Genomic DNA, 52,500 nt, shown 5'->3' with positions numbered 1-52,500 from the left:
TCTTTGGCTCAGTGATGGCTTATTGTTTGCGACTCGAGCTGACGTTTCTAATGGTACCATTTTTGTGCAGATGCTACGTTTTGATCGCCTGTTATTGCATTTTGCGTAAAACTTGCGGCAACCAAAAAACGTTATTTTGGCGTTTGGTAAACGGCGTAGTGGTAAAAAACATTCCAATCAGATTAAATGATTTTATATTTTGATTGGGCATTTCTGAACGCGGCGATACCAAATGTGTATATGTATTTATTTTTTAACCCTTTAATTTTCAATGGGGGGAAAGGGGGGTGATTTGAACTTTTTTTTTTTTTTTTTTTTTTTACTAGTTTCCCTAGGGGGCTATAGCGATCAGCAATCCGATCGCTCTTATCTATCTGCTGATCACAGCTATATAGCTGTAAACAGCAGATACAGTCACTTCCTGTTTCCCTCTGCTCCGGGCCGAGGGAAAACGAAAGTGAAACGTCATAGCTGCAGGCGTCATCACATGACCCTGTGCTACGATGGCAACCACCGAAAGTCACGTGATCACTCACGTGACTTCCGGTGGGGGCGGCGGTAAGTGAAAATCTTCACCGCGCGTATATACATCTCCCTGCCAGACTTTGGCAGCGAGATGTAAGGGGTTAATGTTATGGGTGGAATGTGATTCCACTCGTAACATGTAGGCACACATGTCAACTGATGTGTGCCAATCCACGCCGGCGGGGCTTAACGGGACACGCTCCATGACTGATATATCCGTCCATGGTCGTGAAGGGGTTAAATAATTAAAAGCCGCATGCAGTTCCTCCTATTTTGAAATAGAGCAAAGAGAAGTTCACAGCTAGGGGCTGCAGCCTGTAGCCTTATGGTTTCTGTGCTGGGTATCGTATTATGTGGGGACCCTACGTCATTTTTTTTAAAATTTATTTTGTTTTATTTTACGGTCTATCCAGACCCGCCCACGGCATCTGTGATTGGAAGAATCAGACAGGCTGTCAACGTGGGGACGCGTCTGGCTGAAACCAATCAGACGCCAGTGGGTGGGGGGAAGCAGTGCATATGCAATGAAGGTAATGAGCGGCCCCCGGAAGTGGATAAGTGGTTGTGGGAGCAGTGTGACAGCTGCGCCGTTGACTCGGTAAGAATCAAGCGCTTGCTCTTACCCCTTTGCGGCGCCAGATTCTGGTCCGCATCCGGCCATATACCAGGGATCAATCCCATACTGACCCCAAATCGGCGGAGGAGTGATCTGCGAGTCCTCCCATCACTAGAGAGAAAGGCAGGGAGAAAACGCAAAAAGAATTGACGTTCTGAAGTTTTGTGGTCACCACAAAACTGCAGCAGAAAAATAAAAGCAACGTGCACACAGCAAAACTGAAATCTCGTAGACATTGCGTTGGAAGGAAATGCATGCAGTTCTGTACCTTAAACTGCACAAAAAAAGCAACAAAAAACGCAGCATGCGCATGAGGCCTTAGTCAATTAATTGGCACAGAATTGAGGATGAGGTCGTACAAGATGTTCACCCTAAGACTAATAAAAAAAACAAATAAAATAGTAGCGGTCAAGTAAAATCCTATATAGATTTGTTATATATGGATGGAGTAATACTTTTTTATTTTATACCAGGTGGTTCAGTTGGAGACCCTTCTGGATAACCTCTCCGTGGACCCTGTTACGGGAGATGTCTGGACAGGAGGTCATCCAAACGGCATTAAGCTTTTCCATTACAGTCCTGAAGATCTTCCCGGGTCCGAGGTCAGTGTGTAAATTATCGGCGTATAATAACTTAACTGTTATAAATAATCCATTTCTTTCATGTACCTAATATTCTCAGAAAATAAATGATTAAGACAGAAGGAAATAAAAGGAATGTTGCCTCGACATGAAATCTATCCACTATCAAACAGAAGAGAGAGGGAGGAGGGGGATGCAGCTGCAGGTTTTCTTTGTGTGTGAGACTAATGCTGTAAGGGAGGAGAGATCTGATTGGCTCAGAGCACACATCACAGATCTTACATCAGACTAGAATATCTGTATGTGGCTGATCTTCTCCCTCTAATGGTTTACTGAAGAGATGACCCAGATGTCATGTCACTTATATGACCCCCCCAGTGGCATTAAAGGGGTTCTACATTTAGATATTACAAAGGGTCTCTTGACCATATGGAGATCACAAATTGACCTCCGTACCGAGAAGCTTAATGATCAGCCGTAACCTGTCACAATATAGCTCTTTACTTGTTTTTTTTTGTGCTTTTGACCATTTTTTTTCTTTCTTGCAGATTGTCCGCATACAGAACATCCACTCGGACAACCCCACAGTGACTACCGTATACGCCAACAATGGCTCAGTCATACAAGGCTCATCCTGTGCGGCTATGTATGAGAACAAACTTTTCATGGGGACCGTATTCCACAAAGCTTTGTGCTGTCAGTTGTAATAATCTGAGAGTTCTGCTCCGGAGGCTGAAAAACCACGTTTGGTCAGATGGCATTTTATTGGTGTAATTGGCATCAATATTTAAAGGGGTTGTCAATGTTTGCCAAGATCCATCTCCAACACACGGGAATTTACAGCCATCTTTTCTCTTTAAAGTGCAGCGGGCACTTACCCAACCCTATCTCTGACAACACTCAAGTTCGTTAATGGTGGTGTTGCCACCAACTGAGATTGTCTTAAAGGGGTTGTCTAGGATTATAAAAATAAAAAAAAGGGCTGCTTTATTCCAGAAACAGTGCCATAATTCAGCCTACTTCCATTGAGATTAATTAATCCTTCTAAGGTGCAGTACCACAGACAAACTGTTTCTACTTGTGGCGCTGTTGTTTTGTTTTTGTTTTTTTTCTTTCTTTGAAATTTGGACAACTCTATGACACAGATCCTCTTAATGAATCATTTCCATAGGACACTTGGCTTAACTATAAATCCCTATTGACTTGAAGAAGCTTCCAATTACAATCTTACTTTAAGCTAATAATGAATCCAGATGCAGCAAGTATAATAAAGTCTTCAGACTCTCTTATTCTTTCCAGTCTTTAGGCTCTGCAAAGAGATGATTTCACTTAATACATAAGGTTAATAGTGTGGACAATATTTTATAATGTATGTCCAAAAATGTTGAGCTCTTGTTTTTGTGTGTTGCACTACTTTTTTCTACCACTAGTTGGTGCTGTAAAACATTGCACTACGTGTCTGGATGATTGTGGGTTGTGCTTATCGTTTCCTATGAAGATGTTTCTTAGTAGCAGCACAACAAGTGGTCAGTCGGGGTACTGCAAGCAAAACTGATTGATTAGAAATTGCAATTATGTAATATATTAATGACTTGTGACTAATTATAAATATCTTGGCATCAGCCATGGGAACAAAGCGGGAAGTCAGTGGTAACTTGGTGCTCAGTGACCCCCCCCCCCCGTTTTACCCCTTTTAGGAAATAGGGTTATATAAATCACTGACCACCATTTTTTTTTTTTTTGGTAACTTTTAATGCTTGTATTTTGTACCAGATGATCCTGTCTGTTTTGTTGTTTTGTTTTGTTTTTTTTTTATTTTTTTTTTAATTTTCCCAAATTAAATAAAAATAAGACTTGTAATATTGTGAATAAATGTGTTTTCCAGTAAAGTTTTTTGATCGTCTCGTCTGTTCCTTCGCTTCTGTGTTACTTGAATCAATTGATCAAATTAAGTTGACCTTCGAAACATTCTAATTACCAATCCATCTATGTGTAAGAATTGTGTTTATTTGTTGCACTCGTGGTGGATTTTTTTTTGCCATGAAACATAAATACGGCAGCATTTTCAGTGATTTTCGAAAATTGCAGCGACACTTAATTTTTTTCTTTTTGTGAAAAGAATAAAAAAAAAAAATTCTGACTGCAATGTGTGAATGTAGCCTTATATTGGCAAAAAGCCATGTAAGTAACACAATGGGTAGCGGCTGTTTTTTTTATATAGAATTTAACCCCTTAAATACTGTGGTGTAATTTTAGTTTAAAAAAAAATGTATTGTCCAGATAGATATAGATAGATCTATCATTTTTTTTTTATTTTAATGCTATTATAAATACATTACAAGTGCTTCTCAATAAATTAGAATATCATCCAAAAGTTAATTTATTTCAGTAATTCAATTAAAAAGTAAACGCATATATTATATAGTCATTCCACACGGAGGGATCTATTCCAATACACAGGGCCACCGCTACTATCAGCGCTTTACTGCAGTAGAATGATTTGTGGCGCTGTAAAGCATTCAACTGTAGTAAAGCCATGATGACATCCTGCAGCGGCCGCTCCGTGCACCGGATGCTGTCACAGAGGAGTCTGTGTGCCTGCGGAGTGCAAAAAGCAGCTGGAGGCTCGACGGACATGGAGGACAGGTGAGAATATCTTTTATTGTGTGTAAAGCCATAATGACACCATGCACTGCCGTGTACGACACCCAGCGTATAAGACGACCCCCAACTTTTGAGAAGGTTTTCAGGGGTTAAAAGGTTGTCTTATACGCCGGAAAATATGGTAATATATAGAAATAGATCCCTCTGTGGGTAATGACTCTATATAATACAGTTAGGTCCAGAAATATTTGGACAGTGACACAAGTTTTGTTATTTTAGCTGTTTACAAAAACATGTTCAGAAATACAATTATATATATAATATGGGCTGAAAGTGCACACTCCCAGCTGCAATATGAGAGTTTTCACATCCAAATCGGAGAAAGGGTTTAGGAATCATAGCTCTGTAATGCATAGCCTCCTCTTTTTCAAGGGACCAAAAGTAATTGGACAAGGGACTCTAAGGGCTGCAATTAACTCTGAAGGCGTCTCCCTCGTTAACCTGTAATCAATGAAGTAGTTAAAAGGTCTGGGCGTCCACGGATGACAACAGTGGTGGATGATCGCCGCATACTTTCTTTGGTGAAGAAGAACCCGTTCACAACATCAACTGAAGTCCAGAACACTCTCAGTGAAGTAGGTGTATCTGTCTCTAAGTCAACAGTAAAGAGAAGACTCCATGAAAGTAAATACAAAGGGTTCACATCTAGATGCAAACCATTCATCAATTCCAAAAATAGACAGGCCAGGGTTAAATTTGCTGAAAAACACCTCATGAAGCCAGCTCAGTTCTGGAAAAGTATTCTATGGACAGATGAGACCAAGATCAACCTGTACCAGAATGATGGGAAGAAAAAAGTTTGGAGAAGAAAGGGAACGGCACATGATCCAAGGCACACCACATCCTCTGTAAAACATGGTGGAGGCAACGTGATGGCATGGGCATGCATGGCTTTCAATGGCACTGGGTCACTTGTGTTTATTGATGACATAACAGCAGACAAGAGTAGCCGGATGAATTCTGAAGTGTACCGGGATATACTTTCAGCCCAGATTCAGCCAAATGCCGCAAAGTTGATCGCACGGCGCTTCATAGTACAGATGGACAATGACCCCAAGCATACAGCCAAAGCTACCCAGGAGTTCATGAGTGCAAAAAAGTGGAACATTCTGCAATGGCCAAGTCAATCACCAGATCTTAACCCAATTGAGCATGCATTTCACTTGCTCAAATCCAGACTTAAGACGGAAAGACCCACAAACAAGCAAGACCTGAAGGCTGCGGCTGTAAAGGCCTGGCAAAGCATTAAGAAGGAGGAAACCCAGCGTTTGGTGATGTCCATGGGTTCCAGACTTAAGGCAGTGATTGCCTCCAAAGGATTCGCAACAAAATATTGAAAATAAAAATATTTTGTTTGGGTTTGGTTTATTTGTCCAATTACTTTTGACCTCCTAAAATGTGGAGTGTTTGTAAAGAAATGTGACAATTCCTACAATTTCTATCAGATATTTTTGTTCAAACCTTCAAATTAAACGTTACAATCTGCACTTGAATTCTGTTGTAGAGGTTTCATTTCAAATCCAATGTGGTGGCATGCAGAGCCCAACTCGCCAAAATTGTGTCACTGGCCAAAGATTTCTGGACCTAACTGTATATAGGAATAGATCCCTCTGTGTGTAATGACTCTAAATAATATATAGGAATAGATCCCTCTGTGTGTAATGACTATATAATAATATATAGGAATAGATCCCTCGGTGAGTAATGACTATATATAATGTGCGTTTCCCTTTTTGTATTGAATTGCTGAAATAGATTAACTTTTTGATATTCTAATTTATAGACAAGCACCTGTACATAAGTAATGTTTTTATAGTCACTTTGTTTTGTGCACAGTATGTTGAAATGAGGCCGAGCATTGATATATGGCAGCTATGGTGTGAGCGCCCTCTAGTGGTAGATTCACAAACCTCACTGTTTTAAGAAGGATTTATTTATTTTCTGATACTGTGATTATAGCGTTCCCCAACACATCATGGTTCATGAATCTGAAACTGCTGGACATTTTCCTTAAGGAACTTTACAAACAACACAAGATAAGATTGAGGCCGCTCTATTCTCGGAGACATCATCCTCCCGATCCTTCTGATCACACATTGCAGCCGGTGCACTGCGAGGTGCTGGAGCTCAGCTTTGTATCTAGAAGATATTCATGACAATAAATACTGTCAGGAGATTATGAAAAAAATTTGCAATTTCTAATGTCAGTTTCCTATACGAGGGGCGAAGAAGAAATAAAACTATCCGGGGAATGGAGAGCATTACCCGCAGCTGTTCTAGTGATGTCCACGGGCTATGGGGAATGTGTATAGAATGGAACCACGGCACTGTAAACAGGGGGCAGGAGTGTGGTAGGAGGGCACTGTAAACAGGGGGCAGGAGTGTGGTAGGAGGGCACTGTAAACAGGGGGCAGGAGTGTGGTAGGAGGGCACTGTAAAAAGGGGGCAAGCGTGTGGTAGGAGGGCACTGTAAACAGGGGGCAAACTTTCTTACATAAAACCCATTACATTTTACACTTATAGGCATATATACATACAATATGACACTGTGTCCTTTTTCGGGAACCAGATGGCGCCGGCCAAACTTATAATATCCATATAAAATACCAGCATAAAACATCATAAACATTTTGGTCGGGGTCTTAAAGGGGAAGTCCTTTATTCGCCGACCACCTCCTTACAGTGCTACGGCTGCGGTGCAGGAGTGTGGTATGAGGACACGGTCACTGTGCCACCGCCCTGATATTCTTTGCAGTAACCAGGTTTTAGTGAATATTTTCAACACAAGAGCCTGGAGAGATTGAACATGTTTTCGGTCTCGAATGTAACAGAGCCAGGACTGTCATGAGACGTCGTATGGATTACGGTGGAATTTCAAGAGTCTTTTGGGGGTTAATAAAGAGGGGAAAGGATTAGTAATGGGGGGGTCTCATAGACCCCTACCCATCACTAATTCTTGGCTTGATGACAGTTGTGCGCCGTCATTAACCCTTTATTACCCCAATTACCACAGCACCAGGGCAATCGTGAAAAGCCGGGTAAAGCGCTGGGATTGTAAAATCTAATGGATGCAAGAATTCCGGGGTGGCTGCAGGCTGCTATTCTTAGGTGGGGGTGTCCAAATAATCATGGGCTGGTATTCTCAAGCTGGGGAAGGCCCCAGCTGTCAGCTTTATCTTGGCTGGGTATCAAAATAGAGGGGACTGCATGTCATTTTTGTTTATTTATTTACATTTTTTTTTTTTTTTTTTTTTTAACAAAGCCACATGCTGCTCCAGTTATTTTGACACATAGCCAAGATAAGCCCATGGCTGGGGTGGCAGCCTGTAGCCGAGGCTTTATCATAATATGGGTATCATAATACAGGGGGCCCCTATGCCATTTTTTAAATGTATTTATTTTACCCTCCACTATGAGCATGCAGACAGCGCCTGTGATTCCAACCAATCACAGGTGCTGTTAGACAGGGTGGAGGTGTGGTCTCCTGGCAGCCAATCAGAGCAGCCAATGGGTGGGGAAAGCAGTTAATATGTATGAGGTCTCATGAGCGGACCCAGATGTAGCATTACAGCCGCACGGGAGGCTCGGTATGTATTGTCTCCTGCTTTAACACTTTTATTTTACAGGTAATGTACAGATCCCCATAGACTTATATGGGGTTCTGTGTCCGGGCAGCTGTTTTGGTTGAAATCCAGTCCAAATCGGACTATTTTATTAAAGCCCGGCCGGACCCACTGGATCCGAATGTCTTCAGGTTCGCTCATCTCTAGAAGACCTTTTCACGTGTTATTGCAGTGATTAAAAAAAAATAATAATTAAGAAAATTGCTGCAAAATATGCATTGTGAATACATTGTGTGAACACAGCTAAATAACACTAAAATATAATAACCAGTCCACACTGCCATTCAGTGGCTAATAACACCAAACAGAGGCTAAATGATGCTGCAAAACAGCATAGTGTCCACATAATACTGCTAATATATATATATATATATATATATATATATATATGTATATATATATATATATATACTAGAAGGTGGCCCGATTCTACGCATCGGGTATTCTAGAATTTACGTATTGTGTAGTTCATGTATGATTTTTGTTTTATATATATATATATATATATATAGAGAGAGATGTTGTTGTCTGTAGTTACCAAGTGTTTGTGTAGGCGCTGTACATGTTCTGGGTGTTGTCTGGGTGTGACGGGGGGTGAGAGCGGTGTTGTATGTGTGTTGCGTGTGTTGCGTTGTTTGTGGAGCGCTGTGTGTCTGTAGCGTTGTGTGTGTGTTGCGCGGTTTGTGTGTGTGTGGTGTGTTTTGGGGGGAGGTATGTTTTGTGCAATGTGTGTGTTGTGCGGTATGTGCGTATATTTGTGTGTGCCGCGGTGTTTGTGTGTTGGGTGTGTGTGCAGCGTTGTCTGTGTGTGTGGGTGTCTGTGTAGGGCAGTTGTTTGTGGTTCCAGTGTGTGTGTGTGTGTGTGTGGTGTGTTGTGCAGTGCGCGCGCGTGTGTGTGTGTGTGTGTGCATAAGCCTCTCTTCTCTCAGCCTACCTCTCCCAGCCTCCCTCCTCCCAGCCTCCCTCAGCATCAGCCTCCCTCTCCCAGCCTCCCCAGCATCAGCCTCCGCCAGCATCAGCCTCTCTCCTTCCAGCCTCCTCCAGCATCAGCCTCCCTCTCCCAGCCTTTCCCAGGATCAGCCTCTCTCCTCCCAGCCTCCGTCCTCCCAGCCTTCCCCAGCATCAGCTTTCCCCTCCCAGCCTCCCTCAGCATCAGCCTTCCCCAGCATCAACCTCTCTCCTCCCAGCCTCAGCCTCTCTCCTTCCAGCCTCCCCCAGCATCAGCCTCTCTCCTTCCAGCTTCCCTCAGCATCAGCCTCCCCTTCCCAGCCTTCCCAGAATCAGCCTCTCTCCTCCCAGCCTCCTTCCTCCCAGCCTCCTTCCTCCCAGCCTCCCTCAGCATCAGCCTTCTGCTCCCAGTCTCCCCCAGCATCAGCCTCCCCATGCATCAGCCTCCACCAGCATCAGCCTCTCTCCTTCCAGCCTCTCTCCTTCCAGCCTCCCCCAGCATCAGCCTCCCCTTCCCAGCCTTCCCCAGGATCAGCCTCTCTCCTCCCAGCCTCCCTCTCCCAGCCTCCCTCAGCATCAGCCTTCCGCTCCCAGTCTCCCCCAGCATCAGCCTCCCCAAGCATCAGCCTCCACCAGCATCAGCCTCTCTCCTTCCAGCCTCCCCCAGCATCAGCCTCTCTCCTTCCAGCCTCCCTCAGCATCAGCCTCCCGTTCCCAGCCTTCCCCAGGATCAGCCTCTCTCCTCCCAGCCTCCTTCCTCCCAGCCTCCCTCAGCATCAGCCTTCCCCTCCCAGTCTCCCCCAGCATCAGCCTCCCCAAGCATCAGCCTCCACCAGCATTAGCCTCTCTCCTTCCAGCCTCCCCCAGCATCAGCCTCCCCAAGCATCAGCCTCCACCAGCATCAGCCTCCCTCGTCCCAGCCTCCCCCTCCCAGCCTCCCCCAGCATCAGCCTCTCTCCTCCCAGCCTTCCCCATGATCAGCCTCTCTGCTCCCAGCCTCCTCCAGCACGCCGAGCTCCTCTGCCGACACTCACACACCCGATCGCATCCACTCACACACACCCGATCGCATCCACTCACACACACCCGATCGCATCCACTCACACACACCCGATCGCATCCACTCACACACACCCGATCGCATCCACTCAGACACACCCGATCGCATCCACTCACACACACCCGATCGCATCCACTCACACACACCCGATCGCATCCACTGAGACACACCCGATCGCATCCACTCACACACACCCGATCGCATCCACTCACACACACCCGATCGCATCCACTCACACACACCCGATCGCATCCACTCACACACACCCGATCGCATCCACTCACACACACCCGATCGCATCCACTCACACACACAGACACTGACGATATCGCACATACGCGCTTATACTCACAACATCCGGGGATATCACATGCTTCTGGCCATGTGATCCTCCGGCAGGTCCTGGAAGATCACAACAGCACAGTATCGAGGCCGAGAAGCAAGCGATATCCCAGGATGTTGTGAGTATGTGGATGCGATGTGATTTGTGTGTGTGAGTGAGTGTGATCTGATTTGTGTGTGTATGTGTGTGTGTGTGTGTGCTGTTATGTGTCTGTATTTTCCGCCGCTGCAGGACCTTGATGTGTGGATGCGATGTGATGTGTGTGTGAGGTGTGTATGAGAGTGAGTGTGAGCCGGTGTACACTGGTAACTATGATACACATCGGGTAACTAAGGGACCTTAGTTACCCGATGTGTATAATGGTTACCAGCTTTCACGGCCTCCGTGAAGATCCCAGCATCGCAAGGTTATGTCTGGCGCTGCTGGGATCCTGACGGAGCCGGTGTAGAAGCAAGAGATATCCCAGCATGTTGTGATGTGTGAGGTGTGTGTGAGAGTGAGTGTGAGAGTGAGTGTGATCTGATGTGTGTGTGTGTACTCACCTGGGAATCGGGGCTCCGTGTCAGTTGGGCCAGAGCGAGCGTGGATTGCGTGAGGGGGGCGGGGCCTGCAGAGAGCCGGGGCGAGAGGCCAATCCGTGTGGGGGGGCGGGGCCATGGCGAGCCCAGCGGCCAATCAGCTTTGTGTCACCGTAAGGACACAATTTCGGAGCATGACAGACAGACAGACAGACAGACAGACAGACAGACAGAATAAGGCAATTTTATATATAGATATATTTTATATATATAATATATTATATATATATTATATATATAATATATATATATATATATATATAATACATTATAATATATATATATATATATTCCAAAGACATACAGATAGGGACTCTAGATTGTGAGCCCCAATGGGGACAGTGTTGCCAATGTATGTAAAGCGCTGTGGAATTAATAGCGCTATATAAGTGAATAAATATAATATATATATATATATATATATATATATATATATTATACTATATACTGTTTAATAAAAAAAAAATACTGTCATGTGGTGTCAAACGGAGACGACCCAAATGCCATTAGTGTCCAGAAGGTAATGGTAAATAATCTCCTCTGTTCTTCTGTTTCTCTTGGTGAGAAATGCTATATATTTGGGCACTTGCCACATACACATAATCATTGCTGTGTGACCATTTCCATTTTTGATCACTGCTGCTTTCCAGATTTCAGCTGCACTAAAGCAAAAAAAAAAAATATAAATAAATAAAAATTGCAGACACTTTGGGCAAAGTTTAGACCCAGCCTTGGGGAAGTCTTCTGATTAGTCAGCATTGCACGCATGCGCAGATCACTCACACTGGACACCGGTAGCACCCAGCCCAGTGTATGGGCTCAGATTACAGATCGCTGCTCATTCCCATCTGCAGCCACAGCACAGGACCCTGCACTGAAACCTCTGCAGACATGGGGGCTCTGCTCAAAATCACCATTATTGGGGTGCTCCTGGCTGCTCTGGGGGAGAGGCTGGTGAAGTTTAGGTAGGTAATGACTGTTAAAAAGTTTTGGATCTTGCCCATTACTAGTAATGCTGGAGAATGGGAGGAGTCCTGTGATACATTGTATCTTTTGTGTTCCCTGTTTCTCAGGGTTTATAAATTTTTTTATTTTTCGAAAACAAAGAAGCAAAACTGAGTGCAGAATCCGCAGAGCCAGTATATCCTTCCAGAGGAGCTGGGACTTATAGTCTCAACCCCCCCCCCCCCCAGGAATGCAACAAATTGATTCTTATTTTTTGTTTAGGATCTGTGGTTGAATCTATGTCCTCCCTGAATTTACAAACTTTTTTCTTTATACAGCTTGCAGCTAATAGGATGTACAGGGGAAGACCCCTGCTGAGCCCCCCCCCTAGATCCTCAATTCAAAGCTTCTGAAAAGTGATCTATGTTGACTTCATTAATTACATAAGCCTGGATTTGCTGGGAGTTGTAGTTAATAATAATTTTATTTATATAGCGCTATTAATTCCGCAGCGCTTTACATGCATTGACAACACTGTCCCCATTGGGGCTCACGATCTAGAGTCCCTATTTGTATGTCTTTGGAGTGTGGGAGGAAACCCACGCAGACACGGGGAGAACATACAAACTCCTTGCAGATGTTGTCATTGGTGGGATTTGAACCCAGGACCCCAGTGCTGCAAGACTGCAGTGCTAACCACTGAGCCACCACAAGACTGCAGTGCTAACCACTGAGCCACCACAAGACTGCAGTGCTAACCACTGAGCCACCACAAGACTGCAGTGCTAACCACTGAGCCACCACAAGACTGCAGTGCTAACCACTGAGCCACCGTGCTGCCCCGTTCTGCAACAGCTTGAAAACAAATGGCATGAATATTCTTGTGCAACTACAAGTCCCAGCAAAGCAAGTCTACAGTCTTTGCATCTTTGTTCTGCAGTCTGGGACTTGTAGTTCTCGCCATAAAGTCCTTATAGACCAGCCTATAAAAATATAAATATTTTTATATAGCGCTATTAATTCCACAGCGCTTTACATACATCAGGAACACTGTCCCCATTGGGGCTCACAATCTATATTCCCTATCTGTATGTCTTTGGAGTGTGGGAGGAAACCGGAGAACCCGGAGTAAACCCACGCAAACACGGGGAGAACATACAAACTCCCTGCAGATGTTGCAAGGCACCCTAGGAGGCAAAACTTAAAAAAAAAATCCTCTTATGGCTTCTTTTCTTGCATAAGCTGGGACTTGTAGTTCAACAAGTGCTGAAGAACCACAGACCAGGACACAGCTTGGACTATAAAGAGTTGATGTTTTGCAGGTCAGGTTGAGACTTGTAGTTCTGCAGGTCTTTGTACCTTTATCTGATCACAGGTTGCACGGTTTGCCAGGATCCGTTCCCCGGAGCACGCCCTAAGCAGATGGCGTTGGGCGAGTATTTGCTGCACCTTGACTTTTGTTTTTGTACTTTGTGCAGACGTTTTCCTCAAAGATCTGAGATACAAGTCACAGCACAGGATATTCCCGCTGGATCCACACTGAGGTCACTAATGGCTTTTTTTCCCCCTTCTTCTAACCTTATGGCTAAAATGAGTCGCAGAAAACACCCAAAACAAATAGAGCAAAATAAAGCTATATGCACACGCTGCAGTTTTAACTGCACCCAAACTGCAACCAAAACGGCACTTTGTTACAGAGAGCCTGGAAATGTAAAAAAACAAAAACACTAAATGTAAAAAAAAAAATATAATGCGTTATTGCCACAATTTTGTTATTAGAATAGATAGAACATATAGAATAGATAGAAAGAAATAATGGAATGGTCGATAGAGGGGTAGCTAGCTTGGCCAGCTGTGTTGTGGTTTTGTTTGTTTTTTTTTTGCTTTCTTTTGGTAAAAAAAAGGAAGTGGGTCTCCCCATTTTTTATATTTAGCACATGAAACAGCAGCAGGTGTGGGCTGCAACCTATAGCTTTCTGCTGTACCTTGGCTGGATATGAAAACTAGAGGGGATCCAAAACTTTTTTGTTTTTTTAATTATTTTATTTATTTAAAAAAAAAAAAATGACGTTCGGTCCCCCCCATTTTCTAAAACCAGCCAATGTCCAACAGACTACTTGGGGCTGATATTATTAGGATGGAAGGGCCATCGTTATTTGGTCCTTTCTAGCCTAACAATAGCAGTCTACAGCCGCCACAGAAGTGGCACATCCATAAGATGTGCCAATTCTGGTGCCGGTCCCGACTCTTTCCATTGCCCTGGTGCGGTGGCAATCTGGGTAATAAGGAGTTAATGGTAGCCCACAGCTGCCAATAAGTCCTAAATTAGTGATGGCAGGTGTCTGAGACCCCACACCCATCACTAATCTGTAAGTGAAAAGTAAATAAACACAACCCCCCCCCCCCAAAATCCTTTTATTTGCAATAAAATACAAAAAGCCACCCTCTTTCACTGCTTTATTACCCCTGAACACCCCTGCAGGTCTGAAGTAATCTACACGAGGTCCCACAGCGATTCAGCTCTGCTACATCCCTGTCCTGTCATAGCGTGCGCAATATAGCATGACTGCTAGCTGTGAGTGCAGACATAGTCGCAGCGCTAAGAATGAACTTGTGTGAACCTTTTACGTTTTCAGCCCCTCATTGATTTCCAATGGGTGACAAAACGTGACAAAAACGCAAAAATAATGAATATGCTGCAGTTTTTTTTGTCAAAAGGTTTTGATAAACTGCAGACAAAAAAAACTGCAACGTGAATCTGAATTCTCATAGACTGCTGGGAAGTCAAAAGTCAGAATCTGCTGACAACAAAACTGCACCTAAAAATGTGACAGAAACGTAGCAAAAAACGCAGCATGTGCATATAGCCTAAGGTTGTGTACGGGCCCTGAAGTGGCGGCGGAGTCGTCTCCGGTCAGTGTCTATTATCATGTAATAGGTGAAGAGTCGGACACACCATTTTTCCTCCTTTAATATGGCACCCAATTTGGAGCCAGTGCCGCCACCTTTACGACACCAGCAGGTAACTTTAGGATTTGGCTACAATGTGACTTTGCAATCCGATAAAAAAAAGGAATTGGACTCAGACCAATGTTATTCAATGAGGCAGTGCAAATCCGCATTTATCACTAAAGTCCCAGAGAGGGGTCATTTAACATTTCTACCTTTGGAACCCAGAGACAGGTCGAATGACCTGAAGGATTTAGCTAACATCCTATAATCACCGTCTTTTGTTAAATAATTTTAAATTAATAAATTAATTAATTTTGTTAATTAAGGCCATTACTGTCGCACCACAGGAGGTTGTTGTTTTCCATTGAGTTTAGCCATTTAGTTTCTAGTTAGTTCTATTCAGTTTGGACAAAGGGTCATTTGACCCTCTTTTGGGACTTCAGGGGGGAGCTCTAAATTTCTGGGACTTCTAGTGCTATTCCGAAATCGGTACAGTCTGAGAAAAAAATGGGGTATCACAAGGACCATCAGAATGGCATCTGATTTTTACGGATACATTACAATTCTGTTAGATGGGAAACCGGAAATGGTTAATAGCTGCTACGTAAAAAAAACGGATTGTACATGGAGGACAAGTGAGAAAAAAAAATTGTCTAACTTTTCATTTTTTTTTTCTTTTCCTATGCCAGTGTGACCCCAGGCGTGGATTGTGACTCAGTTTGGGTGGTCAAAAATCACTATGTGCTGCCGCATCATTGCTACATTATGCAATTGATTGGGGGTAGCACAGCCATCTGCAAGGTACTTGAACAAGCAAGAGGTCAAAAATCCAAATTTTGCAACTTGCTCATTTTATCTCCTACAGGGTCGCCACGCAATCCCATTCACCAGCAGTGGAGTACAGCGATGTTTGATCTCGTGGCCTGTATTGTAGCCAAGGTCACCACATATCGCCAGACTTATCCTTTAAAGAGGTTGTCCACTACGTTTACACTGATGGCTTGTTCTTAGGATAGGTCATCAATGTTTGATCTGCATGTGTTCCAAACCTCGCATCCCCGCCGATCAACTGTTCATCAAAGGCTGAGTTCTGGAGCTGCCCCGTGTTCTGATCGTGATCGGGTACTTCACATTCACCTCCCTTTGAAATCAATAGGAGGGAGATGTGCAGTACCGGGTACGGCTGCTATCAGATGACGGGGCAGCTCCAGAACTGAGCATTTCCGGCTTCAGCTTCTGGCACCGAGAGCGGCTCATCGGCGGGGATGCCGGGTGTCGAACTCCAGCTGATCAGACGATGACCTATCCTAAGGATAAGCCATCAATGTAAAGTAGTGTCGTGGAGCCGAGAGGTTACTTCCAAGATACAGCGAGCCACGAATGAGGAACGAGACCCGACTGGGGCTGGGTGCAAACTCTTTTTCTTTATAAAGCAATTTGGGGAATGGGAAATGCAACACAGGATAAAGGTCAGGATTTACCACAAACAAATGTACATACACCTGGTTTTGAAAGCCAGAATCAGTGTCCAAGGCTAGAGACCCTTTCTAATATCACGGGAACTATTGGAACACAACTTACCTAACAGGAAAAGCCAAACCTGTAAACTAATAAAGAGTGTACATTACTGAGTGCAACTAGGGCCTGTCTCTGGACTAGCATACTGATTAACAATCTTCTATATACGTCTGTTTCCATGCCTCTCCCATCAATACATGTGCACAATAGTACATTACACAGGGTTAAACACTTGTTAGCAACAGTACTAAAGTAGTTCAAGGTCAGTTCTGCGTAAGAGACTGCAGCGTACCTTGACTGTTTTGGAGCCAAAACCACTACCAAGTGTGTGCACACTTGTCTAGAAAAATAGAAAAAAAAATATGCGTGGGTCCTGAGCTCAGGACTTACAGTACCAATGGATGGATCCAGGGAAATCCAGGCAGCTTTCAGCTCTGCAGCAAGTCCATAAGGCACCAGCAATCAGGTCACCTCAAGGAAAGATCAGCGGTCCAGTGGAAATCGCCTCACGAACAGATCACCTCACGGCAGAATCAGCAGTCCGTTGGAAAGACCGAGGATTCCAGGTTACCGACTCTCAGCTGCGTGGCCTCTATGCACACAGGAATCCGCAGACTGTCATTAACACTCCAGATATCACAGAGCAGGGAAAAAAAATCTCCCTCGCTCGGTCTCCTCTTCCTCTCGCTTGTCCCTCTCAGGATCCTTTACCCAGACTGCACAAACTCCCATCTGGTGGACGGGAGGAGACCCTACACCTGCACAAACTCCCATCTGGTGGACGGGAGGAGACGCTGCACCTGCGCAGACTCCCATCTGGTGGACGGGAGGAGACGCTGCACCTGCGCAGACTCCCATCTGGTGGACGGGAGGAGACGCTGCACCTGCGCAGACTCCCATCTGGTGGACGGGAGGAGACGCTGCACCTGCGCAGACTCCCATCTGGTGGACGGGAGGAGACGCTGCACCTGCGCAGACTCCCATCTGGTGGACGGGAGGAGACGCTGCACCTGCGCAGACTCCCATCTGGTGGACGGGAGGAGACTCTGCAGCTGGATCATTGGCCCTATCACAGTGGAGACCCCTTTTAAGGAACAGAAGATGTTCATCTGGTGTGAGCCCAGAACTTGTCCACATACGTGATAGTTTTAGTAAATACAGGGGCTGAGGTCTGTTGTGAGGAGGGGAATGGAAGCTATATCATGTAAGGAGCAGGGCCGTCTCCTGCAGCACAGAGTATTTCAGAGCTGAGATTGTGCTGGTCTTGGATGCAATAACTTGTCTTCTTGGACCATTATATTATCATGGAGTTACGATTGGCACAAGGTTTAGACTTATTGGACGGATTCTTTGCTCATGACCCGTTGTGAAATATTTGTACTGGCAGCAAATCAACAGAAGGAAAGTGTACATGATGGACTCGCTTTCTTGTTCAGACTGGTGATCTGCGGCACAATATCTCACCGGGTCGCACAGAATTTATTTTCTAAGCCATGCCAGCAAACTGTTATCTTTGCCTGGAATGTGCTGTTTTTGTTAATTTCTCTCTCAAATGTCCCCATGAATAAACCCAGATTTTGAACTTTTTCTCCTTTAGTGTATGAAGATATTACATAAAACTTTTTTTTTTCTAGTTAAACTAAAAATCTATAGCTTTTTTTTTTTTTTTTTTTATTTTGAAAAACACTTTAAACACCTATCGTTTTGTGTATACAGCTCATCTGCAGACTTATGTGTTTCTGTGGTTACAGACCTACAAGTAAACCTCGTGTAGTCTGATCCTGCTGTTGTGTGTTTCTCCCGTCCATCTGATCCATCATTCTTTTACAAAATATAGACAAAAAAGACTGACGGCACTCCCAAAATGCAGTCTAAACACGTGCAAAACTGAACATGACATCTAATAACAAATAAAGACAGTTGCACTCTGAAATGCTAAAACATGCAAGCATTGAATGTAAAAATATAGGCATGTATTACTGCTTAAGGAAATCTAGGAAAAATTTAAATATTTAGCATACAAAAATGGCCATGTAGGAACCCGCTATTGGAGAAAAAAAAACACCTGTGGCTAATGGGGGAGTTTGGCACCTGTTCAGACTGCATGTTGGGAGTGCCGTTAGTCTAAAATTATAAAAATGAAGGCACTGACCTTGGTGAGTGCCTTCAGTCTTCTAATTTTATCTAGATATGTCTCTCTTTGAGCACCCCGGATGAGCATGGAAATTTGCCTGGTTACTGATGGTTTAATGGACATTGATTATATGGCAGAAGTGTAATAACATTTGGAGCAGTGACGTAGATTCTTCTCTGTTTGTGAAGTGCCATCAGTCTTTTTTGTCTATATCATGGAATCTTCTTACTGTGCACCCATTCCCCATTAGCCGCAGGTGATTTTATTCTCTATAGCAGGTTCCTACTTGCCAATAAACCTGGAGGTTTGTAACCCAGAGAAAGGCTTCAGTTCAGTGTAGGTATCCAGTATACGAGGTATGCCTTGATGCGGCTACTGGGCAGATATAGAAATGGCCATTTTTGTATGCTAAATATCTAATTTTTTTCCTTGATTTCCTTAACAGTAATGCATGTCTATATTCTTACATTCATTGTTTGCATGCTTTAGCATTTCAGAGTGTTCTTCTACAAAATATGTTTGGTATAAAACAAAAGAGGGGATTGGGGATTATAGCCCAGAATAAACACTAGATTTAAACAAGTATCTTGCAAAAAGTATAAAAAGTTTTATTTAAAATTTACATTATAGCAAGATATAAGTCAATACAACAATATTATTGTGCAAATAACATACAAATTTGAGGTATACAGGTGGAATCCTGACAAAAATATCACTAGGGTCCAGTATCCACCATGGGGATAAAATTCCAGGTCCAATAAAATCCCAGGTAATTACGGTAAATAGGGTAGACCACAGAGTATTGCTCAGCAATAACCCCAGCCATCAATATACATTATGGCTATATACAGAATAATGACCATACTCTGTGGGCTTCCATAGAAGTATATATAGGTATAGAAATACAGGGATGAACTTCTTTACTACCACAAGATTGGGACTGTAGGGCGTTTAACGCCAGCCGTATTCCATCCACAGTTAAATCCCAAGTCTAATCTAAAGCATATTGCTGGTAGTACACTTACCCATGCTGGGGTGGATGCTAGAGTGGAGAACGTGCCCCGACGCGCACGTTTCGTTAGCTTCCTTGGGGGGCCGTAGTGTCAAATATGTTTGGTATGCTGGAAAAAGGGAACAATTCTGGAAATGTCCCAGGATGTTCCATATTTTGAGTTTATTCTACTTTGCAACATGATTGAATTTTAATGTTTGAGCGATCAAGGAAAATGTAATACATCAGTCCTCTCTAGAATTTACACATCTAGAATTCAGCTCTAGCTACAATATTTGGGTAAAAGCATGTTTTATTTTAAATCAGTGATTAGGAAGAGCTTTTCTGTTGGCTTCACCGGCAGAAGAAGTTGGTGTCTGTGATCAGTGGGTGCCGGCTCCTGAGACCCTCATTGATCCCCAAACACCAGTGCGCAGTCTCTACTGGAGCGCACGCACATGGACATACTTCATGGACATTCAACACTGTGCATTCATTCCAGCAGGAGCTCTGCATTTTCGTGATTTGTGGGGGTTAAACTCCGGACTCCCACCAAATGCTGAATACATTTAGCTAATTATTTCTCCTTTATGTTTCTAGCCATCGAGTCCAGTTGTTCAGAGAGATCGATCCCATAGAGCTTCCGAATTGTCAGCTGATAAAGGGGATTGGTAAGTGGCTGCAAAATTCCAAATCACCTATAGCATGAGATTTACTGGTTAAAGGGAACCTGTCAGCAGAAATTTCCCCTAAAACCTAACAGATTCCCCCTCTGCAGCTCGTGGGCTGCATTCTAGAAAGGTCCCTGTTATTATTGTGCCCCCTTTCTGACCAAAAAAAAGAGTTTATAAAGAGGTACCTTTTTGGCTTCAGATTCTATAAATCAGACACGGGGGCGGGCAGCCTGATGGCCGTTATTCTGCCCCCTGGTCCTGTATGCCGCCCCCATCGCTGATTTCCATACTTTTGGACGCCGCCCACTGCTCCAGCCATCCCCGCGCATGCCCAGTGCCAGTCTCACGGGACTGAGCACTGTGACTGCTGGTGACGTGTGCGCAGGCAAGTGATTATGGGCGGGACTGTGACTGTTATCAGCAAGTACCCGGCCATAATCTCGTGAGCGCGCAAACCTCTCCAGCGTCACACTGTGCTCAGTGTAGATGCTAGACTGTATGGGCTGCTTCCAGGGATGACGTCCCTTTGTCACGTGATAGGGGCGTGTTCAAAATACTATCACGTGACAAAGGGATGTCATACCTGGAAGCAGCCCATACAGTCTAGCATCTACACTGAGCACAGTGTGACGCTGGAGAGGTTTGCGCGCTCACGAGATTATGGGCGGGTACTTGCTGATAACAGTCACAGTCCCGCCCATAATCACTTGCCTGCGCACACGTCACCAGCAGTCACAGTGCTCAGTCCCGTGAGACTGGCACTGGGCATGCGCGGGGATGGCTGGAGCAGTGGGCGGCGTCCAAAAGTATGGAAATTTTTTGGTCAGAAAGGGGGCCCAATAATAACAGGGACCTTTCTAGAATGCAGCCCACGAGCTGCAGAGGGGGAATCTGTTAGGTTTTAGGGGAAATTTTTGCTGACAGGTTCCCTTTAATGTATAGAGATGACCCTTTTATCTCCAGGTTTGCATTATTTGTGCACCTTGATAACTTTGAGGGGTTTTCCTCTGTTGGAGCCATTCTTTAAAGGAGAACCCACTTAAAAGAGCTGATCATGGCGGGTCCAGAAATCTATATTCCATATGGTCATCTTGTTTGAGATGCTGTTGTTTAGAGTTTTGCTTTATAGCAGCCACATGGACCATAGGAGACAATAGACTGGAATGTTCATTGACTTTAGTGGGCATGCTCTGTTGTCTGTGCAGAAGTCATTGCGCAGGGAGGAGGGGAATGATCTGTGATGACTGCTAAGAAGTGATCGCTATAAATTTTTTTTTTTTTTTATGTTTTGCATGTTACTTTAAGGGTATGTGCGCACGTTGCTTTTTACCTGCTTTGTTGCTGCTTTTTCTTCTGCGCTGTTTAATGCCAAAATGGATGTGTTCTTCTATTCAAGCATAGTCTATGGGAATTTGGGTTTCTTGTTCACACTATGTTGTTCAAAATGCTGCCTTTTTGTGGCAGAACTTTGGTCAAAAACTCAGCTTTGCAGTGCAAAACCCAAATGGCAAAAACAATTGACATGTTGCTTCTTTGAAAAGCTGAGTTTTTGACCAAAGTTCTGCCACAAAAAGGCAGCATTTTGAACAACATAGTGTGAACAAGAAACCCAAATTCCCATAGACTTTGCTTGAATAGAAGAACACATCCATTTTGGCATTAAACAGCGCAGAAGAAAAAGCAGCAAAAAAGCAGGTAAAAAGCAACGTGCGCACATACCCTAAGGAGGTGGATTGACAATCTCGTTCCTCCCTGAACACACAAACCGCACTGATGTAATGTTAATACCATGATTCTTTGTATATATTGTATTGTGTGAACTGTAAGGTAATGTTTATAGGTGTAATCCATGATTAATACATGATGAATAGGGTATAGCAATGTTACACGTATTATGTAAGATGCTTGGTAAGGAAGTTCTGGCCAGAAACTGACTGTAAGGTAAGTAAATGGGAGGAGCTAGTCTACAGAGTCAGAGACAGTTTCTGTCTAGAACATCAGACAGGGCCCTACTAGTGACTACTATGGATGTGCAAGTCAGGCAGGTTGTCAAGGCCGCATGTAGTGGGTGACTCAAACCAACCACAACATTGAGACCAGAGTGAAATAGCGTGATCTTGTGAAGTGACTAGCGTCGGACAGATCAACTGGAGACCAAACCTGACGAATGGCTCTATACTGAAGGAGCCAGAGTATGGACGAATGTCCAGGCTTCTTTGCCGTCAAAGTATAGGGTTATAATCACTGGTGTGTGACGGTTTTCGACTTTCCCAGGTGGGGCCCTTTGTAGAGACTGCGATATTGTGAAGTGACTGTAGCATTGGACAGAACAACCGGAGGGCTAGAGACCGACCCTTGGACGAGTAAGGACAAATGACTAGGCCTCTTAGCCATCAGGGTATGAGATTATCATCACTGGCCTGTGACGGTGTCCGACTTTCCTGAGCGGGACCCTTTCTAGCTACTGTGAGCCAAAGGCTCTTCGCTGGCTCTGTGGCGAACCCCCTACCCCCTCTCCTATAAGGAGAAGTGTCTGGGAGCTGTAGTGGAGAGCACAGGGCAGGCAGTAGTCGTGGTAGCAGGGAATGACAGGCTGTCCTATCATTAACCCGTCGCCGCACCACACACACTAGGACTCCGTATCCGTCCCAGGCGACACCACATTCACATGCTCAGGAAATAAAGTCCAGTAACAATCTTTTTTCTTGAAAACAAACAACTTTATTTTCCTCTGTCTTCAGCAACATCTCGGTCCGCGCTTCGCCGACATCGGTACTCTTTCCATAGGGGTACCTTATGTATTCTCTCATATAATTTTTCAGCAGTCCGTATCTCTGGCACCTGGGTGCTTTCTGTCACCACTAGGCCTCTACTTCGTTCACTACACCTCACTCTGGCACGAACCGGGTCATGAATTCCACTGGGCCCATTCACCCAACCCACAGGGGATGCTATCACATAAGAAGGACCGCAACCGACAGGGCTCTCCATCTATGCCCAGGCCATCCCGTCATACCTTTCCATGAGGGAGGAATTCTTTGAGTTTTAGCCAGTAGATACCGATGCCAGGCCCCCGAACGTCCGACTATACCCCTCTCCTTGGGGGGTGCGGTTCTCCGGTTCTCTAAACCGGACAGGAATCCCGCATGCCACAGTCTCAGGGGTTACCCATAGGGTTAGAATTTTCTTCTTGGGGGTTCTCACTAACACATCTTCCCGGGACTCTCCTGTCCCCACCCCATTGTCTCTCCGTTATATACCCCTATCCTCCTACTACTACTCTCTCCCTGCCTACCCAGGTTCCAGGAGTACTGTTCTGCAACACTGCCACCTGGTGGACAAATCACACAAGCTAAGCATCTACAATTACAATTATATTGTACAGCTTCTACACATGACATTAGTGTGCCGGGTACAGAAGCAGGGGTGGGCCTACCCCTTAACCCCCCTACAGAGCCATAGTGACCCGAACACACCACACACACACACACACACACACACATATATACATACGTGGCACCCTGTGCCTAGTCGCCGCAAATAATATCTACATGTGTGTTTAGCATACCTGATTATTTAGCGCTACATTGTCTACTATTGAAATAAAACCTAACTTTTGCCTCTTTATTCCATGATTTCTCTTGCAGAATATGGCTCTGAAGACATCGCGATTCTTCCCAACGGTCTGGCCTTCATCAGCTCTGTAAGTACACAGGATCATCTGGGAAAATTTAAGGGTTTATCCAGGATTAAAAAAAAATGGTCAATTTTCTTCCAAAAACAGCGCCACTCTTTTATATGGGTTGAGTCTGGTATTGCAGGTCAGTTCAACCCCTTTAACAGTAAAATAAATGTTCTGCAACACAACAATGTAGTCTGGTCTGGATTCTCTGGTTAATAATGGAGGGTCTCTATTTAGGGTCCGGAATATTACAAGGTGACCCTTTCTATTCTGATATTCACCCTGTAAATAACTAATAATTTTTCTAACACTAGTATGAGCTCCTCCAAGTTCTCACTTTCTTGCTGTTAACTGATCTTCAGTTTCTAACACCAGAAGTTAATGCACTACATTAGGCACTCTAGGATCTGAGTCACATCAAGAGCTGCATTCCGAATTCTGCTCTGGAATTTTTGGAATCTCAGCACTTATTTAATAGTAGCCATGGATGACTTAGCTGGGGTCACTTTAGTTCAGTGCTCCTTTTTGTACCAGTTGGGGTCCTTGGCAGTAAGTGAAGATTGGACCACCCACCCCCTACTCATTATTTTTAGACAACTTTATAATGATAAAATCCATAGACACTTCCAACTTCTTTGCTGATAACTTAATACTGCCATACAGTGCCAAATAATACTTCTGTGCAATGCTGCTATTTCTAATGGTGTCCAAAGAATATTGCCAAAGAATACCTAAATAATACTTTCATACAGTATCCAGATAGTTGCTCACATAGTAGTGCCATAAAATGCCAAATAATACTTCTGTATAATATGCACCACGTAATACCGTTTTAGTTTCAAAATAATACCGATCTATAATGTCTAAATGCCTAGATATAGTATCCAAATAATACCTACATGTAGTGCTCACGTAACAATGACATACAGTGCAAATAATATGGCCATATAATGCTTAAATAATACAGTAATAATACAGAATCCCAAATGTTATATAATGCCACTATTCAGTCCCAACCACTTTAAAAATAAATATATAGGGTTCAAAGAATGGCATTATAAAGTGCCTATATATTAAAGGTATAAAAGTGACCCGGAGCCACAGAGGGCTACAAGCCCTAATCCCGTGACATCTTGGTTTCCACGCATGAAACTCTGCCCGTGTGAGTCCATTTTTACATATTCATATCTTGATTTGATGATTTTCTCTTTTCACTATATATTTTATCCAGTACTTACAACACTATACAAGATGCTGCTCTCCTTCTCATGCTGCTCCATTGAAACAGTGAATGAAAACCTGCAGCTGCATCCCCCTCCTCTCCCTCCTCCATGTCTACCATACATTATTTGTAAACTAGATGGTTGTTTTTTGGTGACTAAGGAGGTTTGTGAAGTTTTGCAGAAAATCGCTGGGTAGAAAAATAGGGATTACCAGCAGCTAGGGGGTATCCCTAAACTCGGGAACCTGTTCATGTTCAGTAGTGGGGGGAGCCCCATCTGCAAGACTTCATCCTTGTGACCCCCCCCCCCCCCCCATGGCTATCTCTCTGTAATTTAACCTTGGGAATAACCATTTAAGAGTATATATATCCTATAAGTGATGACTTATTGCCAAGATATGCCATCACTTTGTTTTGTAAGGGACTAGCCAATTCCTAAAATGAATAATTGAATCTAAGCCATGGAAAGTCAGGTTTTCCTTGCATGGTGGCGCTAGGCAGGGAGGATCAGAGGTAGGAGCAACGAAACAAGAGATTGAGGCGCAGACATGCACAGATCTGTTTTGCTGCTTTCTAGTAGGTGTTTTATCTCAGTCAGTGCTGGATTCACAGCTACACTGCTCAGTACTGCTGTATAATGTCCTTCAAGATGCTGTTGCTTCTGATCATGTGGCATGGTGGCGCTAGGCAGGGAGGATCAGAGATAGGAGCAACGAAACAAGAGATGGAGGCGCAGACATACTAGAAAGCAGCAACACAAATCTGTGCGTGTCTGCGCCTCCATCTCTTGTTTCGTTGCTTCCAACTCTGATCCTCCCTGCCTAGCGCCACCATGCCACATGATCAGAAGCAACAGCAGCCTGAAGGACATTATACAGCAGTACTGAGCGGTGTAGCTGTGAATCCAGCATTCACTGAGAAAAAAACACTTACTAGAAAGCAGCAACACAAATCTGTGCAACTGTTTTATCCCAGTGAGTGCTGGATTCACAGCCACACCGCTCAGTACTGCTGTACAATGTCCTTCAGGCTGCTGTTGCTTCTGATCATGTGGCATGGTGGCACTAGGCAGGGAGGATCAGAGATAGGAGCAACGAAACAATAGATGGAGGCGCAGACATGCACATATTTGTGTTGCTGTGCTGCTTTCTAGTAAGTGTTTTATCTCAGCCAGTGCTGGATTCACAGCTACACCGCTCAGTACTGCTGTATAATGTCCTTCTAGATGCTGTTGCTTCTGAGCATATGCTACTTAGAGGCAGGAGACCCACATGTCTGTGTTTGCTGTGTATGGGACACATAAATAGCAGTCAGTCTTTACCCACTAGCTCAGAGTGGACTGAAAATGAGATAGGGACATATGATGGTAAAGAAAAGCGTTGACCCTCCTGTTCACACACAATAGTTGTTTTTTTTTTTTATTCTGAATATTGAATCTTTCCTATTATCCGTTGTATGTACTTCAAGGGTCTGAAATATCCAGGAATTTTCAGCTTCGCCCCTGAAAGACCTGGAGAAATTTTCCTTCTGAACCTGAATGATGAGCAGCTCCGTCCATCCACTCTGCGGATCAGTAAAGGGTTCGACATGTCCACGTTTAGCCCTCATGGAATCAGCACTTATATTAACGAGGAGGGTAAGGTCCCTATAGAGGCAGATTACTGGAATGTGTGTTATAACCGGGAATGCTGGGAGATTTCTGCTCTGAAGCTTGTAGAATGGTGAATGCAGCACTTTTTTTGCAGGTTCATTCTTTATGTAAACTGGCGTGTGCACATCCGGTGCCGTTCCTCGCCCTTTATGACATGTTTGACCTCCATTTCACACTGTCGGCTGGTATTGTTGTGGAACGTGTAAAGCCTGTTCCCTTCATAAAAACAACAAAATCCTTCATAGAGCCGGAGGATAAAGCAAAATAAACAGCGCGGAGAGTTATTAGCTGTAAAACCGCAGGCGTTATTGACATTAGCTCCGGCCAACACTCTGCAGAACATGGGCTCAGGTTTACTGATTGTCCTCCTTTTGGTATAGCAGTGATATGTGAGCACTAGATGTAAGTATTATTTGTACACTGTATGGTGGTATTATCCAGGCATTGTATGGCAGTATTATTTAGGCACTAAATTGGACAAGGTCGTTTTATACAAAAGAATCATTGTGGCCCCGAATGGCTTTATGTGAACACCACATGTAAGTATTGTGTGGATACTACGTTATATTGTGGTATTAGTTAGTCATTCTATGGCAGTATTATTTAGTCAAAGAATGCTGGTTTTGGGGGGTGTTATACAGTATTAATTTGCATGACAGTGTAAACAATAAATGTATTTATTCTTTAATTAGTATGCATTGCTTATATAGTGCCATCATATTCAGCAGCACTTAACAGAAGTTATCATCACTGTGCACACTGGGGCTCAAAAAGTTCCCTCTCAGTTTGTCATTGGTTACGTGCAAGTAATATGTGGATACTGACTAGTAGTATGTTGTGGGTGTTTTACAGAAGTATTATGTGGTATAGTATGGCAGTGTTATGTCATCACTGTATGTCTGTATTATTTCTCAGTCGCTTCATTGGAGGACACAGGAACCATGGATTAATATAATGCCACTTGTAACACTCACAGGTGTGAGCAGGAGTGGACCTATAGGGCCACAGAGCCCGGGCTTACCCAGATGTGCGAGGGGTGTAACTAAGCGCCTACCAGGTATTCACCAGGGCCCCTAATGGTGAGTTTAGACTTAAGGGTACTTTACACGCTGCGACATCGCTAGCGATCTCATTAGTGATGGGAAATTCTAGATCGCAAGGGCGACCTTTCGAGATCGCACATGCGTAAAATGATTTATGTGCGATCTCGAGAGGTCGCACTTGCGATCTAGGATTTCACATCGCTAATGAGATCGCTAGCGATGTCGTAGCGTGTAAAGTACCCTTTAGGCTGCTTTCACACATCCGTTTTTTGCTGTGCAGCACAATCCGGCGCTTTGCGGGAAAACCGCATCCGATTTTTATTTTGCCGCTGGGTGCGGTTTTTCCACATAGACTTTTATTAACGCCGGATTGTGCCGCATGGCCTTGCGTTGCGTCCGTTTTTTGCCGAATGCGGCATATTTAGCCCATGCGACGGTCGGATGAAACGTTCAAGTGAACTTTTTTGTCTCCGGCAAAAAAAACGCATCGCGCCGGATCCATGCGGCGCAATTTACAATGCAAGCCTTTGGACACCAGATGCGGCGTCCTGCGGCAAAAACCGCATGCGGCCGCCTGATGCGTTTGTTTGCACTGCGCATACTCCGTATCAAGCCGCATCCATCAAAAAACGGACGGGCTGCATGGAAAAACGTATGCAACGGATCCGTTTTTTTCGCCGCATCTATTGCATAGGTTTTTGAGCCGGATTTAGCTGCACTGCAAAAAACGGATGTGTGAAAGCAGCCTTCGCAGCCGGTAGACGCCAGGTGCCACTGCCAGGGCAGTCCCCGGGTCTACAGCAGCTGCGCAGAGCATGTGTAAAAGAGGATGGGATTCAGTACACAGTATTATTTAGTTACCGTTGGTGGCATTATTTAGAGATATTCTAGTTCAGAGCAAAAGTAATACTACCATACTACAGAATTGTACATTGTACAGAAGAGTTATTTAGTATTGAGTGGCAGCGGATGTTTTTTTTGTAAGTGCAGATATTTCCAGCTATAACTGTATAAACCTAGTTACCGAAAAACAAATATCCATAGTGCGAATCCTATGTACAGCAGCCCAGAGTTCTGCTCCTTACACCTTTGTGCAATGAGAAAAAATTGAGCTCCAACCTAAATATTCAGCCTTACTGGGAGGGGGATTGTTACTTTTTGAGGTCTCTTAATCGCCCCCCTCTATTTTCAGATGACTCGGTCTACCTCTTGGTGGTGAATCATCCCCATTACAAGTCTACTGTGGAGATCTTCAAGTTTGCGGAGGAGGAAAATGTTCTTGTACACCAGAAAACCATTAAACACTCAGCGCTGCACAAGTACGGGAGAAAAAATACATTCTAATAACAATGTTTTCTGTGTTAAGTCGTTAAAAAGCAGCGATCGGCGCTTAGCTCAGGTCACTGCTGTTAGAGGCAATGCAATGCTGACTGTTTAACACAGCCACGTCCTGCCCCATATGGAGAGGTGTCGTCTCCATGTACCTTGATGGTAATAGGCTACATGCGCACGGCGCTTTTTTTGGGGGGGGTTTTTTGCTGTTTTTTGGTGCAGGTTTGTCAGAAAGTTCTCTTTTGACTTCCTAGGAAAATGTATGAGAATTCAGATTTCCTGTGCGCATGTTGTAGTTTTTTTGTCTGCAGTTTATTTCTGATAAATGTCTGAAAAATAAACTGCAGCATGTTCTATCTTTTTGCATTTTTTTGTCCCTGCATTTCTCACTAGTGATGGGAGAGGATTCGCAAATCAATCCCCCGTTTCCCCCACGTACCTGCGTCTGTGATTGGTTGCAGTCAGACATGCCCCCACACTGATTGACAGCATGTCTGATGCTTCCAGTCACAGACCCGGTCTGCAGGTCTATAGCATACAGCAAAAATAAATAAATAATAAAAATTATTGGTGTAGGGTTCCTCCATATTATTATACCCAGCACAGATAAAGCCACGGCTACAGGCAGCAGCCCCCAGCTGTGCGCTTATCTTGGCCGTGTATCAAAATAGAAGGAATTGCATGTGGCTTTTTTTTTTATTAAATTAAATTGTTTAAATTTAAAAAAAGGTGTGTGGATACCCCAATTTTAATACCCAGCCAAGATAAAGCGAGACATTTGGGGCTGGTATTCTTAGGCTGGGGAGACCCAGGCTTATTTGCCCCCCCCAGCCTAAAAATATCAGCCTGCAGCCACCCAGAATTGTTGCATCCATTAGATGCGACAACCCCAGCACTTTATCTGGCTTTTCCCGATTACATTGGTGCGGTGGCAATTGGGATAAAAAGGGGTTAATGTCAGTTCACAGCTAGCACTAAGCCCTAAGTTAGTCATAGGAGGTGTCAGCAAGACCACCCCCCCCCATTACTAATCTGTAAGTGAAAGGAAATAACCGCAAACACCGAAAAAATCCTTTATGTAAAACAAAATCCCAAAACACACTTTTTCACCTCTTTATTAACCCCTAAAACACCTCTGACGTAATCCACGCGAGGTGTCACGATGATTCCAGCTTTGCTACATCTGAATCACAGCTCGCGACCATGGTACATGACCGCACACTGTATATTCAGGCAGAGACTGAGCAGCGATCAGCGGTGACGTCACTCAGGTTAGCCACGACTCCACAGGTGGAGGTTCCCACACTTTCACCCATGACCACAGGTAACCTGACCTCAGGGGAACTCGATGAACTCCGGTGAGGTCACTGAAGTAACCTGAGGTCAGATTGCTTGTGGTCACAGGTGGAGGATCATGGGAGTCTCCAGCTGTAGCGTTGCAGCTAACGTAAGTGACGTCACCGCTGACCGCTGTTAATAGGAAAAAAAGGCTTGCACACTAGGATGTTTTTTTTTCCGAGTGCAAGTGTATGAGTGAAACCCCTAAATCATATCCCGTAGAGATACACTGCACACACTTTGACTTTGATTTGCAAGTGAAGGAATTTTATTTATAAAGGAAAAATCATAAATTTTAACACAACAAATTCCTATGCTTCAGCTCAAGGAGCCTTGTTCACGAGGCCGCTGATAATGCTGATCTCCTGGAGGTGTAAGGGTTTTAGAGGTAATGAGGGTTCCTTTGTATGATGAGCACTCTTGTGCCTGTACCATCCTGCCTGCCTGCCTGCGGTTCCTATTTTGATATACAACAAAGAGAAGCGCACGGCTGGGGGCTGCAGCCTGTAGCCGTGGCTTTATCTGTGCTGGTATCATAATATGGGGGGACCCTATGCCAATTTTTAATTTATTTTTACTGTACGCTATAGACACGCAGAAAGCGCCTGTGATTGGAAGTGTCAGACAGGCTGTCACAAAGTCTGGGGGCGCTGTCTGACTGCAACCAATCACAGACTCCGGTGGGTAGGGGAAGCAGTAAATATGCATGAGCCTAATGAGCGGCTCCGGAAGAAGAATGAGCGGCCACGGTAGCAGTTGCAGCCACAAGTATAGCGCGCTTGCTTTATTTTCTTTTTCTTTAATTTTACTTTATTTTTTCTTAATTCCCGAGTACCCGATAAGGATCAATACCCGTATTTCCCTGAGAATTCTGTCCCGAGCCCGGCTCTCGGGTGCCTTTGACCCTGCGGGGGTTAGATTTAACTGTGCAGGCCACCCATCACTATTTTTCACAAAACTACTCATGAAATCAGAATTGCCAAAAACGCAGCATCATTACAAGTGTTATATATAGATATATATATATATAATATATATATATATATATATATATATATATATATATATATATATATATACACACATGCACACAGCACAGACCAAAAGTTTGGACGCATCTTCTCATTCAAAGAGTTTTCTTTATTTTCATGACTCTGAATATTGTAGATTCACATTGAAGACATCAAAACTATGAATTACCACATGTGGAATGCAATACTTAACAAAAAAGTGTGAAGCAACTGATATGTCTCATATTCTAGGTTCTTCAAAGTAGCCACCTTTTGCTTTGATTACTGCTTTGCACACTCTGTCATTCTCTTGATGAGCTTCAAGAGGTAGTCACCGGAAATGGTTTTCACTTCACAGGTGAGCCCTGTCAGGTTTAATACGTGGGATTTCTTGCCTTATAAATGGGGTTGGGACCAGTAAAGAAAAACGAGTGGCCATCATTACTTTAAGAAATGAAGCTCAGTGAGTCCGAAAAATTGGGAAAACTTTGAAAGTGTCCCCAAGTGCATGGCAAAAACCATCAAATGCTACAAAGAAACTGGCTCACATGAGGACCACCCCAGGAAAGGCAGACCAACAGTCACCTCTGCTGCGGAGGATAAGTTTATCCGAGTCACCAGCCTCAGAAATCGCAGGTTAACAGCAGCTCAGATTAGAGACCAGGTCAATGCCTCACAGAGTTCTAGCAGCAGACACATCTCTAGAACAACTGTTAAGAGGAGACTTTGTGCAGCAGGCCTACAGGGTAAAATAGCTGCTAAGAAACCCCTGCTAAGGACAGACAACAAGCAGAAGAGACTTGTTTGGGCTAAAGAACACAAGGCATGGACATTAGACCAGTGGAAATCTGTGCTTTGGTCTGATGAGTCCAAATTTGAGATCTTTGGATCCAACCACCGTGTCTTTGTGCGACGCAGAAAAGGTGAACGGATGGACTCTACATGCCTGGTTCCCACCGTGAAGCATAGAGGAGGAGGTGTGATGGTGTGGGGGTGCTGTTGGGGATTTATTCAAAATTGAAGGCATACAGAACCAGCATGGCTACCACAGCATCTTGCAGCGGCATGCTATTCTATCCGGTTTGCGTTTAGTTGGACCATCACTTATTTTTCAACAGGGCAATGACACCAAACACTCCTCCAGGCTGTGTAAGGGCTATTTGACTAAGACGTAGAGTGATGGGGTGCTACGCCAGATGACCTGGCCTCCACAGTCACCAGACCTGAACCCAATCAAGATGGTTTGGGGTGAGCTGGACTGCAGAGTGAAGGCAAAATGGCCAACAAGTGCTAAGCATCTCTGGGAACTCCTTCAAGACTGTTGGAAAACCATTTCCAGTGACTACCTCTTGAAGCTCATCAAGAGAATGCCAAGAGTGTGCAAAGCAGTAATCAAAGCAAAAGGTGGCTACTGTGAAGAACCTAGAATATAAGACATATTTTCAGTTGTTTCACACTTTTTTAAGTATTTCATTCCACATGTTTTAATTCATAGTTTTGATGCCTTCAATGTGAATCTACAATTTTCAGAGTCATGAAAATAAAGAAAACTCTTTGAATTAGAAGGTGTGTCCAAACTTTTTGTCTGTACTGTATATATTTCCAGGCTCTCTTGGACAAGGTGCAGTTTTTGGTGCAGTTTTGATGTCTCAAAGGTGCAGTTTTTTTGTGACAACAAAACTGCATCATGCGCATGTAGCCTTAGGGTGCATGGACAGCTATAGAAGTAACAAAGTTGAGATCATCACATGCTCAGACTGATGCACTTTTGCTATTTTATGTCTTCCAGCGTCAATAATATTGTTGCAGTTGGACCAGAGAGCTTTTATGCCACTAATGATTATTACTTCTCGGACTTCATCATGAGACATGTGGAACTGGTGTTCGGATTGACCTGGTCTAACGTGGTGTATTACAGTCCGGGAGAGGTCCGAGAGGTCGCTGCCGGATTCTACAGCGCCAATGGGATCGCCATGTCAACTGACCAAAAGTATGCTCCTGATTACTGTAAATCAACCATTTGTCTATAGCGCCCCCCATAATAGCAGTCTTGAACACCCTCATACATAGATGTTTGAAAGTTGTTGAACCTGTCAGAATTTTCCATATTTCTGCATCATTTTGTCTCAAAACTGCATGAGACTTTCACATTATTTCAAGTCGTGAAATTAGATGAAGTGTGTGAACTTTTTAGGGTTGGAAGATAACGGACGAAGGTGAAATCAGTCTGGTGTCTTCAATCAATGGGATGACAATCAGGCGTGAGTGGGCCACCTGTTTTATTTAAAGAACAGGGATCTATTCAAGTCTGATCTTCACAGCAACATGTGTATGGAAGCATGGCAGGGAACAAAGGAGATTTCTGAGGACTTTTTAGAAGACGTTATTTGTGACTATGAGGCTGGTAAAGGTTACAAAACCATCTCTAAAGAGTTCAGACACCACCAATCTACAATCAGACATATTGTGTAAAAGTGGAGAAAATTCAAGACCATTATTACCCTCTTCACTAGTGGAAAACAAATATCACTGCAAGAGTAAGGCCCATAATGGTCCATGAGTTCACAAAGGAACCCAAGGTAACATCTAAGCAACTAACGGCCTCTGTCACATTAACTAATGTTAATGTTCATAAGTCCAATTTCAAGTCATAAAGGGAACCAAATCAAGCAAAAATAAAAAATATTAGATATGTGATATTACTAATAAGACATATCTGAGTGTCAAAAGTATGTAAACCTTTAGAATTGGAAGGTAATGGAAGACAGTAAAATTAGAGTCTGGTTTCTTTAATCAATGGGATGACAATCAGGTGTGAGTGGGCGACCAGTTTGGGATCTATTAAAGTCTGATCTTCAGAACAACACAGCTATGGAAGCATGGAAGAGAACAAAGGAAATTTCTAAAGACCTAAGAAGAAGTTATATATGCCCATCAGGCTGGAAAAGGTTACAAAACCATCTCTAAAAGGTTTGGACACCACCAATCTACAATCAGACATATTGTGTAAAAGTGGAGAAATTTCAAGACCATTATTACCCTCTTCACTAATGGAAAACAAATATCACTGCAAGAGTAAGGTGTATATTGTTCCATGAGGTCACAAAGGAACCCAAGGTAACATCTAAGCAACTAAAGGCCTTTAACACATTAATGTTAATGTTCATGAGTCCACAATCAAGCGTACATTGAACAACAATTTCAAGTCGTAAAAGTAGATAGAGAACCAAATCAAGCAAAAAAAAAAAAATAAAATATTAGATATATGATCTTCCTAATATCCCATATCAGTGAGTGGCAAAAGTATGTGAACCTTTGCAATTGGAAGGCAATGAAAGATGGTGAAATTAGTCTGGTTTATTCAATCAATGGGATAACAATCAGGTGTGAGTGGGCGACCAGTTTGGGATCTATTAAAGTCTGATCTTCACAACAACACTGTTATGGAAACATTTCAGGGAACAAATTACATTTTTGAGGCCCTTTAGAAGAAGTTGTTTGTGCCCATCAGGCTGGAAAAGGTTACAAAACCATCTTTAAAGAGTTTGGACACCACCAATTCCCTATCAGGCATTTTGTGTAAAAATTGAGGAAATTCAAGACCGTTATCCTGTTCACTAGTGGAAAATAACTATCACTGCAAGAGTAAGGCATGTAATGGCCCATGAGGTCGCAAAGGAACCCAAAGTAACTAACTAAAGGCCTCTCTCACATTAATGTTAATGTTCATGAGTCCATTATCAAGTGTACATTGAACAACAATGATGCACAAGGCAGGATTACAAAAAAGATCATTGCTGTTATTCTGCAGTTTTAATAAGGCGTATAATGGTCTACGAGTTCACAAAGGAACTTAAGGTAACATCTAATCAACTAAAGGCCTTTTGCATTAACTGATGTTAATGTTCATGAGTCCACCTTCAGCAGCACACTAAACAATGGTACACAAGGCAGGACTACAAGAAGAAAGCCTCTGCTCTCCAAAAAAGAACATTGCTGTTATTCTGCAGTTTTAATAAGGCGTATAATGGTCTACGAGTTCACAAAGGCACTCAAGGTAACATCTAAACAACTAAAGGCCTAGAACACATTAACTAACTAATGTTAATGTTCATGAGTCCACCTTCAGGAGCACATTGAACAATGGTACACAAGGCAGGACAACAAGGAGAAAGCCACTGCTCTCCAAAAAGAACATTGCAGCTATACTGCAGTTTTCCAAAAATCGCCTGCATAATCCAGAAAGCTATTGGGACAATATTTTGTGTACAGACGAGACCACAAAAGTGTCCGGCTAAGAAACCCCCCTCCCCCACCACTGGATTACAGCATACAATTCTCATACTGTCTGTGACACATGGGGGTGGTAGTATTCCGGTTTGGATCTGTTTTACTGCATCTGGACCAGGATTGCTGCCATCAATGAGGGAACAATGAATTAGGAATATGCCAGCTTTAAAGGAACATGTCTGTCCTTGTGCTGAATCTCAGGGCCATGCATCAAGACCACGATCCAAAGTGCAAAATAGTTGTTTTAGGCCAAATTTAGGCAGGAGTATGGAAAATTCATAAGGTTTCGTAAACTTTTTAACATCACTATGTGCAACTGTAGCTTGGAAGTGTAGTCTTGAGCGTTTCGCTAATACAGCGGCATTGTCTTCTTGTAGGCACATCTATGTCGCTGATGTCACCGGTCACACCGTTAGTGTTTTTGAAAAGCATGAGAACTGGTCCCTGTCTCCAGTAAAGGTAATCCTGATTGTAAGGTGGGGGCTGATTCTCAGTGATTCATATCAGACAATGACCTCTTAGCTGACCCCTAAGCTACCCAGCCATCATGTCACCATAGAGTCATGAGAAGATTATTTGCTTATCTGCATTTTTTCCCATATCCTAAAGCATTGGGTCTACTGAATCTTTCTGAAGAATCCTTAAAATATAGAACTCTATTTTATTTTTATTTATTTTTAGCTTGCATGACATTGTTGTCACCACAAGGGGGAGCTCTCTGCTAATGACTGTAGACATCTCCCATTGATCTCCAAGCAGTAAGCGAATAAGCTATGTGGAGTCGTTGCAGAGAATTTGGAGCTATAAAGACATCTATCAATAAATTGGCACAAAAATGGGGACTAAAAATGGATGCGGTTATAGAAGATGTTCACCTTAAGACTAATAAAATAGTAGAGGTCAAGTAAAATCCTATATGGATCTATTATATATGGATGGAGTAATACTTTTTTTTTATTTTATACCAGGTGGTGCAGTTGGAGACCCTTCTGGATAACCTCTCCGTGGACCCTGTTACAGGAGATGTCTGGACAGGAGGTCATCCAAACGGCATTAAGATTTTCCATTACAATCCTAAAGATCTTCCCGGGTCAGAGGTCAGTGTAAATCCGAGTATAATAACTTATTAGAAATAATCCAATTCTTTCACCTAAACACTAAATGAGTAAGAAAGAAGAAAAAAAGGAATGTTGCCTTCTGTGAAAACCTCCTGTGTCAACATAAAAACTAGCCAGTGTACAAAAAAAAGAGAGGGAGGAGGGGGATGCAGCTGCAGGTTTCCTCTTTCTATGTGTGAGACTCATGCTCTGAAGGAGGAGAGATCTGATTGGCTCAGAGCACACAGCAAAGATCTTACATCAGACTGAAAAAATCTGTAGGTGGCTGATGTCCATTTTACAATTTTCTGAAGTGATGACCCAGACGTCATGTCTCTTACAGCTCTGGCAAAAATTAAGAGCCCACTGCAAAATTGTCAGTTTTTCTGATTTTTCTCTTTATATTTTCGAGTGAAATGTAAATTATTTTATTCTATAAACTACGGACGACATCTCCGAATTTCCAAGCAATAAATTTTGTATTTATTTTCTGAAAATAAGAAATTGTCAAAATAACAAAAAAATGCATTGCTTTCACGCCTCAAATAAAGCAAAGAAAACAAGTTCATAATCATTTAGAAACAACAATAATAATGTTTTATCTCAGGAAGATTCAGGAATAAAATTTTGTGGAATAACCATGATTTTTAATCCCAGCTTTCATGCGTCTTGGCTGCTTTCCACCAGTCTTCACACTGCTTTTGGGTGACCTTATGCCACTCCTGGTGCAAAAATGTAAGCAGTTCTTTTTTGTTTGATGACTTGTGACTATCCATCTTCCTCTTGATTACATTCCGGAGGTTTTCAATGGGGTTCAGGTCTGGAGATTGGGCTGGCCATGACAAGGTTTTAATGTCCTACATCCACACAATTATTGACCTAGCCGTGTAGCATGGTGCATTGTCCTGCTGGAAAAACTAGTCCTCAGAGTTGGGGAACATTTGCCTGAGCGGAAGGAAGCGGCTGTTTTTCCAGGATAACCTTGTATGCAGCTTGATTCTTATGTCCTTTGCAAGTTTAATCTGCCCAATTCCAGCCTTGCTGAAGCATCCCCAGATCATCACCGATCCTCCACCAAATTTCACAGTGAGTGCAAGACACTATGGCTTGTACGCCTCTCTAGGTCTCCGTCTAACCATTAGACGACCAGGTGTTGGGTAAAGCTGAAAATTAGACTCATCAGAGAAGATTACCTTACTCTAGAAATTGGGCACATTAAACTTTGCAAAGGACGTATGAATCAAGCCACATACAAGATTATCCTGGAAAAACAGTTGCTTCCTTCTGCTCAGGCAATGTTCCCCAACTGTGAGGACTGGTTTTTCCAGCAGGACAATGTGCAATGCCACACAGCTAAGTCATTCAATGTGTGGAAGAAGGACCACCACATCAAAACCCTGTCATTGCCAGCCCAATCTCCAGACCTGAACCTCATTGAAAACCTCTGGAAAGTAATCAAGAAGAAGATGGATAGTCACAAGCCATCAAACAAAGAAGAACTGCTTGAATTTTTACACCAGGAGTGGCATAAGGTCCCCCAAAAGCAGTGTGACAGACTGGTGGAAAGCAGCCAAGACGCATGAAAACCATGATTGTTAATCACAGCAATTCCACAAAATATTGATTTCTGAATCTTCCTGAGGTGTAAAACATTATTAGTATTCTTGTTTCTAAATGATGATGAACTTGTTTTCTTTGCATTATTTGAGGTATGAAAGCAATGTGCATTGTTTTTTGTTATTTTGACCATTTTTCATTTTCAGAAAAAAAATACAAAATTTATTGCTTCGAAATTCGGAGACGTCGTCAGTGATTTATAGAATAAAAGAGCAATTTACATTTTACTCATAAATATAAATATAAAGAGAAAAATCAGAAAAACTGACAATTTTGCAGCGGTCTCTTAATTTTTGCCAGAGCTGTATATGGCCCCAAAGTGGCATTAGAGGGGTTCTACATTTAGATATTCCGAGGGGTCTCTTGAGCATATGGAGATCACAAATTGACCTCAGTACTGGGAAGCTGAACGATCAGCCGTAACCTGGCACAATTTTATATTTTTACTTTTTTTTTTTTTGTGCTTTTTACCATTTTTTTCTTCTTGCAGATTGTCCGCATACAGAACATCCACTCAGACAACCCAACAGTGACCACCGTATACGCCAACAACGGCTCAGTCATACAAGGCTCAACCTGTGCGGCCGTGTATGAGAACAAACTTATCATGGGGACCGTATTCCACAAAGCTTTGTGCTGTCAGTTGTAACAATCTGAGAGTTCTGCTCCGGAGGCTGAAAAACCACGTTTGGCCAGATGGCATTTTATTGGTGTAAGTCATCAATATTTAAAGGGGTTGTCCATTTTTGCCAAGATCCATCTCCAACGCACGGGAATTGTCAGCCATCTGTTCTCTTTAAAGTGCAGGGGGCACTTACCCAACCCTATCTCTGACAACACTAAATTTCTATAATAGTGGTGTGGTAACCAACTGCCATTCTGTCTTAAAGGGGTTGTCCAGAATTATAAAAAAAAAAAAAACATGGTTGCTTTCTTGCACACACAGCACCGTACCTGTCCACAGTTTGTGAGACATAATGCAGCCTACCTCCATTGAGAATAATGCTTCTAAGGTGCAGTACCACAGACAAACTGTTTCCAATGTGGCGCTGTTTTAGTTTTCCTAAATTTGGATAATTCTATAACACAGATCCTCTTAATGAATCATTTCCATGGGGCACTCGGCTTTACTATAAATCCCTACTGACTTGGAAAAGTGTCTTCTAACAATATGCTAAGTCCAGATGTAGCAAGCATCATAATAAAGTCTCCTAATTCTCTTATTCTCCGCAAAGGGATGATTTCAGTTAATACATGGGGTTAACAGTTTGGACAATATTTTATATTTTATATCAAAATGTTGCACTCTTGTTTTTGTGTGTTGCACTACTTTTTTCTACCACTAGTTGGTGCTGTAAAATATTGCACTACGTGTCTGGATGATTGTGGGTTGTGCTTCTTGTTTCCTATGAAGACTAGAGCTTTCTTAGTAACAGCACAACAAGTGGTCAGTTGGGGTACTGCAGCAAAACTTATCGATTAGAAAATGCAATTATGTAATATATTAATGACTTGTGACTAATTATAAATATCTTGACAGATACGACAGCCACAGGAAGTCAGTGGTGACTTGGTGATTGACTTTTTTTTTCTTTTTTTTTTTAGAAAATATGGTCATAAATCACTGATGACGACTGTTTTGGGGTTTTTTTGTTTTGTTTTTTTACTTTTTATAGCTCTTTTTTTTTTTTTTTTTTTTTTTTCAGAATGTAATTTTTTTTCCCAAATGGAATCAAAATAAAGTTTGTAATTTTGTGGATAAATGTGTTTTCCAATAAAGTTTTATTTTGATCATCTCGTCTGTTCCTTCAGTTACGTGTTACTTAAATCGATCAAATTATTTTTTTATTTTTTCCATAGACTGTAAAAGCCTGAGGAACAATAGTAAAGGGAAAGGTGTCTTTCAAAACTATCACTCGTGTAGCAAAAGAACAATATGTCATTGAGAAAATAATAATAATAATAATAATAATAATATAATAAATTCTGGTTTGTGGAATATTTGAGAACAAGAAATGAAAAAACACAAATTGTTTACGCCAGGAAGGGTTACAGGATGAGCAGCTGAGATTTAAGGAAAGATCCTCCCACCTGCCCATCAGCGCTGAGCAGAGTGAATGGCTTTGTCTGGTAATCTGTAAAATTTGCTGCCAAACAAGTTTCTGAATAAGAATGAATAAAAGAATTCTCTCACTCGTTCAATCAGTTGTTTTGCACAAAAGAAACGAGATTACTTGTTCAAAACGAGAATGTAAGGTTTCTGGATCCATTTCTGCTGACGTCTCTCCTACCACGGTCAACAACTGCAAATTTTGGCAAGCACTGTGCCGACTCCAGTCACAGCCACTAACGCTACAGAAGAAAAAACATAAAATGCAAAGATCTCCCTACAAAGTATCACAAAATTATGTTAATGTTTCTAAATTGTTCATCTGGCACCAATCAAATTGTGGATTCTGAGAGGCTGGTAACGCTGATGAACTTATCCTCTGCAGCAGAGATCACTTTTTTTCTCTTTCTTTTCTGGGGCGGTCCTCATGAGTAAAGATGAGCGAACCTTTGAAGGTTCGGTTCGCTGGTAGCAATTCACTGGTTCGAACTTGGCCCGAGCCCGGTTTGAAATCACTGATTGGCAGTTCCAGTCTCCTCCCACATAGTCAGTCATAAGCAGATCACTTCCGGGGGAGGGTGAGAGGGCTTTTTAAAATTTTATTTTTTTTTTTGCACATGTAATCATGCTGTTGTTATCCCAGTGCAAGCCATTCAAATACTGCAAACACCTTGCACAGGTCTGAGCAATGAGCGTACCTGAGCACAGCGATGCTCGCGCACGTGAAGTTCGCACGTAAAGCATCCGAACTCTGATTTTTTGGGGGTTTTTTTAAGTCTGGTTCGAAAATCGAACCTTGGGTTCATTCATCTTGGTTCATAAGAGCCAGTATCATAGCAATTGATGGTTTTCATGACTGCACTTGAGGATACCTTCAAGGTTTTAGCAATTTTACAGACTGATTGACCTTTATGTCTTAGACCGTTGTTTCTCGGTTGAGTGGTTCTTGCCATGTTCTGGCTTTCAACAATTGTTGAATATGGCACAGATCTGTATGGAGCAGTGCACCATCACTGCCTCTGCAAAGCACACAACCCATTTTGCAAACTTTCTGAACACCGATGATTTAGCAAATTAATTCTTGAAGAGGCGACCTGTTCATTGGAAGCCATGCCAGGTGACCAATGTGATAAAGCTGCCGAGACAATGACAAGGGGGTGTACAGCTGTCATTAGAGTAACGGGGGGTACGGTGTAGAGTCTAAGGTGTAACACATTTAGTTGTTTTTACATGTTTCTTTACTCCTTGTTTCCATATATGTTTCTACACACAGATGTTTATATATCCTATTAAAAGGCTTGCCCCAAAATACAAACTGGGATAGTTAATACATTTTTGGTTATGGGACATCGGTTTACTGGGATCACCAGTAATCATGAGAACAGGATTCCCGATTCCTCTGTGTAATTGAATGTCAACTCGCGCATGCGCACTAATGTTCTATTCATTCTCTATGGGACTGGCAGAGAAGGAGTCACATTTCCTGCGTGTGCGCTTCTACTTCAATCATTGTTTATAGGATTCAGAGGGATCCTATATTCTGCTATGTCCATTAGTTCTATAATGAGCGGAGCAGTAGCGCGCATGCGCAACCGGTTCCTTCTCTGTAACATGAGAGCGCAAACAATCACACAGGGAACTTGGGGAACCCAATCCTGTGATCACTTATGGTTCCCCAGCTATCAGAAAAGGTAGTAAGCTCTGATTTTGGCATAGTCCCCTTAAGGTATGTTGTGTGATTCCTTAGCTCCCCCTAGTGGTGACCGCAGATTGTAGAATTCTTTCATTTATCAAGTGAGAAAAAAAAATGATGTAATAACCTATCAATAACCACCATAAGTACTAATATGTAACCATGAATACTACGACCTATGACAATAAATCAATAATAAGATAACTTGTCAGGCTTTGAAAGCTGCGGGTGTGACAGGCTTACAAATAAAAGGCAGAGAACACAACGTGTAGCGCTCAGTTGTGGTGCGGCTGTGATCAGATATCATTACCTGCTCCTCCGGCTTTTTATGACATAAAGTTCAGCTAAGAATCCAAGGCCAGCGCTGCAGACATGGGGAAACTGCTGAAAATCACCCTTCTCGGGGCGTTCCTTGCTCTCCTGGGGGAGAGGATCATGAATTTTTGGTAAGTGACTTGTCTTACTTTTCTTCACTACTTTTAACTTTAAGTTCCTGAGATTTTGTTTCCAACTTCTCGTTGCCGCCGATATCCAGGATTAGCGCTCAGTGAAATGTTAATCATGATTATCTTCTATAGATAATGACAGGACTGGATTACATAGAAAAATCTTTGTAAACTCGCATGTTTGCTCAGATGTTCTCAAACAGAATGGAATGAAGGAGAGCCGCGCATGCGCAGCCAATCATGAGAGACCCGAGGCTTGGACTGGCCCACAGGAGGACCAGTGAATCCCCCGGGGGGCCCCTGTGCAGGACTAAGCCACTTACCTACCCAACATGAGCAGTAGTTTGCTTGCTGCTTTTTCTGTACATAGAAAATCAAATGCATTATCTCATCATCCATCCGATAAATGATTAATTTATTACTCTATAGAAGCTGAGGGAAATTTGTAAAAAGAGATCAATGCAATATTTGCACATGGCTGGATAGTGGGCTCCAGAGGCAATGTTATTGGTAGGTCCTTGCATGGGGGACCCACATTCCAGACATATGGTAAGTCTTAAGACCTCGTTACACGCTACGATTTATCTGACGATCTCGTTAGCGATGTGACACGCCCAGACCATTGTTACGATTTGCCAAGATCTCACATAGGTCGTTTATTTGCGGTCACACGTAACGATCTCACAAACGACGCAACAGCGATCAGTGATATATTGTTTGACCAAGGCGGTCGTGTGGATGTTGTTTGTCGTTGGCAGGTGTCACACGTAGTAATATGTCTGCTGCGTTCCAAACGACGAACAATATTTTGAAACTGAACGACATGTCAACGATCAACCTATTTGCGATTGTTCGGAGTCGCACGTAGGTGTCACACGCAACGACGTCGCTAACGATACCTTATGTGCGTCATGGAAACCGAGACCCCGACGACAGATCGTCAGATAAATCGTAGCGTGTAACACCGTCTTTAGAGGGGGAACCTACACTTATGACTTAGATGTGTCTAAGATGGAAGTATGCCTTTTAATATTTGTGTGTGCCTTTTCTTTGCGTCAATGGTCATTTCTATACTGTTTGAGTAAAAAATATATATATTTTTTTTATTTTTCAAAAAAGCCTTTTCTAAAACGCAACAATATTTAGTTGGCTTTCGATGCAGCAGACTGGCATTGAGCACTACTGTTTATCATCAAATCCTTCTCCATTGCATATACTTTTTCATTAGTGATTCATTGAAAGTATAAAATCATATCATATACAGTTGATACCAGAAGTTTACATCCACTAATATATATAATGTGTGTGTGTGTGTGTGTTCAGGAGGCTTCATACAACACTGGGATATGATGGAACATTGGGAAATATGTAGAAATGTCTGCACAAAGCATTGTCCAAGGCCGGGCGGATCTGGTGTAAAGGTCTCTGTACTATTGCGTTAGCCACTTGTGAGTTCAAGATCAAAGGAGAATGACAATTAATGCAACGCTCCTTCCAATCTAAAGACGAGCACACAGGATTTCCTAAGATGGGATCTCACTTGTAATTGATAAAGTGGCATCTTCTTCATCTGAGACCGTTTCCTTTCTAAAGCAAGATATTTATTTAGCTTTCCATGCAGCAGACTGGCATTGAGTGCTGTATAGTAGTTTTTCATTGTGTTTTGTATGTTTTACAACGTCACATGTACAACTACAGCAAAATAAACCAAAGACGTCAAAGGCTTTTTCTACAAATCTATAATATAAAAGCAGACCTTATTTTAACAATATACAAGACTTAAAAGGTTTTTGACCATATGGAATATCGCTAGATTAGCATAGTCAACCTCACCGATACTGGAAATTAAGTGGCAGCTGCTTAATTTTAGATCTATGACCCTTCTATGCTAAATTTCTAACCACTGTTTTTTGTTGATAAAAACTCACTCTATTTTTAATGAATATTATGTGTTATTTTTAATATCCCATAAGTGATTTTCTGAATTATTTTTTCTTCTTTAGTCACAGAACCAAAGTCTTCAATGAAGTAGAGCCGGTAGACCTCCCAAACTGTCAACTCCTCAAAGGGATAGGTGAGTTTTTCTAATTATCTGAATGACACCTTGTACTAAAATCTAATAAATGTAAATCTTACAAACTAATGGATCCAGACCCTCTAAAATCACTGTTCTAAATCAGGGGCGCTTGTGCTTCCAAAATGGGGTGTCCCATGCACTATGGATGTCACAGCGTGAAACCTCAACACAAGGGTCAAAACCATAGTGGTGGTGCGCACTGGGATAAGATCCGTATTCTTGATACTTGGCGCCCAGTCAGAATTCAGTATCATGGCCGGAGTTGATTAACTAGGCCATGGATCACCGACCCCTTTTCCATATGCCGTATTGGGGCTGGTGACCACCTTTGATGACCTAGGTGTCACAGCCAGGTTTTTACAAACCTCACTGACTCTTATGGCACCACTGGGATGTATGGAGACTTTGCCTGCTAACTTCTCTGATGTCTGTGATCAGCACAGACAGACTCCCACAGACTTGTAGTTCATAGGCAGTCTAGCAAGAGTTAACTATCCCGGGTTGCTTGTTTCTCCTTTGATCACATGCTGCGGGGGAGCCAGTCACATTCGCTCACCTCCTATTTATGCTGGCTGGACGCTTCTTTTACTGCCAACTATAGCTTCTCTATACTGGTCTGGTGAGGTGTTGTGATCCAGACTTACTGGTGGTTGCAGTACGTTATGGCTGTGAGTGATTGTGGTGTTAACCCTCATTGTCCTTTTGTTGCTGCCTTACTTCTCTTGCTTTTCTCCTTAGTCTCTTACTGTTTGTTCCTGTGTGTGCAGTGTGTCTGAGTTTTAGTTTTCCTTTATCTGTCTTTGTGTTTCGATCACACTCCTGCCCCTTCCTTCCCTGGGGGAGGGGAACAGATTAGATCTGGTGAGTGGAGTAGTAAGACGTGGGACTCCGGCATCTAATAATAATAATAATTATTATTTTTATAGTGCCAACATATTCCGCAGCTCTTTACAATTTCAGAGCTTAATATACAAGCAAACATTCATAACATGGCATCATCACCATTAAGGGTAATCCAGAGGTTAGCCATAGTCTAGGTTAACCTAGCGTGAGAGACAGCATAGACGCCCCCTGTTCCTCGCTATCCTACAGTCACATCGTGACACTACGTTTTCTGCCAGTCACTAGAATAGGGAGCATTTAAGAAGCCTCATCAGAGCCCTTTCATTGTGCCATTGTTCTGGAGGTCAACCAATCAAATATGGACCAATGGTGGGCTTAAGAATAAAAGAGAGCCCTACATCCATTGGACCACTTAGATGACCACTGCAGCCAATCTCTCTGATAAAACAAAGCCAATGCTACCAATTAATGCCCATTGGTAGTGGTCACATGATGTCCGCTTCCGGAAAAAAAAAGCCAGGAGACCAGTGGAGGACATAGGCAGAGGTACAGAGGAGTAGTGAGGGGCCATAAAATGAGGTATATTTTTTTTTATCTTAAGACCACTTTTTAAAATCATAAAAATAAGTAGACGACTTTTTAAAGGTTAAAATACCCATGACGTATAAGCCAAGCAAATCCACCAGAAATACTCAATACACGTCCATATAATCCAACGTCAGCATTACATATTGTGCTCCTGGCCGGGGTCACATCCAGTATTGGAGTCTACTTAATTCTGCTGGTTGTTTTTGGAAATGGTGAGTAAGGTTCTTGTTAAAACACAGCCCTACCAGCCGCGCTGAACCCCTACTATGGTCTGGGGTAAAGATTACACTTCCCGAAACTGAACAAGCAGGGAATGCTGGGAGATTTTAGCAGAATTGTGAATGAAGCTCCGGAATATAAAATCTCTCTTAACCTCATGTTGTTTTCTTCCACAGAGGCCGGTGCTGAAGATATCGAAATTCTCCCTAATGGTTTGGCCTTTATAAGCACTGTGAGTAGTTACCATTTCTTGAAATATGTCACAGAGATTAATGTAAAAAAAAAATACATCCACAAACAGGAATGACATCAGCAAATATAGAGGGATGACATCAGGAAATATAGAGGGATGACATCAGCAAATATAGAGGGATGACATCAGCAAATATAGAGGGATGACATCAGCAAATATAGAGGGATGACATCAGCAAATATAGAGGGATGACATCAGGAAATATAGAGGGATGACATCAGGAAATATAGAGGGATGACATCAGCAAATATAGAGGGATGACATCAGGAAATATATAGAGGGATGCCATCAGCAAATATAGAGGGATGACATCAGGAAATATAGAGGGATGACATCAGCAAATATAGAGGGATGACATCAGCAAATATAGAGGGATGACATCAGCAAATATAGGGGGATGACATCAGCAAATATAGAGGGATGACATCATCAAATAAAGAGGGATGACATCAGCAAATATAGAGGGATGACATCAGGAAATATATAGAGGGATGCCATCAGCAAATATAGAGGGATGACGTCAGCAAATATAGAGGGATGACGTCAGCAAATATAGAGGGATGACATCAGCAAATATAGAGGGATGACATCAGCAAATATAGAGGGGTGACATCAGCAAATATAGAGGGATGACATCAGCAAATATAGAGGGATGACATCAGCAAATATAGAGGGATGACATCAGCAAATATAGAGGGATGACATCAGCAAATATAGAGGGATGACATCAGCAAATATAGAGGGGTGACATCAGCAAATATAGAGGGGTGACATCAGCAAATATAGAGGGATGACATCAGCAAATATAGAGGGATGACATCAGCAAATATAGAGGGATGACATCAGCAAATATAGAGGGATGACATCAGGAAATATAGAGGGATGACATCAGGAAATATAGAGGGATGACATCAGCAAATATAGAGGGATGACATCAGCAAATATAGAGGGATGACATCAGCAAATATAGGGGGATGACATCAGCAAATATAGAGGGATGACATCATCAAATAAAGAGGGATGACATCAGCAAATATAGAGGGATGACATCAGGAAATATATAGAGGGATGCCATCAGCAAATATAGAGGGATGACGTCAGCAAATATAGAGGGATGACGTCAGCAAATATAGAGGGATGACATCAGCAAATATAGAGGGGTGACATCAGCAAATATAGAGGGGTGACATCAGCAAATATAGAGGGGTGACATCAGCAAATATAGAGGGATGACATCAGCAAATATAGAGGGATGACATCAGCAAATATAGGGGGATGACATCAGCAAATATAGAGGGATGACATCAGCAAATATAGAGGGATGACATCAGCAAATATAGAGGGATGACATCAGCAAATATAGGGGGATGACATCAGCAAATATAGGGGGATGACATCAGCAAGTAGAAAAATGGTGCCAAGGAGTAGGGCAATAACGTCAGCAAATTGAGGAATCGAGTTAGTATCTAGAGCGATGACATCCGCAAATAAAGGAATGATGTCAGCAAGTAAAGAGATGACATGAGAAAGTAGAAAATAACCGGGAAATAGCGGTATGATGTCAGTAAGTAGAAAATTCCATCAGGTTGTAGAAGTCTATTTCTAATCTAAAGCTATAAAAATTAATTTGTTTCAAAAAGGAATTGAAATATTGAGGTCTATGTAAGGAATAGGAAAGTAATATCCTGAGAGCAGGACGGCCGCCGCTGAGCAGGTTCCTATATCTCCTGTCGATTTCTGTAATTTTCTCCTATTTTCACCCCCTCCCCCGCTCCGAGTGCTCAGTCACAGTGACACACACATAGGTATATTTAGGTTTTCCGTGGACTTTAGTATATATTCCGGAAGAGTCGCACTGATAAGACGTATAGACTGCGCACACCTTTCACATACATCTTATCTACAACCTTTACTCCCTCGTATTGAAAGAGTCAAAAAGAACAGAATATAACGCCCCATCATCATTATATAGGAGAGTTCTGGGTAAATTAAAAGGTTTACAAATTTCTAATATACTTTTGTACTTTAGTTTCTCATTATTTTCAAGATCTCTGCTTGCTGTCAGTAATAATAATACTTTTTATTCCGTGGTGCTTTACAAAGAAAACAAGACATTACGAGTAAGGCGCAGTTCACACACATGATGACGCTCGTTTCCATACAGAGGTGACCATGCTGGTGCCGGTAACAGCTGATCTGCGGGGGCCGGGTATCTCATCCCCTCCCATCATACATTGTTGGCCTTCCCAAGTTTAAATAAAGGCCATCAAAATAGAACGACCTCTTTTAATGTCACAATTTTCGAGGTGGGGGATGGGTGCTGTATAAAAAATTTTGTTGGACATTTTTTAGGGTCTGAAGTATCCCATCATGAAGAGCTTTGCACCCGACGAACCTGGACAAATCCTCCTCTTAGACCTGAAGGATGGCGGCCTCAGCCCAACTCCTCTACGCATCAGTGAAGGCTTCGACACCGACTCCTTCAACCCTCATGGGATGAGCCTGTACATTAATGAGGAGGGTAAGACGTCCGGGACCTCATGGGAGGGATTTATCAGTACAGAACAACCAATCAGATTGCAGCGCTCATTTTTTAAACATCACTTAATTAAATGGGAGTCATCAACAATGGGACAGCCCCCAGCTCTAACTGTAAAGAACCCTTTCCTATTTAGCTACCGGAATCGCCTTTCTTTCACCCTCAGTGAGCGCCCCCTGGGGGATTTTCCATTTTCTCCTCCCCTTCATTCCAAGAACCATAACTTCATCAGTGAAGGCTTCGACACAGACTCCTTCAACCCTCATGGGATGAGCCTGTACATTGAGGGTAAGACGTCCGGGACCTCATAGGAGGGATTTACAGTGCCTACAAGTAGTATTCAACCCCCTGCAGATTTAGCAGGTTTGATAAGATGCAAATAAGTTAGAGCCTGCAAACTTCAAACAAGAGCAGGATTTATTAACAGATGCATAAATCTTACAAACCAACAAGTTATGTTGCTCAGTTAAATTTTAATAAATTTTCAACATAAAAGTGTGGGTCAATTATTATTCAACCCCTAGGTTTAATATTTTGTGGAATAACCCTTTTTTGCAATTACAGCTAATAATCGTCTTTTATAAGACCTGATCAGGCCGGCACAGGTCTCTGGAGTTATCTTGGCCCACTCCTCCATGCAGATCTTCTCCAAGTTATCTAGGTTCTTTGGGTGTCTCATGTGGACTTTAATCTTGAGCTCCTTCCACAAGTTTTCAATTGGGTTAAGGTCAGGAGACTGACTAGGCCACTGCAACACCTTGATTTTTTCCCTCTTGAACCAGGCCTTGGTTTTCTTGGCTGTGTGCTTTGGGTCGTTGTCTTGTTGGAAGATGAAATGACGACCCATCTTAACATCCTTGATGGAGGAGCGGAGGTTCTTGGCCAAAATCTCCATGTAGGGTGTGCTATCCATTTTCCCATGGATGCGGACCAGATGGCCAGGCCCCTTGGCTGAGAAACAGCCCCACAGCATGATGCTGCCACCACCATGCTTGACTGTAGGGATGGTATTCTTGGGGTCGTATGCAGTGCCATCCAGTCTCCAAACGTCACATGTGTGGTTGGCACCAAAGATCTCGATCTTGGTCTCATCAGACCAGAGAACCTTGAACCAGTCTATCTCAGAGTCCTCCAAGTGATCATGAGCAAACTGTAGACGAGCCTTGACACGACGCTTTGAAAGTAAAGGTACCTTACGGGCTCATCTGGAACGGAGACCATTGCAATGGAGTACGTTACTTATGGTATTGACTGAAACCAATGTCCCCACTGCCATGAGATCTTCCCGGAGCTCCTTCCTTGTTGTCCTTTGGTTAGCCTTGACTCTTCGGACAAGCCTGGCCTCGGCACGGGAGGAAACTTTCAAAGGCTGTCCAGGCCGTGGAAGGCTAACAGTAGTTCCATAAGCCTTCCACTTCCGGATGATACTCCCAACAGTGGAGACAGGTAGGCCCAACTCCTTGGAAAGGGTTTTGTACCCCTTGCCAGCCTTGTGACCCTCCACGATCTTGTCTCTGATGGCCTTGGAATGCTCCTTTGTCTTTCCCATGTTGACCAAGTATGAGTGCTGTTCACAAGTTTGGGGAGGGTCTTAATTAGTCAGAAAAGGCTGGAAAAAGAGATAATTAATCCAAACATGTGAAGCTCATTGTTCTTTGTGCCTGAAATACTTCTTAATACTTTAGGGGAACCAAACAGAATTCTGGTGGTTTGAGGGGTTGAATAATAAATGACCCTCTGAATAAACTTTTCACAATTTAAAAAAAGAAATAACATTCTTTTTTGCTGCATTTCACACTTCCAGGCTGATCTACAGTCCAAATGTCACAATGCCAAGTTAATTCCGAATGTGTAAACCTGCTAAATCTGCAGGGGGTTGAATACTACTTGTAGGCACTGTATCAGTACAGAACAGCCAATCAGATTGCAGCTCCTATTTTTAAAGGGGTCACTGCATAACTTTAAATATCCCCTACGTAGGTGGGAGTCATCAAAAATACAACATCTTGGGACAACTCCCAGTACTAACTTTCAATTTAGCTGCTACAATCTTCTTACCTTCACCTGTAAGGCTATGTGCCCACGCTGCGGATTTACCGCGGATTTTCCGAAAATCTGCAGCAGCGGCACTTCCAAGCCATTTCAATGGCATTTTGGAAATGCTGTGTCCATGCTGCGGATTTTTCCGCGGCGGATTTGCCGCGGATTTTGATCCGGAAAAATCTGCAGCATGTCAATTATTGTTGCGGATTTTGGTGCGGATTTTGGGTATAGAATGGGGAAAAAAAAAAAATCTGCATCAAAATCCGCGGCAAATTCGCGGTAATCCGCGGCAAAAATAAGGTGCGGATTTGCCGCGAAAGTCGCGGATTTTCATGCAGAAAAATCCGCGGGTACATTCTACCGTGGACACATAGCCTTATAAGTACTGTGGAAATCATCCAGCTCTGATTATAAAAGCTGTTATAGTATCTGCCATTACTACGTCTTGTGGTCGGCATTCCACAGTCTGACTGCTCTAACTGTAAAGAACCCTTTCCTGTTAAGCTGCTGGAATCCGCTTTCTTCCATCCCCTTCCCGCCGCAGTGAGTGCCCCCAGGTCCTTAGTATTGTCTATGGAAGGAATAAGTCATGTGCCAGTCCTTTATATTGATCACACATGTATTTATACATATAAGTGAGATCTCCTCTGAGACTAAACAAACCCATCTTTTCCAACCTCTCATCATACGGGCGGCCTCCATTACTCATCATACGGGCGGCCTCCATTACTCATCATATGGGCGGCCTCCATTACTCATCATATGGGCGGCATTTCATTCCTTGTAATAATATCGTTGTCGCCTTTAAACTGACTCTAACTTTTGAATAACCTTTTAAAAATGTGGAGCCCAAAACTGGACCCCGTATTCCAGATGTGGTCTTACAAGTGATTTATAGAGGGGTAACAATACGTTGAGATCACGGGATCTAATCTCTTTTTATACACCCTAAAATCTTGTTTGCTTTAGCAGCTGCTGCCTGACATTGAGAGCTGCTGCTCAGCCTATCTGTAACCAGAATCCCAAAGTCCTTCTATTGTTATGAAATCCGTAACAGAACACCCGAAATTAAATCTTACACAAACAATTAAAGGGGTTGTCTTGTTAAAAAAAAATGAAGTTTAATATGCTTAAATAGCTGTTGCTGTTTGTAGACGTTGACTTGTCACCTATGTATGAAGTAGGTGATCATGCCACCACGTTTCAGTGCCCCTTCCCCTGAATAAGTGGTCAGACCCACCACCGATCACAAAAG

General features: G+C 42.9%; 3 protein-coding genes across 3 annotated transcripts in view; all 3 read left to right on the top strand.

Annotated features, from left to right (window-relative positions):
• LOC142244604 (serum paraoxonase/arylesterase 2-like) overlaps positions 1-3,615 on the top strand; it is a 29,195-nt gene extending 25,580 nt beyond the window's left edge. Inside the window, exons 8-9 of the mRNA XM_075316860.1 lie at positions 1,615-1,743; positions 2,271-3,615. Of these exons, the coding sequence (XP_075172975.1) occupies positions 1,615-1,743; positions 2,271-2,429 (288 nt within the window). The 3' untranslated portion in view covers positions 2,430-3,615. The remainder of the gene's footprint in view (positions 1-1,614; positions 1,744-2,270) is intronic.
• Positions 3,616-11,735: 8,120 nt separating this feature from the next.
• LOC142244603 (serum paraoxonase/arylesterase 2-like) lies at positions 11,736-40,036 on the top strand. The gene is made up of 9 exons (XM_075316859.1): positions 11,736-11,903; positions 20,079-20,149; positions 23,800-23,855; positions 26,524-26,692; positions 28,943-29,069; positions 33,220-33,420; positions 36,098-36,179; positions 36,689-36,817; positions 38,925-40,036. The coding sequence occupies exons 1-9, from the start codon at positions 11,752-11,754 to the stop codon at positions 39,081-39,083; spliced, it is 1,146 nt and encodes a 381-aa protein (XP_075172974.1). The 5' UTR covers positions 11,736-11,751; the 3' UTR covers positions 39,084-40,036.
• A 2,503-nt stretch (positions 40,037-42,539) lies between these two features.
• The window catches only part of LOC142244602 (serum paraoxonase/arylesterase 2-like), a 19,812-nt gene continuing 9,851 nt past the window's right edge, over positions 42,540-52,500 (top strand). The window contains exons 1-4 of the mRNA XM_075316858.1: positions 42,540-42,683; positions 44,687-44,757; positions 46,587-46,642; positions 49,016-49,184. Of these exons, the coding sequence (XP_075172973.1) occupies positions 42,610-42,683; positions 44,687-44,757; positions 46,587-46,642; positions 49,016-49,184 (370 nt within the window). The 5' untranslated portion in view covers positions 42,540-42,609. The remainder of the gene's footprint in view (positions 42,684-44,686; positions 44,758-46,586; positions 46,643-49,015; positions 49,185-52,500) is intronic.

Source organism: Anomaloglossus baeobatrachus, chromosome 6 (genome assembly GCF_048569485.1).
Source record: "Anomaloglossus baeobatrachus isolate aAnoBae1 chromosome 6, aAnoBae1.hap1, whole genome shotgun sequence".
Lineage (NCBI taxonomy): Eukaryota > Metazoa > Chordata > Amphibia > Anura > Aromobatidae > Anomaloglossus > Anomaloglossus baeobatrachus.
Note: the sequence above shows the minus strand (reverse complement) of the source record. Positions and strands in the feature narration are given on the sequence as shown.

Coding starts and splice junctions, on each gene's coding strand:
- LOC142244603 (XM_075316859.1), top strand. CDS start 11,752: ATGGGCTCAGATTACAGATCGCTGCTCATTCCCATCTGCAGCCACAGC. Junction 26,693..28,942: donor CACTTATATTAACGAGGAGG/GTAAGGTCCCTA, acceptor CTCTATTTTCAG/ATGACTCGGTCTACCTCTTG. Junction 33,421..36,097: donor GCCATGTCAACTGACCAAAA/GTATGCTCCTGA, acceptor GTCTTCTTGTAG/GCACATCTATGTCGCTGATG.